This window comes from Thyridium curvatum (assembly GCF_004353045.1).
Source record: "Thyridium curvatum strain D216 chromosome Unknown NODE_125_length_70029_cov_65.485989, whole genome shotgun sequence".
NCBI classification, from domain to species: Eukaryota; Fungi; Ascomycota; class Sordariomycetes; order Thyridiales; family Thyridiaceae; genus Thyridium; species Thyridium curvatum.
Genome location: NW_022156880.1, coordinates 6497 through 70029, shown reverse-complemented (window position 1 = coordinate 70029; position 63533 = coordinate 6497). Strand labels below are relative to the sequence as shown.

The window sequence follows — 63533 nt, the reverse complement described above, 5'->3', positions numbered from 1 at the left end:
GGTTTATATAAGCAGTAAGTAATAGGCACTACTAAGCAATAGTAATTGTCTTAATCATAGCTAAGATAACTTCACTTAAAGGTACTTTATTAAATAAGATACTTTAAATACTAGAGAGCTATCTAGGGTAGATATCTAAGGGTAGACATACATCTATATATATAGGATAGGGCTCACATTAAATCATAGAGTGATCCTTAGTAAGTCTAATAGTAATCCATACCTAGATTATAGTATAATCTGTCGTAATCTAGCATAGGTCCTAGATTCTGCCTATCTTATCGCGCTAACCGCCTTTAGGGCAGCGTCCTATAGTAATAGCAGTTGATTTCATAACATAATATCCCCCTCCTAGGTCGACATCCTAACGACCTAAAGCCATTCTTAAGACCTATCTGCCTAGAACTAGAACTTCTACTATAGGTGTCAAACTCTCCTCTTAATTCTTCTAGCATCCTTCTAACAATATGTCTATAGGTCATATTAAGAAGCAGAAGTCTAAGAAAACAATTTAGTATGTGTCTCTAGTTACTTTAATTGAATTATATAGTATGGAAGTGAAAGAGTGTTCTTTTTATATCTGTTATAAGTTGAAATATTTCATAATAGAAGGGAATTCATAATGCAATCATTATATTTATTATAGTCAGTCCTATAATAACACACCTTTAGGTCCTTCTAGTAAGTTGTCTAGGGTGGTTCATCTTTTTCTTATTTATACTGATCCTTTCCCTTAGCTTCCTGGCTTCTTTCAGAAAAACAGCACCTTAAGGCCGCAGAGAAAACTACTAAAGCCAAGTTATTAGAAGTACAGTACCTACTTAATAAGAAACTAGCCTATTTAATACGACTTTATATACAGAAGGAGTTCTTAATAAGTCATAGAAAGAAGATAGTCTATTAAGGTTTAGCAGACCTAGATGCTTTAGATAAAGTAGAATGTCAAGAGTCTGATACAGTGCTAGAGATACAGTCTAACAGTAGTTTTGATGTGATTGACTAGAGTATCATTAGTTTAGGCAGTAGTTAGTTATTAACTAGTCTTGACTTTACTAGTAGAACTATTAAAGCTTCTACTAGTAATACATTAGATTCTTAATAGGTTCCTAGGTGTTTTCTATAGCATCATAACCTTCCTACTTAACCAGATACTTTCTATCTAATATTCTCTACTTAAGTATTCATTCAACTTTATATTCCTCTTCTTCTCCTTTCACTTTCACTGGTTCTTATAGCTATACTTCTAGAGGGGCTAGTTCTAGTAGGAAAATATAAAAAATTAGATAAATTTATATTATCTTTAGTAATAACAGTTTATAGTTAGATATTAAGATTTTCTATATAATCTTAAATAGTCCTAGTTTTTTATAATCTAATTTATCACTAGATCATTTTATTATAATATTTTTTTATAGTAGATAGACTATATCTCCCTCTAAGAAGGATAGTCTCTTTATCCTTTTTTTATTATAATAATAACAGACTTATTCTTAGATAAACTTAAGCTCTATTTTTAAGGATATATACAACTTCTTAAGATGTTCTACCTTAAGAATTATAGATTCTATATTAACCTTATCTTATAGTTATCAGTATACTTCTAGGTTTTAGCTATAGTTAATAAAAAACAGTAAAACTTTAGTTATCTTAATTAGTATACTATTATATATAAATTATATAAGTAGTAGCAGTTCTATCTAGTTATCTTAGTTATAGTTAATATAGTTATATAAATATACTTCTAGCATCTAATTTAGACATTTAGTTTATCTATCTATCTATAGATAGTATACTATAGACAGTTTTTAGTTGGCTTCTAATTATCCTATTAAGGATATATAGAACTTAAATATAAAGGTACTTTCTTAGTCTGTAATAATTTTATATAGTAATCTATAGTTAGCTATAACTATCTATAGGAATATAAACATAAGTTATTCTACTATATATAATTTATTAAATAGAAGGAAGTATATATATTTAATAAGCTATTCTAATATCATTAAAATGCTATTATACTTAACTCTAATAGCTAGGTCCTTAGACTTAGGTAACTTAATTATAAAGTCTATAGCCACTAAGTACTAAGGTTCTTCTAATATAGGGATTAGTTATAGTTCTCTATATAGTAGATATCTAGACGTCTTATTACTATTATACTTATAGCAGTTCTTCTATATCTTTCTAACTATTCTATTTAGTCTAGAGAAATCATATATTTCTTAGACTCTTATTTTAGTCTATATAATTCCTTTATGCCTATAAGCTTTAGCCTTATGTATTTCTTATATATATTTCTCCCTTAAGGTTGAGAGTAGATATAATTATCTATTATATCTAACCAGCAATCCCTTAGGTAGTTTTTCCTTAATATAGGGATTATTATCATACTGCTAATAGATCTCTTATTCTCTTACTATATCTAGCGGTATAATAAGTTTAGTAAGTGCGATCTATTAAGGAATACCTCCTATACTCCTATTAGTTTATATCTATAGGATAGCTTATATTTCTATAGGTATCTTCTATTTATAGTCTGGCCTTTAGCTAAGTATATCTGCTCTACTATTTTTAGATCCTTTACAGTATATAATCTTAAAGTTAAATTCTAAGAGGAATTCAGCCTATTATGTCTATCTTTTATTAAGTTCTTTTAATATTATAAAGTATATTAGATTCTTATGGTCAGTAAATATTATAATAGGGTGTTATATACTACTTAGATATAGTCTTCACTCTTTAAAACACTTAATAATCACTATAAGCTCCTTATTATAGATCTGATAATTAAGTTCTAATCTATATAGTTTCTTTAAGAAGTATACTACTAAATAAAGCTTTCTATTATTATCATACTGTCTAAGTTATCCTTCTAAAGTATAGTTAGATACATCAGTTTTTAATTTATATAGTCAGTCTAGGTCAGCTATTTATATAACTAGTTCTTTAAGCATATTCTCTTTAACCTAGTTAAAGGCTGCTTAGTATTTAAATATCTATTTAAACTTAGTATCCTTCTTTATAAGGTTGGTTAGAGGGATTATTAGTCCTCTATAACCTTTTAGATACCTTCAGTAGTAATTAGTAAATCTAAGAAAAGATTGCACTTCTTTAATATTTATAAGTATAAGCCAGTCCTTAACTACCTCTAATTTTATCAGATCTATCTAGACTTATCTAGATTTAATTAAATATCTAAGATAAACCACCTCCTAAATATAAAACTGACTCTTATCTAGATTGACTAATAGATTCACATCCTATAGAGCTTATAATACCTAGTAGACATACTTCTAATACTACTCTAGGGTTTTAGAGTAGATTAAGATATTATTAAGATAGATAATAATAAAGTCGTCTAGGTACTTCTATAATATATTATTAATTATATTTTAGAATAAGGCAGATATATTTATAAGGCTGAAGGGCATTATAAGATACTTATAATATCCTAGATAGGTATAAAAGGCTGTTTTCCACTTATCTCCCTTCTTAATACATATAAGGTTGTAGGCACCTAGTAGGTTTAGTACAGTAAACTAGTTGGCGCTATATAACCTATTATAGAATTTAGTAATTAATAATAATAGATACCTATTCTTAATTATAATATCATTAAGTTATTGATAGTCAACATACATTCTCTATTTACTATTCTTCTTAGATACCTAGAGGATAGGATATCCTACTAATAATTATAATAGTTAAATATATCTCTTTCTAAAGTTCCCCTCAAGATACTTCTTTAGCTTACTTAGCTATAGTTCGTTTAGTCTATAAATTTTCTAAAATTTTAGCTATATCCCTAGTTTAAGAGGTATCTTATAGTTATAGTATAAATATAATAGTAGTTCTATTTCTAATTCCTTCTAGAATAGTTTGCTATACTAGCAGTATTCTTCTAGTATTATTATAATCCCTTTAGGCATATCCTTCTTTAGGTATAATAATACTCTATAGGTTTATAACTTATATACATCCTATCTCTAAGAAGCAGTAGAGGCTAAGTCCTTCTTTAATTATTTCTAATTAGACCTTATTATCTAGATTAGCTAGCTAGTAAACTAATTAATAGTAAGATTATATTTCTATAGCTATAGTAGTCCTAATATTATATTATATTCTACTATATTAGTAATATCTAAAATGATTAGTATTTTCTTAGAGTTAATTATAATAGAGATTTATAATATCTCTTAGTTAATAATTCCTCTATTATATTAGACTGGTTTTCCTTCTACTATATATAATTTATAAGGATCTTTCTTATAAGCCTATAATATATTAAGTTTATTTACTATTTATAATAATATAAAATTTTTCTAAGCTCTACTATCTATTAGTATAGTAGTCTTATATCCTCTAAGCTATATTTTCACTATAAAGAGCAATAGATTAAAGGTTACTCTTAGATCCTTCATCTTTTTACTATTTATTTAACTCCCTAATAATAATACTTATTATTTTTTAGCATAGACTGGCCAGCAGCTTCTTTATAGGGTTGCTTTACATACTCTATATATATAGATCATCTTATTTTCACTTATTTCTCTAGAGTAAATATCTCACCCTAAGTAAGTATTAGGATGTTAGAGGTACTTTCTCTTACCCTCTATATCTACTACTATATCTAACTATATTAGAGGTACACTTACTCTTTCCTAGCTTCTTCTTATAATTCCTACTATTAATACTATAACTCTAGTTTTCTAAGTTAGTAAATTTTACATATTACTATAGTATAATTAATCATTATTCTCTATCTAAGTATATAGTCAATTAGGTAATTAAGTCTTATTTATAGGACAGCATACCCCTTTATTATATCTTAGTAGAAAATCTTCTAATACTTTAGGTCTTCTTCTAAATATATATATAGTAGGAATTCTTTCTACCACCTAGGTATAAATTAGTACTTTAGTTTCTTTACTAGATATCTTAAGCATTTATTAAATATATATATAGACTATAAAATCTAGTTATATTATTTATCCTTATAATATAGTTATAGATCCTTCTAATCTTATACAACCTCTCTTCTTCCTCCTACTACTACTTAATAAGAAATTATTCCTAGAAGTATAATAACCATCTATTCTCTACTTAGGGCTAGTTATTATTAAGTAGCTATTATTTATCTATATTTCTTATCATCACTTTCTAGTAGAGGAGTAAATAGGTTTTTCTCCTAGTCTTCTTTTTCTTTAAGCTATACCTATATCTACTTATTATTATCTTCTATAGCTATTAAGTATATATCTCTATCCTATATAAATTCAGGTTCTTTATCTAAGTTATCCCTAAATCTAATCCTATTTATTCCTAGTAGGGTATTATTCTATTCCTTTAGCCTAAGTAATTCCTTCCTAGATAACCCTCTTTTTCCTATAGCAACAACCCTTAGCTATCCTATAGCTTTTAGAAATCATCCTAAGGCCTTCTTATCTTAGATATATACTAGATAAGTATTATTATAGCATGTCATCTAATACTTACTATTATATTTAGCCTTCTAAGCTATATTTACTTATTATATAGGCTTAGATACTTTCCCTTACTTTTTCTATCAGTAGTTATAGGTAAAGTGTCTCTTCTTACTATAATTATAGCAGGTCTTATTGTCATTTCATTTTATAGTATTAAGTTCTATAGGTCCTACATACTATATAGATCTCTAGGCTATAGTGCCTTTTACTTATACTACTTTTCTTCCTTAGTTAGAGATCTTTAGATGATACACCTACTATTACTATCCCTTATATTCTATCTATTACTTATAAAGTTAGTTATCAATCTAGACTATAATTATAATATACTATATAAATTCCTTAAGTCAGTCTATTTTTATAAGTTCATCTTTAACTTCTACCTTTAGTCTAGTATAAAATATAACTATTAGAGGTTTATCTTTCTATTTAAGAGAACTTAAAACCTATCTAAACTTAATAGTATAGCTAGATATAGATCCTATTTATTAGAGTGCTATTAGCTATTATTCTACTATTTATTTCTTATCTAAATCTCTAAAAGCTATCTTAATAGCTTTCTTAAATATAGTAAAGCCTCCTATAAAGATAGCTTAAGCCTTAGGATCTCTATTATTCTTTAGATATTCTAAGTAGTTCCTCTATATAGGTTTAAACTAGATAAGGGCTTCTCCTTTAAGCTAAGTTGTTATAAAGAGTATCTAATCATCTAGATATAAGAAGTTAGGTTTATACTTTATAAGATATCCTCTATATTAAATAAGAAATTCTTAGAGATCTTTCTTACTTCCTCTATATATTAGCAGAGCTTCATACTTCACACTCTAGGTACCTCCTGCCTATAAGACTTATACTAAAGCAGAGAGTCATTAGATTTTAGCACCAGCTTATTCTATTATAAATAAGGGTGTGTTATTAGTAAATTAAGATCCTAATATAGTTTCTATAAGTATTACTTAGGATATAGTCTACTAACTAAATAAGAGTATTCAATATATAACAATCCTTAATCCTAAGAGATAAGACTACTTTATAAAACTAGAGGTATATAGGTTTATATAAGCAGTAAGTAATAGGTACTACTAAGTAATAATAGTTGTCTTAATTATAGCTAAGATAGCTTTACTTAAAGGTGCTTTATTAAATAAGATACTTTAAATACTAAAGAGCTATCTAGGGTAGGTATCTAAAGGTAGATATACATCTATATATATAGGATGGGGCTCATGCTAGATCATAGAGTGATCCTTAGTAAGTCTGATAGTGATCTATACCTAGATCACAGTGTGATCTGTTATGATCTAGTATAGGTCCTGGATTCTGCCTATCTTATCATGCTAACCGCCTTTAAGGCAGCGTCCTGCAGTAATAACAGTTGATTTTATGACACTAATAGCAAGTCTACCTCTAGTAGAGATAACTTTAAAGTCCTAGCTCTATTTTCTTCTTTACAGTTTAATATAGTCAGGGTCTACTTAATTAAGTTTCTCTAGCTTATATCAGTCTATATAATAGTATAGAAGAATTAATAGAAGTTACTATAAACCTCTTACTTATTAGATTAACCTCTTTTTTAGGGTCTTTCTAACCTCCTACTTCTTTCTATTTCTAAGAACTTCTACTTTTTAGTAAGATATAAATACTATTAATTATTCTCTACTTTAATTAGAGTAGTCTTTATTTTCTAGTAGTATAATAATATATTATATAACTAATATTAATATTATTAGTTATTATAGGCATACAGCCTCTATTTATAATTATCTATTATAATTATATCTAGTATTAATTATAATAGCTACTTATTATCATTAAGCAATCTATAGGGATTAGAATTCTAAGATATATACTAAAATCCCACTCTTATTATCAGTAAAAAGAGCAAACCTAGATAGACTATTAATAACTACAACACTACCTAGATTCTCCTAGAGTTCTAAAAGTGGTTATATTATAAAGATTAAACTCTAATTAGAGTTTAAGATATTATAGCTTATTTTAATTAAATGTGCTTCTTTATAAAAAGAGTGTTGTTATTTCTTCTCTACTAAATCTTATTGCTAAACTAATAAGTATGGTATTTCAACAAATTTTTCAAGCTAATAGGCCTATATATATACCTAGAAGGCTAATCTAAGTAAACCTATTCTAATATACTCTTAATAAGCTTCTTCTTTAAGTTAATAATATAATAGGTAATATTAGTATTATAAATAAAGTTATCCTTTAATAGGTATACTATAGTAATAAAGAAGCTTATTATAATATTTAAGAAGACTCTCTAAAAGGCCTTTTTAACTAAAATAATCTAGATATAGGCACTTCTAATTTATCTAGCCTTATTAAACCTCTAATTAGCTAATAATAGCTTTACTAACAACTTCTTAATCACTTTAATTAAGTTCTAATATTACTTCTATAGCTAATCTATCTCTATAATCTTCTATAACACTCTTTCTAACTTTCTTTAGATAAAGAGTAATATATAGGTTAGCTTCTTCTCTAGATAGAGGATCTAATACTAATTCTTATTATACTTTATTCTATAAAGATAGGTAGATCTCTTACTATTAGAAGTCTTATCTTAAAGTGTTAGTTACTCTATTAATCTTTAGATAGGTTCTATTACTATATTAAATAATCTCTTAGCTAATCTCTTAATTATTATTATTACTATAAGCTATTATTAAAGTTAGTAAGGAAGTATATAGCTATTTAAAATCAATTCTTTTTAATTAAGAGTATTTATATAGATCTAGATAAAGATATTACTAACTTTATTAATATTATTAATAATAATAAGAAAGTTCTCTATAGGTTAGTTATCTTAAATATTATTAATATTAATATCCTTAGTATATTATAGGGCTTATTCCTACTATTTAATCTATATTAATAGACTAATAGATCTAGATAGTTATCTAGCTTATTAATATTAAGCTTAAGTTTATACTCTTACTTTAAAGCCTAATAACTTAAGATATTTCTTTAATATTATTAGTCTTACCTATATCAATCTAACTCTTAGTAATTATCTAATTACTCTTATCTTATTAAAGATCTATATAATTACTTATTATTATTCTTCTAATAACTTATTAAATAGAGCTATATACTACTTAACTATTTAATAGATAAGCTTATTTATCTTAATTAGCTTTTTTTTCTTCTTCTTATATATTATATTTAGAACCTTTTATTTATCTAACTCTATATTAAAGAAGTTCTTTCTTATCCTAAACTCTAGATATACTATTACTAGTTATTCCTCTTAGAGTATTATTAAGAGAATAGAAGGAGGTCTTAGATAATCTCTAAAAGACTCTAGAGTCTAATCTCTATTTAAATTAATATATTTCTAGATTTTATTATCTATAACTTTAAGATAGATATATAAATATTATATATTTCAATCTACTTTATTAATAAGAATTACTATCTAGTTATTATCTAAATCCTTCTTAACTATAATATTATAGTTAAATAATTAAGAAGGTTAATTAAGTAATACTCTAGCTTAAGTAGAAGATTAATTAGATTATTATTATATTCTAGAGAGTTCTAGCTACTTCTTACTAAAGTTAGCTATAGAAATCTATAACTCTATAGTTTAAATCTTATCTTATAATAACCAGAAAACGACTTTAAATTGCGCTCTTTTTTTACAGTTGTTTTACTAGCGCATCACCACCTAAATCTACTAGCACAGAGGCCATTTCCTTAACAGCCTGTTTAGAATCATCTTGCTTACTATATAAACAACCCTATATACTAATATTATAAGATATATAGCTATTAGTAGGGATCTAACCCCTTTTATATAGCTATTCTATATATCTAACAGTCTTTTATATGGCTTATAAGCCTATATAGCCCTTTTCTATATATCTAATATGTTCTTCTATATAGAGATATCTTACTAGCTAGCTCCTTCTCTCTTTATCTTCTATACTAGATGTAGATATAGCTATCCTTCCTCTTTCTTTTATACCTATTATAATAATAACTATTACTAAATCTATACTGACTGTATAAGAATCAGTAGTATATATACCTATAATCTGCTATAAGAGATTAGTAGCAACACTTATATTATATATTAGATATAATAGATATAGATATCTATATAGACTCTACTACTAAATAATATCCTAGAGGCCGATATACTATATAGATAGATATTATATAGTAGGATATTAAGAGTAGACTATATAGATCTAGGACTAATAATTAAGTCCTACTAGTTCTATAATATACTATACTAATCTATAGAGCACTTAAAGATACTCTCCTCTCTATATTTCTAGCTATCTACTAATATAATTTACTATTTCACTTTAGTCTTCTATAGTTAGCAACCTAATCTATAGTATATACTATTAGAGTAAGAAGATTGTATTAGAACCTCTAGCATCTATACCACCTCTTCTATATTATCTTTTAATAGATACTAATAAGTATTATAAGGCCTTCTATAAAGATATTTAATAGTTTAATAACTATTTTACTTTTATATCAGTTAAATATAATAATATCTAATATACTGCTAGTAATCCTTCTATAGTCTATAGTAAGAGCTATAATAGCCTAAGGATCTTTATGATCTAGAGAGTTCTATATTACTATAGTGGCCGTCTTAATCTAGTACTATAATATATTCTATAGTATATATAGCTCTACTTTTATAACCTTAAGATGTCAATAGACCACTGCCTAGCAATAAATAAGAGGCTGGATCTATTAATACTTATAGAGCTTGACTAATATCTATATAAGAATAACTCTTTTATTATTCTCTATCTTATAGCTAAGAAGTAGATAGATAATACTACTAAAATAGTATATATAATACTAAACCTATAGCTCTAGCTATATTTAGAGGAGGGTGTAGATATCTAGCAGTAGAACCTCTCTATAGTAAGTAAGATGGTAGTGATTATACCTTATAAGATATAAAGTAACCTCTTTAGAGAAGTAGTTCTTATAGAGTGGTTTATAGATAGATAGGATTATCTTTATATTATCTCTATCTATAATAGTATGTATCTACTGCTTATATATCCTCTAATATTTTCTTATAGGGATCTTAGCTACTATAGATATATTCTACTATATATAGACAGTGATTCTAATACCTCTAGAGATATATAGTTCTAATAGTTTATATAATACTATCTATATCTATATATAGATATTAAGCTAGTGCCTTTTATATATAGTTATCTATTCTAATAGTTACTAGTAGACCTCTATATAGTAATCAACTAGTATAAGCTTAACTTTATATATTATAACTAGATAAAGCTATAGATAGAGCTATACTATAGTATATAAGATCTTATTATAATAAATAATAGAGATCTCTATAATATTAGTATATAGAAGATCCTACTAGCAACCTATATTAGGAGGCAGTGCTTTATCTAGTAGTGCTATTAGAACTTAATAATAATCCTATATATCTATAGCGCCCCTATACTCTTTATTATAATTATTATAAACCCTAGCTAGCCTGAAATAGACTATAAGCTTCTTATAGACCAGACTATATTAGACCGCCCTAATATTATAGATTGTATATTTAAGATAAAGAGTACTAAACTTATTAAGAAGCTTTATAGCAGCCTTTTTAGAAAGTATATAAAGATTATCTAAACTATAGAGTACTAGAAATATAGCCTCTTATATAAGCATATCCTTCTTTTCCTCTCTATAGATAACACCCTATACTATAGAAATAGTCCTATATAGATTGATTATATTATATATATAGAGATCTCTATATCTAAGAAGGTGTCAGGAGTGTCGATAAGGTGGACAGGGTGATAAGTATTAGCAGTGAAGGCGCGGTGTAGGCGTACCGAACAAGTAATGATATTAGAGGACAACTAAACTCTACCCTCCTTCTTCTAAATTTCTATTTTCCTACTTCTATTTTATACCCTTCCTCCTAGACCTAACCCTAGCCGTCATATGATGGGCCGGGGACCTCGCAGCGCAGACTCTTCGCCTTTAGCGCGTCTCCTCTGCTTCTGCGCTATCAGAGGGCTCCCCTACCGGCGACTGCTCCCTTAGGCCACCCTCCAGCCCCTTCTATTGTGCCCCTCATAAGTCCTCCCTATTGTGCCCTGACAGAAGGACTCTAATAGTATTCTATATATAGCAGTAGGTATATAGATGATCTACAGCTCTTATAGTATAGAAAATCCTGGCTCTTCTTATATAAGGTCCCCTATACTAAGCCAGTCTTCAGCCTGTTTAAAACGCTTCTCTAAGTACTTTATAGATAAGACTACTATCTTTAATAATAGTTATCCTCTCTATTAATAATATAATAATAATATAATAATTATATAGAAGGTTAATAGTATAAAGGTCTATCTTAATAACTAATATATTATCTCTTATAATCTATATCTAACTAGAAAGTATAGGGCCTATATTAATATAGAGATTTACAGCTCTATTAAGGCTATTAAGTACATCTATAAGTATATATATAAGAGTACCAATCAGACTATAGTATATATTATAGGTGTGAATAGAGAAGATAAGATTAAGCAGTTCTTATAGACCTATTATATCAGCCCTATAGAGGCTATAGTACATCTCTTTAAGTTCTATACCTACTATAAGCTGCCTACTATAGTCATCCTGCCTGTCTATCTTAAGGATAAGTAGGGTATTATATTTAATAAGGATATTAGTATAGAGAAGCTTATATTATATATAGAGGCTTATATAACCCTCTTAATAGGCTGGTTTATATATAATAAGTAATATAAGTCTGGCTATAACATACTTTATACTGATTTCCTGTATAAATATATATAGAAAAGCAGGATAAAGTACTAGTAGCTATAGCAGAAGAGTGATACTATTAGCTATATATAATATATACTACTAGTAGTAGAAGAGGTCTATTTTCTATACCTTCTTCTTATTAATATACCTAGTGCTATATCTTTTTAAGATATCTATATTATTAATAGTTCTAAGAAGTCTACTTTTAGAGAGGTCTGCCTTATATTATACCTATTAGATAATAACTCTTACTAGATATCCTGCTTTAAGAAGGCTGTTATATAGTAGTTAGAGTCAGCCCTATAGTCTCTATTTATTATAATACTTATTACTAAAGAGATATCTAACCTTAGTGATATCTAGCTATATTTTAAGATCTCTTTTTATAATAATCTATAGTGCTATATTAAGTAGTTATATCTTTTCCAGTCTGTAGATCTTCTAGAGCCTTACTTAAACTATAGGCTCTATCTAATCAGTCAGGCCCTTTATAATACAGGTAAGAATCTATAGGTGTATGACCTTCCTATAAATATCTATAACTAGAATCTATCTAATAGTAACATTCTTATTAACTATAAGCTTATATACAACTCTATAGCCTAGTAGGTTGTTATAGATAAGGTTATCTACTAGTTTAATAGCTATTAATATAGCTGCTTTAATAAGATCACCTCTATACTATAGCAGCGCCCTTCTAATATATATTTTTTTATTTAAAGCTCTAACAGTATAGATAAGATATTTCTATACTATAGCCTTTATACCTACTACTAAGCTATAGGTAAGATGGTCCTCTATATTATATCCTCTAGAATTACCGCCCTACTATTAGATAGCAGCTATATTATATACTCCTACTTTAAGATACCTATTAAGATTATAGAGAAGTCTACTTATAATATAAGGAAGAATACCGACCTTATCACACTACTACTATATATATTACTAGTTATTTAGGATAAGATCTCTATATAGTATAAGTACTACTTTAAGGCTATAGATTATATCTTATAGGATATCTATAAGTCTATAGCTCTCTTTAGTAATAAGCCTATTATCTTTAGTAATAATTTTATATAGATCTTACCTATAGTTCTTAGTAATAATTATCTATAGATAATACAGGCTTATCTATAGATATCTATATTATAGCCCTCTTTCTACAAGCTCTTCTTAACTAAGAATATATATATAAGATCTACTAGCCCTAAGAATATTATATTTATCTAATAACTATAGGATCTCTCTTATAATAACACTAACTATAGTCTAGTAGCACTGCTATCTATTATAGGATATAGCATCTCTATAGGGATATTAGTAGATAAGATCTATCTATAGAGCCTGCTTGTCTAGATATTAGACGACTTTAATATATTCTAAGATAGAGCTATTCTTATAGTATATAATATCATAGTAGTAGAGATTAATAGAGACGTTTTAAAGAGGTTTTCTAGTATAGCTAAGATATACCTATCAGCTAACTCTATAGATCTCTTATCTAATAATACTAATAACCCTATACTATAATTTTTAGAGGACTTCTTATAGTCACTAGACTTTATATTAATACCTCTAGCCTGTCTTAAGCTTAAGGTTAGTATGCTTATTATTCTTCTATATAACCTCTTTCTATAGAAGGGCCTCTATAATAGTATATAGCTAGTAGTTACTTAGCTAGGCTATAGTATAATCTAGAGATGTATTCTTAGTAGGTCTTTTATAGGACAGTTATATCTAATCCTATAGATTAAGCTGAATATATCTTCTTATAACTTTAGTATAAAGATTATCAGACAGTAGTTTTTAGTATGTCTCTACTTTACTATAACTATAAATAAGATATAGGGCCAGTTCTTTAAGACTATTAAGGTAGACCTATACTACTAGGTGTTCTCTTATAGCTAGTTCTATATAGTGATGTTAAGAGTCACTAATATATATTGTCTTTTTATACTACCTCCTATATTAAAGATAGAGAAGCTTTTTAATATAGTATACCTAGAAGTACTCTTATAGAGTAATAAAATCCCTTTAATTTAATATCTAATATAACCTCTAAACTTATTATATTAATAAAGATAGTAGAAAGCACTATAAAATATCTAAAGTCTATTATAATATAGAGAGTAATTCTATTTATCTATAGGGACCTCTAAAGTCTATTATAAAAAGCAATCCTATCTATCTATAGAGGTATCTTTATTCTTAATACTAATCATCCTCTATCTCTTCCTATATCTATATACTATATAAAGAGCCGCCTTATAGCTATTAAATCCACTTCTTAAGTATAGAGAGGAGGCTATAGGTTATATCTATCTAATTCTATAGCTTTAAAGATGATATCTTCTAGACCTGTAGATAGAGTTAGATTAGTACTATCTTATCTATACTATGGTTACCAGATGACTATATATAGCTATAACCTATTATCTAGCCTATTTCTATACTACTATAGCTCTATAGTTCTTAGAATACTTATAGTCTAGCTATTTATTAAATTCTAAGATCTTACTAGCTACTAAAGCTATATATACCTCTAAAGCTATAGGTATTAGAGAAGTTCTACATACTAGAGAAGTTTTATATATTAGAGAAGTTCTGTATATCTAAGAAGTTCTACATACTACTAAAGCTCTATAGACTAGCCATCTTCTATAGGCTGATAAAGAGATTAGACAGATCTATATTTAGCCTATAGGTATAATAAGGCTTTTAATAGGATATATTATTATCTAAGATATTATTAGTATAAAGTCTCTTATAGTACCTATAATAATCTAGGTCTTAGCTATTATCCTTCTTATAGGATATAATCTTCTTTAAGATCTTACTATTATTACTTTTAGCTATATTATTATCTTTCTTACTTATAAGAGTCTTAGCAAGCTTCTTTATCCTATTAGCTTTTATAGAAGACTAGATCTTTATAGGCATCTTTATAGAAGACTTATATAATATAGTTATAGCCTTACTAGCTATAGAGACAGAAGTAACTTATATAAATCTCTTACCCTATATCTTATGCTTAGCTATAGAGGACTTAGGCTAGATAGGTAATTCTAGATCTACTATAACAGTAGGTTCATCCTCTATCTCAGTCTATATATAATTCTTTATATAGTAGTCGTACTTAGTTCTATTTCTATTAAAGTGGCAGTTTGTATAGGCTCTCTTTAAGTAGTTATTATTATATATACAGCCTCTAAATATATCTATATTATTATTATAGTAGATATATAGTTTGTCTATAAAGTTAAAGTAGAGCTAGAGTAGTCTAGCTTTAATATATAAGCTATAGTTATATATATAGATATCTATTAAATAGTAGTATATAACTTTATCTCTAATCTATAAATAGTAAGTATATAGGCTTTATAGATTAAGTAGATAATATATACTGGTCTACTATTAGATAAAATAATAGCTATTAGCTTTATAATATTCTTTTCTAGATCTCTATCTTTATAGAGATATTAGAATTAAGCTATAAGATAGTCTAATAATATAGTTCTATAGCTATCTTCTCCTTCTTATAGTATATATAAGAGGTTATATTAGTTAATAGCTAAGAGGTTAAGAGAGGCTAGAGTAGGGTTTATATTAGTAGGTTCTTCTTTAGAATATATATTAATTAATATAAAGCTAGATTTTTATAGTAGTAAGGATAAGAGTTATATTAGGGTCTTCTAGATAGGCTATAGTAAGTAGTTTAGTATTACTACCTATAGAGCCTATTTATTCTTCTATAGGTCTTATATTAACCTCTATAGCTAAGAGTATTATATAAGTTTATTCCTACTAGCAACTACTAGGCCCTCTTATTAAATAGTTATAGGGTGATATCTTTTATAATAAGAAGATATAGATAATACTAGATTGTCTTACCTAAGTTAAATAACTTTATATATATAAACTATATTTATTATATATTAATATAGTACCTATAAATAGCTATCTTTATTATTATTATTATAAAAATATATAGCTATTAGGTCCTCTAGTAAGCTAGAAATCCTATTATTCTTATCTAGTCTATAGTGCTTTATAATTATATATATAAGAGAAGGATAGATAAAGTAGGTTGCTCTAACTAGCTACTCTAGCTCTATAAAAGTTTAGAGGGTAGTAGAGGATATAGAAGTATTATCTATATCTAGCAACTTCTTAATTTATAGTTTAAATATACTATCTAGCTAGTATATTACCTCCTATAGAGGTATATTACTAGTTATAAGTATTTTTATATAAGAGATTTCAAGCTCTAGAGCTATAGGTAGTATAAGGATTATTATATATCTAGTCTACTAGATATAGATTGTATTAGAAATATTCTAATAGAACTTTTAGATATATAGCTTTATAATAGGTACCAGGCTTTTATAGATAGATTTATATCTTAATAATATATAGAGGTTATTAAAGTTAGAAAGACTATTAGCCTTTAGATTATAATATTTAAGAATATTTTATATAAACTTATAACTAACTATAATATATATATCTTAAGAATATTTATTAGCTAGACTATAGTCTATAATATTATTAAAGTTTATAGTTCAGCTTATTATAAGATTAGGTACTAGTCTATAAGTATAATAAACTTAATAAACTTTATAAAATAGTAGAGGTATATAACTGCCCTCTACTAATATAGAAATACTAGCTAGAGGATTATCTATAGGATTAATATTATTTATAGGTATAGAAATAATACCTAGAGTGCTATCTATAGTATTACTAGCCTTTAGTAGTATAGGAATATTAGCTAGAAGATTGCCTATAGTATTACTAGCCTCTAGTAGTATAGGAATATCAACTAGAGAGCTGCCTATAATAAGACTAGTCTTATTACTAGCTATAGATAGATCTAGATCTATTATTATTTCTATATTATATATAGCTATATTAATAGCTTTATTTATAAAAAGGTCTATTACTATACCTATAGGTTAAAGAAGACTATCTATATATTAGAATATTAGTAGTTATATCTTAGATCTAACCTTAGATTAATCTCTATATAGTAAAAAGCACTTCTAAATCACTATATAATACCATCATCTAGTAGAGAATTTAATACACTTTTAAATAATAGTATTCCAGGCTCTATAGAATTAAAATTATAGCTATAATATATACCTTTTTACTTAGTAGATATAGTGGTAGTAGGGGTATAGGTTGTTTTTTTTAGGCCTAGGACGTGATTTCCGGTAGGAAAATAGTGGCGTTTTTCTGCCCTTCTAGACCGCCCTCTCTTTTAGCTACATAAAAGTCCGCATTGCAGGCAGTCCCTCTAGTAATAGTTACTCTAGGTAGATAGGCCTACTCTAATCTACTTAATCAGATATTAACCAGGCTTATAACTATCAATTAAGGATCAGATTAATCAAATTCTATTTATTAAGGTGTCTAATTCTAAGGGAGATAAGGGGGAAGGCCGCTAGGGGGGCCGCCGGCCCTTAGGGGTGGCCCTAAAGGGCGGTGTGGTTGGGCAGAGACAGCTCTACATACTAAATTTGCCCTGGGGTTGTCCTTAGTGGACCAGCCCCTTCTGACATAATTACCTACGAGCCTACCTAAGTTGTGGATCGTGTCACGACTTCGAGGAACTGAACTCACCTAACCCACTAACCCACTAGCCCACGGGATTTCAGCACCCCTCATTGGTCAATCCGCCCAAGTCAGGCACTGGGCATGGCATGGCTCGTGCCACCTGCGCTAAAACCGAGGGGCACCTTTGCCTTTCTGCCATTTTTTTTTTCTGGGCGGTGGAAAAAAAAAACCCCAGTCCTTCCATCAAGAGCCCAAATCATAGCTCAAACCTCCCGTCGTTGCTTCCCCATGACTTCGGTTCCCAGATAGCAATTTCCTCCTTTCGAGCTGCTTGCATAACGTCGCCCATGCCAGCCCCGGCCTGGTTATTTTCCAACAAAACATCCTCCCACACGACCGCTCCCGCACCTCCAACAATCTCCGAGCCAGACAGCATGGCCAAGGTCAAGAAGAACGAGAAGCCAAAGGCGCCCAAGGCCTCTGCCGGCAGCCCCCCTGCACAGCTACTCGACCTCGTCGAGAACTTCCTTTCGGATCACTCCTTTGATAAGGCCCATGAGAAGTTCAAGCAAGAAAGGGCCCGCAACGGCTGGCAGGATGCAGAGGCTGAGAAGAAGGCCGGCAAGGGCCACTCTCACTCCCTCGTCAGCGTCTTTCAAACGTGGGAAACCAGCCTCAAGGACTCGGAGGGCAAGGCCAGCAAGATCAAGGGCGTGACCAAGGTCAGCTCCAGCAGCGACTCGAGCGATTCGAGCGACAGCGAAGACGAGGGTGGCGATGTGGACATGAAGGACGCAGCGGCCGCCGACGAGTCGAGCTCCGAGTCTTCCAGCAGCAGTGAGAGCTCCGGCGAGAGCTCCAGCGAATCCGATAGCGATGATGAGAAGCCTGCTAAGTCGGCCAAGGCTGCCAAGGACGCCGCCGCCGCCAACCCATTGAAGCGCAAGGCTCAGTCTGACAGCGAGTCGTCCTCGGACGAGTCGTCAGACTCTGACAGCTCTGATGAGTCGAGCTCGTCCAGCTCCGAGGACGAGCGCCCCCAGAACAAGAAGCAGAAGGTTACCGCAGACTCTGAGTCCGAGGACGACTCCGACTCCAGCTCAGACTCAAGCTCTGAGTCTTCTGATTCGGACTCGGACTCTGATTCCGACTCTGACTCGGATTCGGACGCTGAAGCCGAGAAGGCTGCCAATGTCCCTCTCCCCGAGTCCGGCTCCGACTCCGACTCCGGTTCCAGCTCCTCGGACTCAAGTGACAGCGAGTCTTCCGAGTCGGAGGACGAGTCGAAGAAGTCCAAGTCCAAGGCCAGTCGTGCCAAGTCGCCCCTTAAGAACGGCTCGGAAAGCTCGGCCACTCTGGGCAAGACTTCGCCCGAGACGTTCCCCGTCTCTACCTTTGCCCCCTTGCCCCCAGACCCGACCAAGACCAACAACCGTGGCAAGGCGGCGAAAGAGCCCAGGCAGCAGAACGAGCCGTTCTCGCGCATCCGGAGGGACATCCATGTCGACCCCCGGCTGTCCTCTAATGCCTTCGAAGACAATGCCCACGGGTGGGGCCAGAAGGCGCACGAGGACCTGATCGTCACTCGCGGCAAGGGTTTCACCAAGGAGAAGAACAAGAAGAAGAGGGGTAGCTACAAGGGTGGCTTTATCGACACCAATGTCCGCAACGGTATCAAGTTTGACTAGATTATTATATGGATGGGCGTTGGGATACGAAAAAAGCCTGTCGATTACATTTTGGTGGCGTTCTTGGGTTTCTTTGATCTTTTATGGCCTTTACACATACCCTATGCAGTATTTTGGTCATTTTTTTTTCTGCCCAGACATAGGTATTGTGGATTCGAGACTCTCCGACTAATACTCTCTGCTTCACGTGAGTAGGTAGAACAGACACAGGCATAGATGAGATTTGTTTACTAGAGACATCGATTAAAAAGCTTCAAATAATGGCAACGTCAGATATGAACACTTCCAAACGGGATTTCAGACATACTCCAGATATTGCTATCATGCACTAAGCTGTCGGATTACAATAAGTATCCAGCTCAGACAGGTAGATCTATACGCCTAGAGGGTATCTCTACAAGGCCTATTTCCGCACATTGTCAACAGATTAATGATTCCTCTTGGCTATCTGTTGCATAACCAACATGCTATATACATTATCTCCTTCAACCAGGCAACTCATACTTCGCCGTGGTGCCTGGCTCGTTCCCGTAATTTGGCAAATGTTGGTAGTGGACATCTTCGCCCTGCAACTCGCTCTTCCCCTGATAATACATTACACTATTGGACAAGCCGTCAGCCGGAACCGCTTGCCCTTTTTCTTCTGCGGGATGGACATCCGCTTCTACTCCAGAAGACTTCCGTCGCTTGAATAACCAGACCCCCAGGACGGTACCAACGCAACAGGTGATCAAGACGCTGACTGCGATGCCGGCTATTGCTCCCTTGGACAAAGACCCGGACGAACTCACGTTTGGCCCAGAGCCCCTGCCGTTTGTCTCTGGCTGATTGCCTCCCCCGCCCGAGCTTTGCGCATCCTTTGCACACCATGTCCTTATCTCCTCTGCGGCTGTACCCACCGCGACTAGGTCCTCGAGTGCGGTGGGGTTGGCCTTCCACAGGGTGAACTGGTTTGCGTCCTGGTTGACCATAAGGTACGCCGACGAGAAGAACTGCCAACCTAGATGGGCAAACTTGCTGGCCTCTTCGGCTTGCAGAGAGTCGATGACGAGATCTGGGCCGGTCGTGTTGACGAGCACCTCGCCGGTGGTCTGATCAATCTCAGTGTGTGGGAGGACGAGCTGCTCATTCGGAATGCGGACGGAAAGGCCTGACTGGAGGGAGATGGTGAGGTCGCCGTCGTACCTTGAATGTTCATGATATTAGCAGTTGGATCGATGACGGCAGAGTGTTCAGGTCATAGCTCACGGGACATGGTCCGCCCTGTAACGCATGTTCCAAAAGTATATCCCAGTAGACCTATCCATCCGGAAGATCGACTCCTTTGTCAGCTGCATCATGTTGTTAAAGTATGGGTCGAGCGGCAGCCGAATGAGGGCCGGCAGACTGGGCGTGAGGCACGTAGCCATGGCGCTGGAGCTCGAGGAAGGGAAAATGCTCCGGTTCGTGCCGTTGGAAAAGTTGAGCACGATATCGGATATGGTGACGACCATCTGCGACGGGCACTGAGACACCGAGCCCGGGGCGACGAGCGACTGCGTGAAGCCTTGGCCCGACACCTTTGCGCGATCATACCCACCCAAGACGAGGCTGCCGTCGAGTTGCCTCGACGCCGGGAGTCCGGGCGTGCTCCTGCCCCAAAAGAAGCCCCACGAGCGAGACAAGATTCGGTTGGACGACTTGAGGGTTTTCAACAATGTCGAGTCGAGACCTAGTCCGAGGCCCATCATCGGCAAGTACGCCTGAGAGCCCCAGTCGTTCAAGGCGATCTCGAGAGGGAAGTCCTCCAGCGTGACGTTGCTAGTCAGCCGGAGACCGTCGGAAATCTTGGTGACTTCTGGGTACGCCGGACTACCAATAAAGCCGTCACCATTCTTGTCGTCGGCAAAGGCGTCAGAAACAGCCTGCTTCCTCGTTTTGGAAGCAAGAAAATCGTATGCACCTCCTCTAAATGTGGTGCAGCCGTCATCGGTCCAAGGGCCTGGATTCGGGACGCCGGCCTGGCAGTGACCGTTGGTGCCATACAGCAGTGTGTTGTTTAGCGGCCTACGAAGAGTTTACATAACAATGAGTCGACATGGATCGTCAACAATGAGGAATGAGGTCAAAGCATAAAAGGCTTACCACAGAGGTAGAAAAGCAGCTTTCTGAGGGGGTTCTCCGATTGATAGCTCAACGCCTCTCGCTATCTGGTTGTTTGGCAACGAGATGTTGCCAATCCTCAGAGGAATTGGATATGGAGCACAGGTCGACGCCGAAGCCGAGGTAACCATGATGGCGAGGAAGATCATCGCCACGACTGTGCGTAGCCCAGTCATCTTTGACCGAGACTTGCTTTACTTTGCAACGATTCTTTACGTGGTATTATGCGAGGCATGAAGGTGTCGAAAGAGAAGGTGTGTGATGGAATGAGACGCCACCCAGGTCGGGGTTGGGGAAGAGAAGATTTACACAGTCCGGGTCTAACGAGATCAATCTTGCATTCGAGACTAATAGGGGACAACCCAACCAACGCTCACACCGACTTCGACTGAACCGGGATTGTGTCAGTGGCCTGACATGTCGTCCCTGATGCAGATTTCACAGAGTGCACGACTCCACCCGACCATCACTGGAAAGTCTGAAGGCTTGCCCATCATGTTTACCCTTAGGGCCCCGAGATTGGGCAGACGAAAGTGCCACGAACTGTTTCGAGTCACGATAGATAAAAGGGGTGGCCATGCTGGAACCAACAGACACAACCATACCTGGACTGGGAATAGCTGCGTTCATCAATGCCCAGTCTGAGCAATGGCTGAGAGATAAACCTGGGACAAGAGTAGCATCGCTTTATTGCCAAGCAAAGTCGACCCCTGGTCAAACACCCTGTGATGGCGAATTGGAGGAGAGAGCCGGGCCCGGGAGAGTGGAAGCGAGAAATTACCTTGGGAGATGATAGGCCGGATGGAAGGGCCGGGGCCCAGGGGCTGGGCGCTTAGACGTTGGAGACAAGATGAAAGAGTGGATGGGACACTGGTGAATGTGCAGATGATTACCGCCACCCGACACTCTTCTGCAGAATCTCCTGGTCTTGTTTTGGGCCTGGGTCATTCCTTCGGCGCTTCGCGAGGGTTAGAGATATTCGAAATTCTCTCTTGCGATTTGGCTCCCAACGTGCACATGGTTGGTTGCTGGCCACAAGACGATAGATGGGAAGAAGATAAATCAATTATGTGCGGCTGACATTGCCGCGCCCGATATAGATGATGGCCTGTCGCTCCCCAACTCAGCCCCCATGAGCTGACTGACAACATGCTCCTGGAAGACACACTGTGGTAACATTGAACACATGCAGCCAAGCCAAGCCCCCCCTGAACCACATTTTGCTGTTGGTTCTGTGACGACACTCCTGGACTTTAGAAGCCTGATTCCTCGGCCGCGCAAACTCGATCTCTCTCTATTCTACCTTCTTTCCCATTTCTCCTTTCTCTGATGAGCTAACGCGGTACTTGCACTGCATCCTTTGAGCACCGTACTTTCCACGATGATTGCCGGGAACTCTTTAGGAAATCGGCGCTTGTTTTCTTTGATCTTCACATTGTCATTCGTTGCACTGGTTGTGTACACACTCTCCGGCTCCATCAAACGGAAGTCATACTCCCGGGACATCCCGGATTGGCTGCTGCCGTCAACACAGAAACCCACTGGCTCCTCGACGACGTCGTTGTCCATACCGGAGCTGGACGACATACCGCCAACAAGACCGGGAGAACCAGAGTTTTGCGTCGATCGTTTCAGTCCGAGATACCTGTATCAGCTCAGGGATCACAACATTCAATACTGCACACCAGAGTCACAGGCGCGCCTGACCTGCTTCCATAGCAAAGTGCGCGATGACGACAACCAAGACTCATTTTGCATCGGCCAAGGCTCTGTGCTCGACGTGAGCCGTAAACGTTTCGCATTGGACTGTAACATCCGCCAGCCGGACGACAATGAGACCGCCAGAGGGCTTCTGTCCTTTGATCGGATCAAGCCGCACTGGTACGCGACGGGCCCAAAGGTTCTGTTTGACCACTTCGTCGACTTCAGACCGACACTGCAAAGATCGCCCGAGCCGATGGGAAAGAAGAAAGAGTTCGCATTGCTTGTCAAACGGGAGGAGGGCCGCAATCTCTGGCATACCCTCATGGAGATTTGGTCCATGACGATGACCTTTGACACTCTTCGGCTTAGCCGGGACCCGAACGATGACAACAAGCCTTTCTTTGAGTCGCCAGAAGACGTTGCGAACACACAAATAATAGTACTCGATGATCACATCAGGGGATCGACTTTTGATTTGTGGCATCTATTCTCCAGCAAGCCGCCTCTGCATCTCAAAGAGATCGTCGAGGACCCGGTCAAGGCCCAGGAGTTCTCAGAAAAACATCTCAACATCATCCTCCCTCTGCCCGGCGGGAGCAACCCGCTGTGGCAGAACGACTGGGTAGCCCGCGACTGCACCGAGTCGCCTCTCCTCCGACTCTTCGTGCGGCGCGTGTTCCAGCACTTCGGCGTCGAGCACGCCACGGGGCCGCGGCCGGTCGGCAGGGCCCAGGACAAGGACATCACGCTCACGTTCGTCGACCGCAGGGGCTCGCGCAGGCTCCTGCGCAGCGAGGCGCTGCTTGACGCCGCGCGGGCGCGGTTCCCCAACGTCGACGTGCGGGCGGTCGACCTGGCGGCCCTGCCGCTGGCGGAGCAGCTGCGGATCGTCCAGGAGACGGACGTGCTGCTCGGCGTGCACGGCGCGGGCCTGACGCACGCCATGTTCATGCGCGAGGGCGCCGGCGCCGTGGCCGAGATCCAGCCCGCCGGGCTGTTCCACAAGGGCTTCCGGAACCTCGCTGCCATGACGGGCCACAGGTATTTCAGCGCCCACGCCGACATGGTGCTGCCGGGAGAGGAGGAGGAGCAGGGAAGTACAGGAGGCGAGACCGGCAGTGCTGCCTCGACTCGAGGGACCAGGCGAGAGGCGAAGCGGGACGAGGAGAGGGTGTGGCAGAGTGCCAACGTCCGCATCGAGGAGGAGAGGTTCCTTGGGCTTGTTGAAGTGGCGGTCAAGTCTCTTTACAACGAGGGCCTTCGAAATCATGATGTATTTTAGGTCCATTGTGTTGTTTTGTTAGTAATAGAACGGGATATTGGGTTACGATCAGAAAAGCTACTCGAGGGTCGCGGAATTCAAGTGCATGTGAGTATATCTAGAGTGCCCCAAGCCTGATGAAACGAACAACAAGGTACAATGTGCCATAAAACAAAGATGCCAGCGTATTGATTTACCAGAGCTTCAACAAAGTTGAGTTGGCCATCACATACATGAATCGAGATTCCCGTACGCCAGCTCTAAACCTATGACTGTTAAAGACATAGCAAGGAGGGCCATCGCATATTGCCCCATACCAGTACCTCCTTGAACGTCTTTCATGAGGGCTGACCACAGAACCGTCACGACACAAGACACGAGAACGGTAGAAAGCACCAGAATCCGAAGGAGTCTCCAGTCAAAGCCATCGACGATACAAATGCCCCACCCCATAGGGGTTTGGAAGGGATCGTCCTGACACGAAAGCTGGCAATGCATCTTCTTGGGTAGGCGCTGGAAGATCTGAGAGCCGCAGTGATCTCCCGGGTAGAGGAATGAATGCATGAAGACATGGGGATGTATCGGGAACGGAGGCATGTCCACGGGGCAGGGCTTGTAGGTGTATAGCCCTTCTCTGACGTGTTTCGGGGGCGGGATGGAGTCGGCAGTGTCCAAGTAGAAGTTCCCGACGCATTCCTTGGATTTGTGTCGGAATACCAACTGCAACTGCACTTGAAATTAGCAAGCTTGGACAACAGGCCCAGATTACCTCTTCTTACCTTGATATAATGCATCGTCCTGGGCACGAGGAAAGGGTTCCTTGCCGCACGGCCCCGAAGTCTGGCGTATTCGGTTCGAATATGTTGAAACAATACCTCGTCATGGTTCATATTAGTTAAGTCGATATGGGCAAGCGAGATCCGATGAACCCCGGACTTGGCGCATAGGAGCAAATATTTTCGCGTCCCCGGCGCGGCATCTGGATATTGCGGCCCCTCTTCATCGGAGCCTACGCTAGAGGGATCCGTGTCGACCGTGTTAGCTCTGTCGCTTTCAGATGCAGAAGTCGAAGCGAGAGCCTGAGAAGAGCTCCTGGATGTATGCCTCTCGTAGGGCCCGTCGGAATCGGAAGTGGTGGAAGAGGCCTTGGGGGGAGATCCTGAGGCTGCTGTATTCTGGATGAATCTCCGGAGTGCAGTCTCATTTTCTTTAGGCACCGTGAGCTGTAGCCGGCGCCCACATCTCTGCTTCCATATTAGCATTGTGAAACTGAGAACATGTATTCAGCTGAAGGTAACGCACACATTTCCAGGCAACCTTCACGCTTCCCGGAGGGCAGGGTGTCGTTACCAACGCACTCAACTGATCTAATAACGAGATTAGGGTAAGCCGAAAACGATCATATGAATATATTAGCAAAGATTGGTGCCTTGCAGAATCGTCGACTGACTCCATTGGTGTGTTGGTAGAAGCATGATGTTCACGTTCTGAAGACGTTATAGGGTCGAGCAGCTGGAAGTCCTCTGAGATGACTGTCTCACCTCCGGTAGCGGAATTCAGATTAGCTCCTTCAGAGTCAGGGAGGCTTGTTGACATGTTGTGACCTTGTTGATCGCTGGTTTGAACATTGGAGGAACGTTGCTCTTCTTCATGGTCGAAGGAACAATGATTTTCTTGCTGATCCACGCGACCTTGTTCAATCGGCCAGTATTTAAAGCGACCGGATAGAATCCTCAGTGCTTTACTATTGGCAATGAATGACTTGACACAGTCAAGATTGGAGATGATCTCACTTTCGATCTCGCTTTCGTCAACCTCGGCATCTTGGTCGGTCCAGACTTCCTCCACAGGAGACTTAATATGGTGTTCAAGCCCGAGATCTTCCTGAATCCTGTGTTCCTTGTCGTTGTTTGTGGTTACATCAGCAAACCCGAGTGTCTCGTGTCCACGATGCAGTATCAAAGCTTCCACCATACTTGCCGCTATTCTCTTGCGTGATTGGATTACAAAGTGTACTGCTGATTGTTCCGTGGGGGAACTTGCTTCTCGCTTCAGATCCCGCCCAAAGTGAGACAGGGTACGAGCAAGGTCGTCCTGGAGTCGCATTGGGCCGAACGTTGACAACAGAGCCAAGCCCGCGTCTGATATGTCATAACGACGAAGGAGCAGCTGAGCAAGCTCTTTGCCGGCTGATTTGTGGCCTTCATCAATTGAGGTTCCGGAGTCTGTGTGAGATTCTTCCCCGCCACCAAGAGCGCAGGACTTATCCCACCCCATACCACCTAGAACCTTTCCATGACGGCCTTCTGATTCGTATAGGTTCGATGCTGAGGTAGAGACTGCCGAACTAGAGAATTCATTTTGTTCATTGCTCCTTTGGGAAATATGGTGTTTCCTAGACATTGGTTGCAAGTCGATGACATCGGTATTAAGGTCAGGATCCGCTTTGGATAAGTCAGAACCCTGCTATGCTCGTTAATTTTGCTCACTTGCCAGTCTGAAGGTGAGAACTCACTTGGATAGTGAGATTTCTGTTATACAGATTCAAATGGTGAGAGTACCACCTGTGAAGGGGTCGCCTTCTTCGCGAGGCGCCGCCTTCTCCGCCTCTTGAGATGATAACTGGCGGATGTAGTGGTCTTTTCAAAGGTACTTCTTTCTCGCCAGACTCCGATCTTAGTGCCGCTTGTCGGTTCCACATCTCCTTGGACTTGACACGCAGTTCGTCGATTTGTTCCTGCAAACGTTCAAATTGAGGAACGATGGTACACATTTCTAGCCAAGGGCGAAGAACCTACGTCTGAGAAGCAAGGACCAGGAGTTGTTATCAAATAACCATCTTCTCCCTACAGACCTTGTTAAATATGGGATCTCACCATCCAGTCATCTGAGGGTTTTACATACATCTTTGCTATAGGCTCTCACGGTAGCATCTGGCCCCAGATAGTGCTGTATCTCGCTGCTGATAACCTTCTTGTGGATATCCTCCTGAGGAATCCAGTACCTGTTCATAGTGGTGGAGGTCATTATTGCAGCGTGCTCTGGTAGGCACGAGGCAAGATTATATGTTGATCAACGGTGTGCGACTCTTTGAATAACGCAGTGATGTATAATCAGCAAACCGGCCTAACAAATGATGAAGCGCGGCTAATGAACAACGATCAGAACTTGAATGGATTGAATACTTCGATTTAACTCAAATATGGAGGCACAGAGGAGGCTCGAGAATACGAGCGCACCTAAGTTTCCATTGGGCATCTATGCGTCTATCTCGCATCATGCCCAACGACGACCCGACATAGAAAATGGTCGGACCAGTACCGGTACTCTACGAGCTCCCTGAGACAAGGCTTCTTACAAGGCCTCCCCACACGTCTGCCAAGACTCAGCCACCAGGAGCCCCTCTCCTCCATATATTCATGCAGGTCTCTCAACAAGGATGACGGTGGCGGTGCAATGATTTTCAGTCGGATGTTACCGTGTCAGCTCAATTCTACCGTCTGTCTGCTAGTGGCCTCTCGTTCTGCATTGCTATTTCCTCCTTTCGAGATGTTGCAGTTTTCATTGTCTAAAGTACCTGCACTCACATCCCTCAGCTCGTCCTACCTACATTACCCAGGCCGCTACCGCCCTATCCCAAAGCTCTCCTACCAGCCATGGGGATTCGTAGTCTAATTCAGAGGATGCATCTTGAGTGGCGGTCAGACAGCTCTTCACTGACTGCCTTTCACTACGACCCATTACCTGAACCCAAGAACTACATACGACTCCTCGAACTCCTTCCTAGCAATGACGGAGTAATCTCCTGCCGCCTCACTCAATGGCTTGTCTCTGAGGCGCCGTTGTACTGTGCCATCTCATACACCTGGGGAGACACTCTCGACACGACTCGTATCCACGTCAACGGCCAAGAAGTAATTGTCCGAAAGAACTGCGAGTACGCCCTGCGCCAAGCCCAGGGGCAACGAGGTGATCGATATCTCTGGGTCGATTCCATCTGCATAAATCAAACCGACGACGATGAAAAAGGCCACCAGGTTGCCATGATGGGCGATATCTTCAGCAGAGCCACGTCCGGGCTTGCGTTGGCCCGCACGACGGCGAGAGCGAATGGCTGTTGGCTTTCTGCAGACGACATGCCCGATTTCTAGAACAGATGTTCGTCATGCGGGGTGCTCCCAAGGGTTCCAAATCTCATTACACTCGGAAACTGAGATGTTATCGAGCCTATCAGAGACGGTGGGTCTTGAGACGCCTCACCACCGTTCAAAGGCTTGTTCAGGCCCTGAATAACCTCTTTGAAAGGCCATACTTTTCACGATTGTGGGTGTTCCATGAACTTTGCTTGGCGGGTACCAACACAATTCTTTGCTGTGGCGATGCTCGACGGCCTCTCCGGCATGTCTGGATGTTGTCCTACCTGATCGCCGTATCGCTTAGGACCGTTGCGCAAGGGGAACCTTTTCCTCACCACCCGTTGACGATAAGTACAGCATTGTTCTACAGCCCGGGTTCCAAGAGGCTGGACGAATCATTGCGGCACATATTGAGCGCGACGGCCGATTTGAAATGCGAAGACCCTCGTGATAAAGTCTACGGCATCTTGTCTGTTATAAATTGGGGTAGTGTGGCACCACCACAACCAGATTACCGACTCACAACCTTCCAAGTGGCGGAGAAGTTGTTGGGCTCGCTGCCGGGTGACACATACGATGTCGGTAGGTTCCAGGGTATAATCAACTGGATAACGCAAGGCTTGCGCCTCTCCCCATACGACAGCGCAGACATGAGAGCTGCCCTCAACCAGAGACGCACACATTTAGATCAGTTTTCACCACTCGTGACGTCCCGAGAGCTGGCTTCAAGTCGATCTTCCCGGTCTACGGTAGCCATCAAAGGTTGGCAAGCATTTCGACTTCAGAAGTCCATAACGTTTTCAGCTTCAGGCCCTGTTCAACAAACTAAAAGCGAACGCTCTTGCAAATATGCGGCACGTCATGTGAAGGCTCTCATCGGCCATCCTACTACTCCGGACCGCTATCAGACGGCATCTTGGCTCGACGTGCTCGATGTGGTCGATGCGGTCAGGTCGATGAGCTCGCCTTTCCACCTGTTCCTCCCCCCAGCTACTGAGCCAGGTGACTGGGTTCTGAGGTCGTTTCGCCCATCCCAAGACATGCAAAGATGCCTAGTGGTAAGAAAGGCACTCGGAGAGAATGTGCTTTGCGTGGTTGGTCAAGGGATATATGTCCGCGGCAGCTACGACGCCGACACTCTCGGCAGTGACACAAGCGACAACGACGGCTTCGAGGTGGACACAGACTGTGACGACGATGATTTCATGTTCTCTGCCCGCAGGGAACAGTTCTGTGTCACTTTCGACGTGGAGGATCTGCTTGTATTTATGAGCCAGCCGGGCCTGAACCTTTCTGATGCTGGTGATGCCTGTGGGGATTTGATCTTCGAGCGATTGAACACAGGTGTCTGCGGGCGCATCAATTCTTCTTTTGCAAAAAGGATAAAGTAGACTTTAGTCAAGAGAAGCACATATCCTGTAAAGCCAAGAGGGAATGCTCTTGAAGCTATGTGTTAGTATATAAGGTAGACTTCCATTGCAGACTGGATATGATGTGTGTTAACGAGTGATGTAGATAGACTGGGTCAGTAGAGGCAATACAGTGGCAGCATGCAATGAATCGGTAATAATGGCAATAAATCACTACCCCTTCCATCTCTTGTTCAGTACTTGGTGTAGCCTCTTTTCTCTTTTTGGGTTGACTGAGAGCAAGAGTGTTGATCGATAAACAAGCTGGCTCTTTTCAGAAGTAACAACATCATCTCGATGCACCAGTCACCAGTCACCAGTCACCAGCAATACAGCCTTACCTGGTGTTGTCTCGGCTCTTCCCTTACCAGATTCAGAGTAGAGAGGGTGTGTGGCGCTGTTCTTCAGGGGAATTTAACCGTGTGCGTTGTCCCGCGCTGGTTGGGACTCGGCGCCACATGGAGCAACCTAGGTACTTCGAGCACGCGCGTGCATGGTTCAATGCAGTCAATATTCGCCTTTAAATCCCCATCTGACGTATGTGACAGTGTATGGGAATGCCATGCTGCCTGCTACAATAGATTTGCCTCGGAGACGGTGGGTTTCTTTCCATCCCAGGGCCAGAGGCCAACCATTTTGCATGTGGACCGTGCTTCCTGGAGGATGGGACGGGTCATTTCCCTCGTTGATAGCAGGGGCTTAGGGGTCTTTTAGCTCGTCTCTGCCAATCCAAAGCCGTACTTAGCGAGCGCTAAGACTGGATTTGGTGATTGATACAGGGGCTGCAGGCGGCACTGTTGCATTGTGCACGGGACGGGAGAGAGTGCAGGTGATGACGGCGATGCTTCTTTTCAGCTCTTGTTTGAGACTTGGACTCGAGATGCACACAAGCTCTCCGCATTTACCAGTATGCTCCTTTACAGCCTTATTGACGCACAGAGAGTTCTCCGGGATGTTGAATAAATCATCAGTCATGATTACTCGCTCCCTTGACGACGACGATTGAAATCGGTCTGGTGATGCCGGGCGCAGTGCATGCCAAGCCTGCAAACACCACAACGTGCCTGGAGTAGCGTGCGTTTTGTCCTGCCATCTCCACAACACTCAGTGCCAGGACGGCGCTAGCGTTGACGAAGTGCGGTCGAACTTTTCAGCTGTCAGGGTTTCACTGCCTTATCCGGCAGCGTCTCGTCGTGGAAAAGGGCTGCGAATGGTGCCAAGACCAACGCTCTCAAGAGTGGCCCACTTGGCGGATAGACTCTGAGTCCTAGAGCCCAAGGGAGTCCCGCGAAGCCCGTCTCGAGAACCCACGTCCACGAGGTATGGGAGATGAGGTGCGTCGGAAGTGGCGCCGTCCCCAAAAGGGCATCTCTGCCCACCTTGACGGCTGCTCCAGAAGGAAGGCGTCTTGTCTGGTTCTCTCTCTCCGATGCTTCACCTTGGATGACGCGGGCGTGACTATCGCGAAGTGCCTCTCGTTCCGTTCCGGGCCTCTCCCACAGGGCAGGTTGTCACTTCTTCAGCACAGTCCGTCGTGGTCCTCTCTAGCATGAAGTCCACGGGTCTGCTCGCCGTCCGGCTGGCCGCCATGGCCACGCTGGCTACCGCCGCCGAGGTTGTCTACGTGACGGATCTCCCGCTCTACACCCAGCTCGCACCCTGCGCCGCCTCCGCCGTTGGCTATATCCTCCAGTCGCAGACCTCGACCAACTGCCCCGAAGCCGTGTCTGCTCTCCAGGGCTGTATCTGCACCAAGAACTCGAACTTCGCCTCCATCTCCAAGGCGGTCTCGAGCTCCGTCAGCGCCAACTGCGGCGGCACCGCCAGCGAGGACCAGGCGTCTGTCCAGACCGTTCTGAGCGCATACTGCAACCAGGAGACCGTAGTATCCTTTCCGAAGCCCTCGGTCACCGTGTCCCAGTACATCACGGAGCTCGCAGCCATCGGCGACCTCGCGCCGTGTGCTTCAAGCGGGCTAGCATATGCCGTGCAGAGTATGGTAAGTGTCTGCCGTGGTCCTAACGTTATCTGTCGAACCAAGTTCTCATCACCGCAAAAACGCTAGTCCTACACATACTGCCCAGAGGATGTGGCTCTCTTCGGCCCGTGCGTGTGCGGCAAGAACCAGAACCCGCTCAAAGTGAGCCAAATGATCAATACATACGTCAAATCCTATTGCTCTTCGCACTCACCCGATATCACGTCCGCTCAGACCATGTTTGCGGCATACTGTGGCATGGTCTCGGGCACGTCATCCTTTCCTAAGCCCTCCGATCCACCAGGAGACGTCTCCTACTACATCACGGCCCTGCCTCAGTACAGCTCCCTCGCACCCTGCGCCCAGTCTGGTGTTTCCTACGCCCTCTTCGCGCAGACCTATGATTTCTGCCCCAAGGGTCCCAAGGCACTGGCTTCGTGTGCCTGCCTCAAGGATGGTGTCTTTGGATCGGTGTCCAGCACCCTGACCTCGAACGTCAAGTGGAACTGCGGCTCCACCGCCTCGGAGGACGTGGCGTCCGGTCTCGCCGTGCTCAACTACTTCTGCAGCGCCGCCAAGGCAGAGGTCACCCCCGCAGGTGTCACCGAATCGGTCTCGCAGTCGTACGGCACCGCCAAGTCGGGCAGCGGCAGTGGAGCTTCTCCCAAGGAGACGGGCAGCGGCAAGCCGGGCTCGAATGGAAAGCCTTCGGACGCCGCCGCAACAGGTGGAGCTAGTGGAAGCAGCGGCGGCGGCAACAGCTCTAGCAGTTCGAGGACGCCCGTCATCATCGGCGCCGTCGTCGGTGTCGTCGGCGGCATCGCGCTCATCGGCACCGCGGCGTTCTGCGTGATGCGCCACGTCCGCAAGAAGCGCGCCGCCGCCGAGATCACTCCCTTCCAGCCGCCAAACTACCCCGGGTCCGGTCCGGGAAGCCCTCCCGCCATCGGCAAGCCCGAGCTGGCGGGCGCCGCCATCGCAGCGGGCATGGCGCCGAGCCCCAGCCCCAGCGCCCAGAAGCAGAACGCCTGGGCAGGCGCGGACGACGTCTCGCCCCTGTCGGGGAACAACAGCGCCTACCCGCCCGCCTCGCCGCACACGCCGGTGCCGGGCTATCCGAACTCGGCGTACGGCCCGCCGGCCCCAGAGTTGCACGGGCAGCCCGTCCACGAATTCCCCGCGCAGATGGTCTACCAAGCCGACAGCCAGCCGGTGCAGCCGCAGAGGGCGGAGTTACAGGGCATGGGATGGCAGTCGGGCCCTGTATCCAACAATTATGCGGAGCTTGATGGTGGGCAGCACTGGAGGGGAGAGCCCCACGCGAGGTAACGAGCTGCGGGAGAGGGTCAGAAAAGTGCCAGTTGGGATAATCAATTGCAGGATTGTCTATTGTAGCACGGGGTTTATTGGCTCGGGATGAGGACATCCACCGAGGCACAGAGCCCGAGGGTTTAATCATCCTCCTTGTCCCATGATTTCCTCAGCATTGGTCTTGTCGGATGTAGAAATACGCATGTATATTTGGCCTGGGACATAGAGCATTATTTGTTATGATACCTTTTATTATTATTGTCCTTTTCATTCTTGCGGAAGACGCCCTATTGCGGACTCATGATTCTACGTGTCGGTGAGGTTTGAGAGATGCCTCCCTCGAGTGACGGAGTGTCTTGCCCTTGCCCTTGCCCAGCTCCATAGTGAGCACCGACAAATCTAAGTAAACTATGCCTGATCAAACACGAAGCGTCTATTGGCCATTGATGGAGCTACTGTGCAAATAACCATGATCTCTTCTCATGATATGCTTGTCGCTACATTGTCGCTACACGTGATTCAAATCCTTCAGGCGGCGGGGAAATGAAATAATACGGTTTTGGAAGGTGATGTTCCCCATCTTCTCGACTCCGCCAAACCACTCATGTCAAGTGTAGCATCGGAGCATTAGCGAGGATCATGGCGCCGAGTTTCAACCTCCCTATCAACCACTCACGCCTGCAGAATGACCGGCTCAAGCTGGTTCCACTAGAGGTGATATGCCCAAGCCGGACTTCACAACTATTTCCAAGCATGCCGCAAATGCTCATGTTCACTACATACTTAGGACAACCTTGAAGAGTGGGCAGAGACCTACGTCCAGGACGCAAACCGCAACCCACACGTCTACGACTGGCTCACCTATGGCCCCTTCGCAGACGGCGCTGAATACGTGAGCTTTTACAATGAGACTTCGCGCGGTAGCCCCAGCGAACTGCTGCTGGCGATTGTCCTCAAGGGTGGCACCGTCACACGCAAGGATCGAACCACCGGCGAGATGAAGACCGCCGAGGTGACTGACGGTACCTTTGCGGGCTTCTGCGGCATTGTCAGCCAGCCCGAGCGCGCTACCGTCGACTTGGGCCTGCTGCTCGTCAGCACGTTTCAGCGGACTTTTGTAGGCACGCATACTATTGCCTTGTTGCTGCACGCCTGCCTGGACAGCGTCCAGGACGGAGGCCTGGGCCTGAGGAGAGTGCAGTGGCAGGCGAACGCGAGCAATACGGCGAGTGTGAGTGCGGCCGAGAGGATGGGGTTCACGTTAGAGGGGGTGATTCGGTGGCAGCAAGTCCTGCCGGTTGGCAAGAAGGGGAGCGAAGGGGCTGAGATTGATAGGGCAGGGCTGCCCAGAGCGGGATGGAAGGGACAGGAATGGGGAGCAGGGAGACACACTGCTATGTTGAGCATATGCTGGGATGATTGGGTTCAAGGGGTCGAGAACCATGTAGATGCACTTGTTAGGAGATGATAGCCTTTCTGGACAGTGTTGTGAAGTGGTCATCGATATCTTTGTGGTGTTTCGCTGCCCTTCTTCACCGTTCCTGTTATCGACTTTCTCGGCTTAGTTGAACCTGAAATCTTTTGTGATAATTTAAGAGGGTTCAGAAGAGAAATTCCACATATGATGCAAAGCATGGTGACGAGGATCGACGAAGACGGGGGATAATAGGGCTCTGGTGAGAGTTATGGAATATGGCAGGGTATTTGTCAGACCCGAGGAGACTACGGTCAATAAAATGTCTTATACTTCGAGGAATCAAATGTCTTCCCGGGTTGAGACTGATAAACATGCTGGCGCTGGTGTGGCCAAGAGTTTGAGTTGAATAGTCACTCTCCCGTATTTCAAGCACCTTCTTTTCTGGTAGAAAATGGGCCGTGATAGAGTTTGATGCACCACGGGAAAGTAAATGTCTCAATGCAATTGTTTCTCAATGCAATTGTTCTCTTTCTTTTTCTTCTTTCAGACTGTCAAAAAATGACAATGGGATGGAGTTTGGCACAATGAGCTATTGACTGACATCAAGTCACCATTCAGCACAATTGCCCGAATTAGGAAGGGTAGTAACCAATTCATCGTCCCTCCAACAGGCTTCAGCAACCGTGGCCTCTGATTGGGCACACCACCACCTGAGAGTGGACAGTCGACGCTCCTGCCCCACTGGCTTCCTTGCAGCCTTGGCCCGTGCGCCCAGAGCTCTCTGAAAACAGAGAATAGTGCTGTTTGGCGCCGCCTTTCCCAATTCTATTGATCAAAGAAAACACCCACCACCACAGTCGTGAGACCGCCTCCCTGGTCTCGACGCACATCCCCTCTTTTCCTTCTTTTCTTTCTCCGTCATTCTACCAAACGCCCTCCCCATCTCATGGAAACGGCATCGCGAGCTTTACCCTGAGAACCGACATCATGGCGGCTGCCGTGGACGTCCCTTACCTGGCGACGCACCTTGGTGTGTCGCAAGACTCTTTGACGACCGTCGCGACCGCTCCGACCGCCGACCTCGTCCAGGCGATCCTGGAAGCTGTCGCTACCAAGGCACATGAATACGACACTCTCTACTCAGAGAAGCTTCAGGTTGACATCGAGCTCGAGAATGTGGTGCGCAGCTCCGAGGCGCGCTGCCAGACCTTCAAGGTCACAGCCGACAACGCCCTGAAGGAAGTCGAAGAAGCGCGTAGAAAGCTTCAAGCTGAAGGTAGGCTCATCTCTCCGTCCCATTCACCGCGTCGCCATCGAGCAATACAGAACGAGGCAGGAGCATATGTGCTAACTTGTCCCACTTGCCTTTTCAGAAACTGCGCGACAGGCAATCGAGAACGAGCTTCAAACTCTGAAGTCGTCCACTACTACTTCTATCTCCGAGATTGACACTTTGCGCGCTCGAATTACTTCCCTTGAGACCTCGAACCGAGAGACGCTTGCCATTCTCGACTCCAAGAACGCCGCAAACGCCGAGCTGTCAGAAGAGCTTCAAAAGCAGCATCAGAAGAACCTCACGCTCAACCAGAAGCTCACTTCCCTGCAGCAGGAAGTTCAAGCTGCCCAGTCGACAGCCAACAGCGCGAAATTCCGCGAGTCCTCCCTCCAGCAAGAACTCGAATTTGCCAAGAGAAATGCCGACTGGCTCGAGAACGAACTGAAGACCAAGAGCAATGACGCTCTCAAATACCGCAAAGAGAAAGGCGCGCGGATTGCCGAACTTCAACGTCTGAACGAAGAGGCCAATTCGACTATTGACTCACTCACCCGAAGCGAGCAGCAGCTTCGCTCAAGACTTGAGGATGCTCAGAGAAAGGCGGACGAGGCGCTCTCCAAGGTCCAGCAGCTTCAGGAGGCCGCTGCCAGGAGCGAGGAGGGCTTTAGAGCCGAGATCGAGTCCTCGAGGCGTTTGGTCGAGCTGAAGGAGCAGCAGACCGAGACACATCGCAACAGACTCAGAGAGGTCGAGCTGAGACTCGAACAGGTCAAAGATGAGGCTGCGGAGGAAATTCGGCGGATACGGCAAGATCTTGAGAGCGTCCAAACTGCTCTTGCCAAATCTGAAGAGGATGTCCAACAGCTGCAGGCCGAAAAAGACCAGCTTGCTTCACGACCTCCACCCGACTCTGCGCCCCAAACGCCTTTGCGCAACGGATCTCAGCTACGAGCTGCCTCGCCTTTCGCCACACCAGGTTCAATAGTGCGCGGACTGGGGAAGTCCTCCATCACTGCCACCCAGGCCATGGATGAGTTGTATCGGGTCAAGACCGAATTGAACACCGAGCGACGCCGGACGCAACAACTGTCACAAGAGCTGGACGAGATGATGACAGCGTTGGAGGCCAAGGGACCGGAAATCGACGATCTCCAGCAAGAGGCTGAGCGGCTGCGAAATGAGAACATCCAGATGACTCGCATCGCCGATGAGAGTTATCAGGAGCGCGATATCGCCAAGAAGGCGGCGAGGAAGGCTGAGGCGGCCAATAATACCGCTCAGGCCGAAATCAAGATACTCCGCGCTCAGTTGAGAGACCTCAGCACGCAGATTCAGCTACTCGTTTTCAACCTTCAAGCGCAGGAGAAGGGCTTCGACCAGCTCACGGAGGACGAGCTTCGCCAATTCGAACGCCTACAGAAGGGCCAGGTTGCCGAAAACTCGCTTGATGACATGTCTGACGCCCAGCAATTCATTTCGGAGAAGTTCATCGCGTTCAAGAACGTGTATGAACTCCAACAGCAGAACGAGGAGCTCACCAAGGTTGTGCGCGAGATGGTCAGCAAGATGGAGAGCGAAGAAGAGTTGGCCAAACAGCAACAGGCCGCCAGTGATCACGAGGAGCTCGAGAAGCTCCGAGAGACTGTGGTTAAGCTCCAGGAAGAGTCTCAGTCTGTCAATCTCCGACTCAAGAGTTATATGACTGAACGAGACATGTTCCGTCGCCTCTTGCAACAGAAAGCTAGCGCTGCTGAGATCAATTCCGTTCTGGGTAACTCCATGGACGGCAGTCACAGGGAGGTGCTTGCTAGCATTGAGCAAACCTCGAATGTCGACGAAGGCGATCTTACCATCGCACTGAGGGAGCTGCAGAACAACTTCGACGCCTACCGCCAAGAACAGGGCGTGGATCGTCAGACCTTGCGGGAGCAGGCCGACAAGCTCTCGGCAGAGAAGAACTCGCTTCATGCTGAGATTGCGAGATTGAACAGCCAACTACAACTTGCCACCGAGCGTTTTGAGATGCTGCACTCCAACTTTACAGCCCTGCAGACCGAGAACAAAGAACTGCAGAAGCGAAATCAGCAGCTTTCCGAGTCTGCCGCCAAACAGGATATCCGCACTCAGCAGGTGGCTGAGGACCTCGTCGAGGTCCGCGGCCAGGTGGAGAGCTTGCGAAGCGAGAATGCAAACCTCAAGGCAGAGAAGACGCTCTGGAAGGGCATTCAGGAACGCCTCAATTCAGACAACGAGGGTCTGGCGCAGGAGAAGGCACGTCTCAATCAGCTGCTCACTGATATGCAAAATATCCAAAACCAGCGTGAGCTTGATGATGCGGAGAGTAGGCGACGATTGCAAGCTCAGGTCGATCATCTGGAGGCGGAGCTCAACACAACAAAGCGAAAGTTATCCGAGGAGACTGAAGAAGCCAAGAAACTTCAACTTCGAAAAGAGTATGAGGCGCAGCAAGCACAGAAGCGCATTGATGACCTCATGGCCAGCATCAGCCAGAGTAAGGAGGAACTCATTGCGACCAAGACCAGCCGGGATCATCTCCAGGCACGTGTCAATGAGCTCACGATTGAGCTCAGAAGCGCCGAAGAGCGCACGCAGCGTCTGCAGCCACGGCCGACACCCAGGGCACCAGTCGCACAAGACACTGCCGATGACAACGACTCAGAGGCTCGCATCCAGGAACTCGAGGAGGAAGTATCTGAGCTCAAGCGTGACCTTGATATTGCCAAATCTCGACTGGAGGCCGCAGATGCGCAGGTCGAGTCCTTCAAGCAACTTGCCACGGCTGCCGAAGAGGATCTCAACAACCTCAATGAGTCCTACGCCTCTTACCAGGAGGAGATGGACTCGAGCGTGAGCACTCGAGATGCCAAGATCAAGGAGTTGGAGCAGAGAGTCGAGGCAATCTCAACGGAGCTCACCAACACCAACAAAGAGCTTTCCACCGTCCGCGATTCCCAAGCCGACGTGTCTAGAAGATACGAGGACGAGAAGAAAATCCTCGAAGCCGAGATCGCACGTCTCAAGGACGAGGAAGAGAAGTTCAAGGAATCTGCCAAATGGCACCAGTCCGACCTTCGCGAACAAGCCGACATTGCTGCCAAGGCCCAGAAAGCTTACGAGGACGAGCTTCTCAAGTATGCCGCTGTTGTCACACAGCTGCGGGAGCTGCGCGACGAGTACAACTCGTTCAGGACCGAGGCAGCAACCTGGAAGTCGGAGGCAGAATCTGCCAAGGTTATGCTCGCCCAAGGAGAGAACTCATGGGAAGAGCGTCGACAACAACTTGAGCAAGAAATCTCTGAGCTGAAGACGCGAAGAGAGGATGCAAACGCACAGAACAAGCTGCTTCATCAACAGCTCGAGAGCGTTACGGCACAGATCGCGACGCTCCAGCAGAGCCGCGCCTCGCTCGGCGATATCGGTCCGGGCACTCCATCCACTGCGGCTGACACTGCAACGGAGGGCCTGCGTGAGCTTAACAACTACCTGAGACGCGAGAAGGAGATCCTCGAAGTTCAATACGATCTCAAGACCCAGGAGGCCAAGAGGCTGCAGCAGCAGCTCGAGTACACCAAGTCTCAGCTTGACGAAGCTTCCCTCAAACTTGAACAGGAGCGTCGGCAACAAGCCGATAGCAGCCGTGCATCGCTGACGCATCAAGAGTTGATGAACAAGCTGAACGAACTGAACCTCATCCGCGAGAGCAACGTCACTCTTCGAAACGAGACTCAGCAGGCCCAAGCTCAGCTGGTGCAAAAGACGGCTAAGATCGAGGAGCTGGAGAGCAGGATACAGCCTCTGGATGCGCGGATCTCAGAGCTCGAGAACCAGAAGACCTTTGTCGAGGAAGAACTGAAACAAGTACAGGAGGACCGAGATAGGTGGCAGAAGCGAACTGAAGGCATCCTGTCCAAATACGGCCAGAGCGACCCTGCCGAGACGGAGCAGCTCAAGTCCACAATCGCCGACCTTGAGGCTGAGCGTGACTCGCTCAAACAGACTGAAGAGTCACTGAAGCAAAAGATCCAAGAGCTGGAGACCATCCTGGCAACTGAACGTAATGGGTGGAAGGAGTCGCGAAGCAAGCTTGTTGACCAGGCCAAGACGAAAGCCCGAGAGCAAAATGAGCGTATCCGGGAGCTCACAGCGCAAAAGAATGAGCTGCAAGAGCAACTCAATTCTACCGCCGAAAAGCTCACCACGACTGAGAACGACCTCGAGACGGTTCGAGCCGAGGCCGGCGCCCTGCAGGAGCAAGTCAACTTTCAAACTCGGGATTCAGTCGCGACGCCGCCTCCGGAGCCAGTTATTCAACAGGCAGTCGATGCCGCGGACAACGCAGAGTGGCAGCAGACCGTGGCCAATCTGCGTGGCGAGCTTGAGACGGTCTCGGCGCAGAAAGCGGGGATGGAGGTTGAGCTTGAGAATCTACGCTCGCAACTGGCAACGGCTATTGCCGAGCGCGACCAGGCACTTCGAGATGCTCAAGCAGCCGCCCAGTCGCAACAGCAGTCTTCCAGCGGTCCGGATACAGCGATGCAAAACGGCACGGACGTTCCTCAGGCTGCGGGAGCAACATCTGGTTTGAGCGAGGAAGAGCGAAAGCAGCTGGAAGACAAGATCGCGGCGGCAGAGGCAAAGGCTGCCGAGTTTGAGGAGAAAGCGAAGCAGATCGAGGACAAGATGGAGACTACTCTAAAGGAGAGGTCCAACAAGATGAAGGATGCCCTCAACAAGAGATTGAAGGAGTCGAAGGAGCAGCAAACTCAGGAACTGGAGGAGACCAAGACCAAGCTCCAGGAAGAGTACAACCTTCGACTCGAGCAGGAGAAGAAGATCTGGGCTGCCGAGAACGCATCTGCAGCTGTCGATCAAAAGCCCGTGCCTGCCACGCCCTCCAAGCAGGCGGACGTCCCGCAGACACCAGTCACCGGCACACCAAGTACTGCCGACCTGGCCAGCCTCAGCGATGCAGAGACTCGTGACTTGCTAGCGAGCAACGCGACCATCAAGAGTATTGTTACCAACAATGTCAAGAAGAAGGTCGAGATCGAAACCAAGAGGATTCAGGAGGAAGTTGAGCAGACTCTCAAGTCCGACTACGACGGAAGACTCAAAGAGGCGCGCGAACAGGGCCAGCTCATGGCAGAGAAAAAGGCCTCTCTCCGAATCAACATGGCCGAGAATAAGTTCAAGTCCGCCAATGCGAAGATCGAGGTTGTTCAGACCGCTGCCGAGTCAACCCCCCAGAGGCCTGTTGGTGAGGTCTGGGCAATCGCCAAGGTCGCGAAGCCCGCCCCTGCTACGCCGGCTGCTGCCAAACAAGCACCGCCTTCAACTGGCACTGCTGGTAGGTTCCCTTGCGCTCCCATATCTACGACAATGATAGCTAACATGTCATTTACAGCTTCTTCTGCAGCTCCCACTCCAACTACCGGCAGCAATGCTGGCGCCAACAAGGCGCAGCCAACACCGACGGGTCTACCCCAGGCGCCGGCGCCTGCTCCTGCCACAAACAACCCCTTCACTGCTCAGGCGTCTAACAATCAAGCTCCTGCTGGGGCAAACCCCTTCACTGCCAACCAGCAGCCACAACCGGGCACTCAGCAGAGCCAGCCCCAGCAGCAGAACCAGCCCCAGCAGCAGAACCAGCCCGGCGGCGGTCCGGCTCGGAGCGGTATCCCTGTTCCTGGTGGAAGTGGCATCCCCGTTCCTGGTGGCGGTAGAGGCGCTGCGGGCCGTGGTGGTCCCCCTAGAGGAGGGCTTTACCAGGCCGGTCCTCGCGGTGCAGCTGCTGCTGCGCGCGGCCGTGGACAAAATCGCAATGTCAGCGGAGGCGGTCCCCTAAACCCCAACGCAGACAACTTTGCTCCAGGTAACAAGCGGCCTCGAAACGACTCGGAAGCCGGCGCTGGAAACACCAAGCGGCCTCGGGGCGGGGGCGGCCCTGGCGCTCACTAGAGATGTGTGTAGGATATGGAAGGAGAGAGAGAGATGGTATCACGAGGACGTTATTGCTTTTGCTACGATTTGCGCTTAGGGAGAGGCGATCTAGACATGATCCCAGGAGTGTTTATCACATTACAACTTTTCTGCAATTTCTTTTGTCATTGTCATGGACGGCGGTCTGGAGGGTTGGCTTTTGCTACACGGATACTACTTGGAAGGAAAATCTTCATGGCGGAACTGATGCCGAAAAATTCAAGGGGATATCAGTCTGTTCGATTTGACTCTGTGCTAGCAAGATATCATTCATCAAGAGACTTTGCTGTGTATTATTATCGTGCGGCTAGTGAGGCTGTTCTCGTCTTTTCGAACATCTGTCGCAGTCAATGAGTTCTGTCCTTTGCAATGCGCACTCGGCCATCTCCCAAGCTGTCCTGGACACGGTCGGCTTCGGCTTCGGCCGTCGTCGTTGTCGTCCAGCAGTATTTGGATCTCGTGACTTGTCCAGCGATGGCGACACAGCATGCCTTCCCGATACCCAAGAAGGCCCGGGCTCTGGGCGTTGTTTGTTGCTCAGTCATCACCCGGCATATTCGAACTCTTGGTCTCTTTGACCCCTTGCCTCCGCCATTTTGCGCTGGACATGCGGTGGCCATGTTGCACCGGCTTCGGTCCTGTGTATCCCGTTCGGAGCTTAAACAGAGACAGAGAGTAAACATGAAGCACCCTCAGGACCACCCACCCCTCACCCCTGTTCTGCATGCCTCAGTGTCACCGACCGCATCAGTCCCCGATCCCGCCATTTCTACACCAGTTTGGGGTTCTACACTCCTTACACTGGCGGGCGGACAGGCCTACAGTGGCTGCTGCAGCTCCCGCGCCCGCAGCTTGGGCATGTCTATCTCTCAGCATGTGTGTGCATGTGTATGTATGTATGTATGTATGTGTGTGTGTGACTGCGCCTGCCGGGTATTCTGCACGGCAGATTTGCCTACTGCAGTTCCATTGCCCGTCTCAACTCTCTCTCTTGTTCTTTCTCTTCCTTCCCTCCCTCCCCCCACGGGCAAGGTAACCCAGAATGATTCATCTTGAGTCTCGAGTCTCCGTATACACACACCCTCTCTCCCCTTGTCTTTCCCCACCCTTGAGGAGGCTAGGTACATTCCATCGTGAGATGTGGTCTTTTTACCTTTTTTCTTCTTCTCTAGTTGTACTTTTTTTTGCCAAGGGAACACGCAAGAAGGGAGATCATCATTATGATGAACCCAAAAAAGGCAAATGGATGGGACAGAAGATGTTTCTCCGCTCTTTTTTGCACACATCCCCCACCCCTGGTCCTGGTCCTGGTCTGTGGCGGGTGTGTCTCTTCCGCAGCAATCACCATCGCGCATACATGCCCCAGCCTGTCTATCTGTGTGTCTACCTGTCTGTCTGTCTGTCTGGTCAAACGTTGCAATGAAGCAGTAGTACATACGTCTTGAGCGGGCGGGCAGGGGGGGGGGGGGGTCCCGGGAAGGCTATCTGCGCATTGTGTTGTTCCCCGTTTCCTCCCCGCAGGCACCGCAGGGGAGGAGGTTTAATAAGAAATCGGTTGGACAGAATTGCATCTTGAACGAGAGGAGAGGAAAGCGGGAACAAATGTTGCGTGCGTGCGCGGGCGAGAGGTCACCGACACGCGCATTCGACCGGCTCGTTGGGTCCCCTCTGTCTCTTCTCCCAAGTAGAGAGATCGGGTACAAGGGGGGGGGGGGCCCAGAAAGTGCGCTTACACCTCCATTTCAGCCCTACGGGGTAATTTTGTCCCCTTCCCCCCCCCCCCCCCCCCCCCCCTTATTTCTTTTTGCTGCTCTGGGTAAGCTCTGTTTCGAAACACGGCACGATTGCGAGACGGTGGGCGGACGGGTCAGCAGCGCGGCCGCTTGCTTCCCCGGCGGCCGGTCGGACACACACACACACACACACTTGAGAGAAGGGACTTGGTAGGGGAGATCAATGGATGGACATTGCGAAGGGGGAAACCTGTGTCGTTGGACCCCGTGCAGCGGATAACGCGCGACCCGGTTCGGGACGGCGATGGTCCATGACAGGAAAGGCTGCAGAGGTGATGCATGCAGATATGAGAGTTGCTCCTACGCACGCAAAGACAGGTGCCGTGAAGTAGGTAGATCAGGTAGTTAGGACTCTAGCAGCAGCAGCAGAACAGTCACTCAATCCGCCAGGACGGCGACCTGTGCTGCCTCGGAGGCGGTGCACCAACCGATCAGAATATGGTCGACGGCAGTCCATCCATCTTCTGGCGACGCACAGCTTTTTTTTCGGGGCGTTCATAGCCATCATCATCATGACCAACTTGCTGCAATGCATGCCATCACCACGTATCTTTTGACCGGAGACTACCTAGGCAGAAAACAGCCAAATGCAAAAAAATCGGGAGCGGCGCAAAAGCAAGTAACATTACACATGAAGCGCGAGAGCATGTAGTTAGACGACGAAAAGTGCACCGAACAAACGGCCCGTTGTCTTGTGCCCTTTTCCCGCCAAGCAAGCAAGCATACAATACATTAGGTAGCTACCTACCTACATACACTACTTGTACATACATGGCGTGCGCAGGACCAAAAGAGGCATTGGCATGGCCTGGCAGCGGCCTCGCCGTTGCCCATCGTCCAATCCCGGCCCCCGGAGGCTGCTGTTGTGCTGGTGCGTGCTGAAGCGACACATGCAGCTGTCGTCCGGGGCTATAGCAGAAGTTAACCCCAAAGCAGCTCACCGAAGGGAGCGCCAGTTCGCCAGGAGTGGCTTGCATCACAAAACCGCCATTCCACCGGGTATCGCCAGTCCCCAAGAGGCTAATCAGAGCTAGACGACGAGGACGACGAGGACGACGACGACGAAACGACGATCGGCTATCACTTTCACACCCTGCACCTGCACAGACAGAAGACGCGGAGAGAGATGCTTAACGAGCCATGCAGCTCTTTTGTGCACGCAGCCAAGAACCGCCGAAGGGCGATCGATCCTCAGCTTTGCGCTGGGTCAGTAGCGTCCCGTGCCTTGCTCGGTGCTTCATCATCGTCGCCGTCCGCCGGAGCGCAGCATGCATGCTGTTTAGGGCTGGCTTCTTGGGCAACCAACCCGAAGGTATTCGCGGAGTATCGAGGACTTTTTCGTGACTTTTGTCTTTTCCTTCTAGCCCTTTACCCCTTCCAGGAAACGGAGCTCTCAACACAAGAAGATAAAAAAAAAAAAACGTGGAATGCGGTGCTGCAGCGTCGGTGACGTGGGACAAAACCACAAGCCAGCCTGTGAGGAAAAGCCATGGGCGTGGTGCCATTACCCCTTCCCAATCTGCCATCTTTTGCCATGTCAGTCTGGATGCTGTCGACTCTGTTCGAGACCCCGTCCATCCATCAGAGGTCCAAGTCCACCCCAGTTGCTGTGCCGCTAGCAGCCGCCAGGCTGTCTCCAAGCCAGCCCCCTTTCGTAGGACCTGGCCTTCCTACTGGTGGGTTCGCCAATGAAGCGACGCCAACACCGGCGGTGGTTTTGGGGGCTGAAACCATATTTTTTGTTTTTACCTTTTTGGGGTCCGATGCCTTGCAGAGAGACTCGGCAAGGAGGCCAAAACCCTTCTGGTGATCTCCAGGTTGATGCCTTGAGCAATGATGCAGAAGAAGGCGCCTTGGAGCCAACTGGCGTGGTTCGAGAGGCGTCGCTCTCTCCAGACACGCAGCAGCCTTCTGCTTCTGTCCCAGAGCTTGCCTGCCACGACAAGAAGCCGCACAAAGCGGGGTTCCGACTCGAGAGCTGAAAAAGTGCTTGCCCGAGCAAGAAGACTCCATTACTAGGTCGCTAGACGAAAGTGACACAAGAAGGAGACGACGAAACGTTGGAGGCAGAACGGTCGTGGTCGTGGTCGTGGTCCCTTCGTCCTCTCTCGCGAAACGTCGCCCATCACAGCATCGCACGCACACCACAACACCTCTATTGGCGAGAATACCTCGAAGGTAGGTATAACGTACGGTGGGCGCAAGCAGCCATCATCGTCGCCGAGAGAGAGAGAGAGCCTTGGCCGCACACCCCTCCCCCCCTCCCTTCTCCAAACATCCAAGACACGCAAAAGACAGGATAACGCAAGATAGGGGGCATTGCGTCAAATCGGGGTTTGTTGAACCACTCCTCCCCAGAGACAACTCTCTCTCTCTCTCTCTCTCTTGCGCGTGTGAGCCTAACCGACTCGGGGGCTATTTTGCTACGGGGGTGACGCAACCCCTCCATTGCGGCGAAGCTTTCAGAAGAAAGATCAGATCCCCCCGCGCGCGCGCGCCGCTCCTTGGGGCGGCGCCCCTTTCGGGGGTTTCTCAAAAGGCCCCCTGCTGCGAGACTCCCGGTGCTACAGCAGGGGACGCGCCATACCACCCAATCGAGAGCCATGCTCAGGCAGACCCGGCGGCAAGGTCCTTGCAGATTGCGCTCTCCACAGCCATCCGTCGCGAGCGGTCATTGGCTCGAAGACAAGAGGATAGTCCTTTTATGGGAGGGGGGAGAAAGTGGAAGGATTTCCATGCGACGCATGTGTGCGCGCGTGGGTGGTGCGTGTGCTGGTGATGAACAGGGGGGAGAATCAAGGAAGCAAAAGCGGCAGCAATGGGATGCTTCCCTAACCTACCTACAACATCACTTGTTGCTTGCTCCCGAAAGACGGGCCTGCCACCACTCGTTGTCTGAGAGAGAGAGAGAGAGAGCTATGTGTGCGTTCGGGGCCATGAGAGTACTTTGCTGTTCCGCTCCGCTCGTGTATGCATCCTTCTGGCGTGGCTCAAATGAACAGCCCATCCCCCCAGTTGCGTTGCGTGTACGAAGGATACGCAGGGACGTACGTTTCGTGATGGGACCGACCCTTACTTGGCGAGGCAGAAAAGCCCGAGCGTATTGGGCCCCATGGTTACAGACAAGACATCTTAAAAAAGAGAGGGACAAACAAATATGGGACGTTCCCAAGATAGGCAGGCAGTTCAGTCAGGTAAGGTAGTCTTGGGTGTGTTAAGTAGCACAGTTCGGCGACTCGGCCGGCGTAGTACGACCACCCACGGCGAGTTGGGGCGTCGCCGGGTACGCTATCCTGGGGGACCACAGCGGGTAGCATCTGCTGAGGAGGCGGCGGGTCCAATTGGAACGAGACGCACGCATGCGCCTCCTTGTGCCCAGAAGGATCATGCCACAACTAGGTAACTACAGGTAGCAAGGAGTTACGGGGCCAGCCATCTCTGCGAGATCCACGGGGGCCCGGCGGCGGTCGGGGTTGAATCTCAAAGTCCGCCTCTGGAGAATCAACGACAATCGGAAAGTGGTGTAGCTTGACTGCTTTCCGTCTCGAGAACTGGGCGGGTTTCTGGGGGGTATGACGTCGTTTCTGGATCTTTGACCAGGTAGGGCTGGGCAGTGGAACAACTTTGAGGCTTCGCCTTGATCGACGGGGGAAAGGATTCGTCATTGTGGGAATACCCGCAGGAGCGGCTTTTTGAACCTGATAGCTGGGTCCGGGCCATCGAGTCGACAGTCCGGGGGAGCGCAAGGCAAGCAAGCAAGCAAACAGACACTCTTTGGGCATTTACTTGTGAAAAGTCCAACGGAGGACTTCGGAGGGATAAACACCACCTCGAAAACGGCTTGTAACAGGCCAGAACAGGCGCGGCGATAAGCCAGTGTGTGCTTTCCACCATACCTATGACCTCCAGCACAATCAAAGTCTGAGATGATGATGTAGCGGGCTCGTTTAGCGCCCTGTCCTCACTGCCCAGCCCCTGCTAAACCCCAAACCGTCCAGACTCTGGGCCCTTCAGATACGGGCCCCAGCAGCGGCAGGGGACAGGGCGTCCGTCTGGCCGTCCTGGACAGAGGCCGTTTTTATGATTTGGCCGAAATGCTGCCACGCAAGCCGGCAAGGACAATAATAAAGCGCTGACTGACAAAGCCCATTGACGGAATGGGACGCCAGATGGGCGGGTTGAGAACCTGGCGCTGGCTCCCGGCCCAGGGACACGAACTCGGGACTGCCGCCCACTGGGCGCCCGCGTCCGAGCGCCGCGCGAAGACCGTCCGAAGGGGGGAGGTGGTGGGCGGGCTGGCTTGCCCTATCCTCCAGATGGGCCTAGTGCAGACCCGGGGTTGCGGTCATCATGTCAAAAAAAAAACCCCAGAGGTCTGGGGTTGGTTTGCTTGGGAACAGGGATTGGCATTGCGGCACGTATCGCGGGCCCCTGGAGGACCCGACGCATTTGTCAGCCCTTCTTCCCTCTCTCTCTCCCTCCAATCTGTATTGGGAAACCATCATTGTCTCGAAAGGGAAAACAGTCGTCGACTAAGCAAGTGAAAAGTTGCTTGGCAGTGTGGCTCGACTAGCTAAACCACGAGCCGTCTCTCAGTCCCGGAGTGCGATTTCGAGATGCCGGATAGAGTTCACAACGGGGTAGGACAACGGAGGAAGAATGTAACCCGAAATAGCACAAGGCCCATCGCGACAGCCGGTTTCGAGCAGAAGCCAAATGACGAAACCCGTGTGCCTTCAACGAGGCCAAGAGGAAAACTGTCAAAGGTCGATAGGTAATCGCACACATACTTGCAGCACCGTTCACCCTAGCGCTCGGCCATGCCGTTTTGGAGAGGGGGTTAGGGCCGTTTGGTGACTGCATGTCTGCAGTTTCCGGTCCCTTGGGATCAGTAATCCGTTGCATAGGTAGGTAGTCTGGGGGGTTACCCAGCCCAAGGAAAGTACCTTGCTGCTGCAGATGAAGATCTCTGTATGTACGTATTTCCCACGGCAGTAGGTAACTAGGTAGACGACGGGTCGAAGCGTTGGTGCAGGTGCGGGTGCGGGTGCGGGTGCGGGTGTGGGTGTAGCGAGGATGGGAAAAGAGGGCTAATTTCCAAGCTGGTCAAACGGTGGTGGTCCTTGCGGGAGAGTGAAAACGGACGAAACGGACGGGGCCGGCCCATCAGAGCAGGCGCGCTGGGATTGGCTGCTTTTCGAGCAAGAGACGACGTCGCTGGTCCCACCTCGAGCTAATCTGCCTGTTTCGGTCCACGATTCTGTCTCGAGGTGCTGCGCGGTGCGTCACGTCATTTGTCTTTGCCTTTTTCTGGGAGGGGAAAGAGGAGCAGCAAAAGGAGAGTAAGTCTCTATCCTCGACGAGCTACATTGGCCATTGTACTCGTTGAGGGTACCTTGCCCGAGAGGCGGGTTTCAGTCGCGACCGCTCACAGCTAGATCTACAAGTACGTACTTGTTGTTTGGTGGATCGCACAAGAAGCATGAATGATGCTTTTACAAGGTCACTTCACTTACAGGAAGGGCAGAGCGCCAGGCGATTGGTCGAGGGGCCGGGAATACCAAGGAGAAGGGAGAAGCAGAGAAGACAAAAAAGAGCACCGCTGCGACAGCGTGCCTGTCTGCAACAGCGGCAGGCAGGAGCAACCTTGGCCTGCAACACCCCGGTCGCCCGCCATTTCGCGCTGGCAGCAGGAGCCTTCACACTCTGGAAAGGCGGAGTGGGGCCCTGGTGCTTTGTCGGTACCCCAATAGAGCGACGGCTGTCTGCCACCCGCTCTTTCTGTGGAACGGTAGCAACGGGCCCTGTCGTACCTACCCTGTAATTGCTGCGCCGCCGCATCGGCCCCATTCTGCAAGTTACGGAGTACATGCCGCTCTCTTGTCCATTCTTTTTACACCCACACATCACATGGATACGCGAGACATCAAGCACACACACTCATCTCCAGAAGGCTACGGCAGCATGGGTGTCAGTCAATCAGTCGGTCGACAGTCATTTCGCCTCTCGCCCGCGAAAAGAGCGGGCTGATCGACTGCCCAGGCGGTGACACCTAGCCTTGTGGGCCGCCCTTTTCATGTCTGTCTCAATGCCTGGCTTGTCCTACCGAACTCTACATCATGTTGCAGCGGCCAGGCCACGAACCATAGGTAGCCTGGAAGGAAGAAGGCAAAAGGCACAAGCTTGACTCTCCCCCAGGTTTTTTTTTTTTTTCTTTCGGTCTACGAGCACACCTGCTTCAGTGCGTTTGGGGGCTGTTCAACGTTCCACAGCGCCCTGGAAGTCCCTTGCTCAGTCTGCCAAAGAGCCTCACGCTGGCTGCTGGGATGGATGCGGATGCTTCGAGGACCGCCCGAGAGCCGAAGCCGAAGCCGGACTACATGAGGCCCTCGGGAACCAAATGTCCGAGCAACAATGCCACAATGACCGAATGTTCTTTTTCCCTACCTTCTACCGGCGATAATGTCGCCCAGGTCGGGAGTCGCTCCGCTAGGTAGGGAGGCGAAAAGAAACAGTCATTGTTCAGATGGTGCCTGTTTCTGTATGTACAGCCAAGAGCGATAGCCTACAAATGTAGACTTGATGTGGCACAGCAGGGCGGGAACGAGATCAGTCACGATAGAGGAGCTCAGCATATCTGAGACCCAAACAGCCCCCTTCTGGGGAAAGGACCCTGCATGCATACAGTCGCAGACAGCGCTATGGGAAGACGCACGCCTCACTCGCCCATACGGCCAATATCTTCGGCACTTTCTGTCCTTTGGGCATGAGCTTTCGTTTGGCTCGTATCCCCCGCTGTGAAAACGAGTTTCTCGGATCACTACTCGATTTGCGCTTCCTAACCCCCAAACGCAACACTTGACCAGCCCGGACCCCGTCGGGCGGCCGGATCCGACTGCGTGTAATGTCCGGCGCCAAAAAACCGTTGTTTGTCGCTCGGCCATTCCACGTAGCCTCCGGGGTTTAGCTGGTGCCGAATCCTGACCATTGTGATCGACACGTACCAGGGGATCTTCATGGGCCATGGGGGTTCGCCAGCCCGCCACCCCCCTCCAATGGACGTCGGAGATCGAGACCGTGCATCTCTAAATCCGATTGCCTTTTGTCCCAACCCTAGTTAGTGGAAATGACTTAGACGAGAGCTGCATATTGTCTGCCTGGTGCCTGGCTTCGTTAAAGTCTCGGCGTCGTGAACTAGCGGCTCCATGCTTGCCCCCCAACACTGATTAGTAACAATTGAGGGTCTCCATGTAGGTACCCTGCTCCGAAACACCGTTGCATGTCAACTCTTTCTGTGGGGGAGATAGCAAGCTACCTACGAATAGCAGCATCACCACGACATCAAAAACGCAATTCAGTGAACCAGTTCCCAATCCCAATGCAACCCCGGGGGACGAAACCCGCCCGGCATGACTAACGCACTCGCATTATTTGGACATTCCCTCGGGGCTCCAGGGCCCCGATTTTCCCACGAGCCAAGAGAGCATTGGCGATACTCTTCACAGACGGTTGACATGGCCCGCAGGCAAAAACGGAGGGGGGGGGCAACGAATCGCACAAGGTACCAAGCAGTGAGGTATCGAAATCACAAGCGACAAAAGACAATGTTCACGACGAAAGACATGCATGGCCCCCCCCCTCCCCCTCGGGCCTTTTCTCCTCCCAGTCTATCTCAGCCCTACGACAAATTGTAGAAGGAAGAGTAGGAAATGCTGGCGTTGTTTCCCTGCGGGCACTAACTAGCATCATGCTGCTTTGCTTCAGGGGTCCCCTCCTCCCCTCCCTCCCATCCCCGGGCCAATCCGGTGCGAGAGCTTGTCTGTCGTGCGGCGGCGACACCGAAAGAGCGGGCGACCAAGCGATGGAGCTAGGAAAAAAGCTGGGCTTCTCTCTCTCCAAGTAGCTCTTTGGAGCTTTGGAGAGCTCAGTCGACCAGGTTATGGTAGGCTACTGTATGCACACAGAGAGCTCTTATTTGGCATGGTTCGTTGAATTACACAGCCAGCCCAGATCCGGCGCATTAGGAGAATGGAGTTCCGCCGCCTCCGCCCGCGAAAAAAAAAAACGGAAACGTTTGTTGATCCTTTCAACTCTATTCCCGCCTCTCAAGGCGGGTTACCAAGGAAAGCCAGATGCCCGTTTTCTTGCCCCTGACGTGTTTTGATGCATGCGTGCATGCATTTTGGGATGGAGAGGACCTGCCCGGGAGGGCAAGGATGGGATTTTGATAGCCTCACCGCTTCGAAATGGCGGGATATGCACAAAAGAGACACAAGATGCAACGGAAAGGAAGGAAAAAGGTCCACGGCAGGCACTGGACTGCACCACCATTTTGTGCCTTGTGGATATTGCCCAGCGTTCGTTGCTTGCGGGCTGCATGATCTGTCCCTGGGGTTGCAGCAGAGAACACACATTACATCTCGATACGCAATACGTACATTACACACACGCATTACATTGGCGGGTGGTAACCACCCGCCAGAATAAATAAAAAAACGGATCACCAGGCCAATGGGTAGACGCGGGAGATGGGGGAAAAGCAGAAATGCATACTGGAGGGTTGACTCAGTATCTGTTGTCGTGTGCATGTGTGTGTGTGTGCATGTGTGTGTGTGCACACTCACTCACTCCCCACGCAACCGGCACTCCGGATGACTGGTTAGGCCATGTGGCGGTAGATACCTTGCTTGCTTGTCCAACAGCCTCCATCTACAACGCCGCACACCATGCGCTTTGGATACAGAAAGCAAGACATGCGGCGATCGACGCACCGCCTTTTCGTTGACGACCGACCGCCTTGTCTTGGCTAGTTTGAGTTCAATTCCGCACGGGAGCTCCGGTCACGAAAGTCGGAGTCGGCGCAATCATAGCAAACCAGCGGCGAAGCGGAGAACATGCTATGGGATGCTCTGTATCAATCTGGAGTTGCCTCAGTTTACGTGCTATTACCCTTTTGAGGAGGGGGAAACGGCCCCGCCGTGTCGATTTGTTATCCATGCGCACGCACCTAACTAACTAGTCGTTTCAGCAGATCTCCCTCTGTCTCTCGTCTGTTAAGGTTGTCCGCGCCGTTTGGGCGCAGCTACGACCCGCCCGTCTTTCCTTCCACCGGCACAGCCCTTTTCCCCTCCAGCTCCCAAATGTGCCATGAATTCCTTCACAGACGGGGGCCAGGATCTAGGGTCGGCAACCGTTCCGCAGAAGCCTGTTCTTCCTTCGACCGTTTCCCCCCCTGCCAACTCGTCCACTGTCACCAAATACGCAACATATACGCTCCAAAATAACTCCAGAATAGCTTTGTAATCTCCCATTTCTTGGGGATGGCCTCGCGCCCACTTCGAGCACGACCGTCGCACCGTCGCTGGAGCAGGGCACGGCAGGGCTATCCCTCCCTCCGTTCCCAGTTTCCAGGCCCCCTCCTAAAACGATAACGTTAGGTACCTTTCCCTCGTCTAGGCCTTCCCCCCCTCCCCGTTTATTTTGGGGTCGGGTCGTGTCATTGAACGGGGATAGAGGGTGACCCTGGCCCGTGCTCTACTTGTAAATTGGAGAGAGAGAGAGATGGGAGAACCCCACAAGGCTCAGACCATCCGTTTTACTCTGCCCCCATTTGCGGGGACCGGCTCTCATTGGCCACTTTCCCATACCATTTTCCTATTCGGGCGAATTTGCCCAATTGTAGCGAGCCACTCCCCTCCCCCCCCAGGCCCCAGAACGGTGGATTCGTTCGTGTGGACCTCCTCGCTCCCGGTGGCACACCGTTTATTTCGTCGCCTAATTCGCATTCGCATCAAACTTCAAGCTTCGAAACCGCACTCGAAGTAGGGCGGCTGCGGGACCCAGGAGCCCCTAGGAACGAGTTAGTTCTCGAGGTTGGAGGGGGAGGGGGTCCATCCAGGCTTCGCATTCGTACAGTGGTCTGTCTAGGTGTGTAAAACAGGTGTGTAAAGTGGTGCCTGTGTATGTACGTACACGTTCATGACAGGAGAGTTACAGTAGCGAGGTACCCTGTACGGGAATAAATTAGCTCTTGTCTTGTCTCCGGAGGTGGTGGGGACGCTCGAATTTCCCGATCACTCCATCTACCATCGACCAGACAAGCAGAAGCGTATTTTGCGGGAACAGATTGGGGCCCTAAGCAATTAGGTAGACCTCACGGTGAGATTCTGGGAGAGTCTGTGAGGTAAATGCGCGTACGTACCAGCTTGACACACCCGTCAGTGCCTCTCTTGCAAAGAGCCCAAAGGAGGTGCGGGACCCATGGACATGGGACAGAAAACGGCTGGTGTGCCAAGACAAAGAGCCACCAGGGGGAAGGGGACTTGGTGACCCGGCCCATCCATCCTCAACTTCTTCAAGGAAGCGTGCAGCAGGGATCTGCTCGCTGGGATGGGATGGGTATGGGCGGCACGACCAGTGCACGCAGCACGCCCTTCAAGTCTCGTAGCAGCTTCGTACAGGCGCCGGAGACTTTAGAAGTTTCCGCCTGTCAAAATCCTTCCGCCCAGTCGCAGAGTTTGCTAACCCCCATTGAGGAACGCGGAGGGTGGTGAACGGCTCGGGCTCGCTCTGTATCTCGCATTCTTCGTGAAAGTGCATGATTTGGAATGCCTCCGTTAATGTCTCCGCTGATGATGGCCAACTTGGATTTGTCAAAGCATGAGCCGCCCCGTCTCTGCCCCCGTCTCGAGCCTGATAGAGTCATCACTCTAACCCCGTCCATGGTTTTTGTTATCTTGCTTACTATTGACGGTCCGGATCCGGGGTAAGTCATGTCGGCCGCGAAGAAGCAAGGAGCGCTTGCTGTCCGTTTCGAGCAGGTTTGCGCGTCGAGGACAACGATGTAACCGGCCTTAGTGGGTGCTTGGGGGCCGGAAACACTGCACTTGCTGCTCCAGAGTTGCACCGTTTCCGCGCCTACCTATACGCCCACATCCTCGTACCAGTCTAGTAGAGCACCTTGCTTTTGGGTCCAATTCCAATTCACTGCTTTCTCGGCAGGCAGACGAGGTGCGCAGTGCAATGAGCTGTCGTTCGAGCTGTCTCTGCACTTGGAGCAAAAAAAGGGCCGAAAGCAAAGCCAACCCCAGAAATAGAGCCAAATGAGGGGGGAGCAGTGAGCATACACACCATCTTCTTGCGTTTTGACAGCTCCCGGCCCGCCCATTCGTCCAACACGATGCGCTCCATCCCAAAGGCATGGCGCTGGTTCTGGTTCTCCACCCCCCTTGGGTACCTTGTCCTCGTCGTCATCAGCACTCTACTGATATGGCCGGGATTCGAACCATTTTGTCCTTTTTCATTCTCCATAAATCCGAATACCTCGATGAAGGTTAGCAGGGATTCTTGTCATGGATACTTGCTCAGCCTGCGTGGGGAACGCCCACCGGCTATTCCACAAGCAGGTAACCGGTGAGCATCTACACTCAATCTTGAGAAAATGACAAGTGACGGACGACCAGGTGGGTAGCTATGGGAGTCGGCGAGCTGTGTTGGGTAACGTCCCCACAATATGCCATTACGAGGAGGTGCAGGCCGGCGAAGTTTTGCGAGGTTCGGCAAAGTGTTCGCCGTGCGAGGGAGCAACTTTCTCGTGCGGTTTGGCGAAAACCGCTTCGACCAGAGTTTTGCTCCCCTGATGGCGATGAAATGTTTGTTTCGGTTTTGTCGGCGCTTCAACCGATCCCAGCGCATGTCAGTCAGCACTGTCTCAGACCCGGCAGTGCTCCTTTAGCGGCCGTTACCACCTCAGCCCTACTGTCGGATGCAGAACACCGCGTGTGCGTGCGTGAGACGGGTCAGCCCTAAGGAACTCTCGACTGCGTCCAGTAGCAAGACCAGTGGTGATCCGGGGACCCGGGTGGGTTTGGCAGTTGGGTCAACCTGACTGTTGGGTAGCCACCCTGTTCTATGTTGCCAAGACTCCTCATCTCAAATCGATCTCTCAGGATGAGCTGTCAGACACACTGGTCATATCATTCTTCTCCTTGCTTGCTTTCAGGAGGAATAAGGATGAGCACGTCTGGACCGGCTTGCTCGGCATTGTAGGAGCAGGGGCGCACAGGAACAGGAAAAAAGTCAGCTGTCGCCGCCGTCCGGCTCATATGAGTGGTCATATAGTGGAGGGAGCTTAGGATGATGATCGCCTTGTCACCCAGAAGGGAATCCTCCTTCCCTTCCGCCCTTCGCTCTGATTGCGAGAGCCGGAGTTCATGAATCTGTCCGTGGGTCGGCCTATCTTACTCTCCGAAGGGGAAGGAAAGGGGTTGGGCGGTATGGCAACCCGACCGTACATACATACAACGGGGTGTGGCACTCTGTCAGAGAACCCTGGTAGCAGAATCCGTCCCGGGGCTGCTCTACAATACCATTGGCCATTCGAGCAGATCACCAATGTCATGCAGCAACGGAGCGAAAGCCGCTTGGCTTGAGCTCACGAATCGTTTGTCCTGTGGGTCGGTCAAGAGAGTGTGAGAACCTTAAGCCGTTTGTCGGTTTCGCAACACGCCAGGGAGGCGTCGCCCCGATCAAGCCATGCGCTACCCTTGTAAGCTCATCATCCCCCGTCCGAGTAGCTCGAGCCTGTTCTTTGTGTCCACGGCCCGCCGTTGGGGTCCCAACGGAACGGGTGGTCAGCCCAATATGAGGGTGCTGTGATCAACGTTGAAGATACCACCTGCAGCTTCCAATCGGGTGAGAGAACGTTGACCGTTGCGTCAAATGACGCGGGATCAGATGCCAGGGATTTCAATCCTGCTTACCGGTGAAGGACACAAGAGGGGGTTGTGAGCGTGTTGCCATGTTATGCCAACGGGAGCATAGGTAACCAAGTGACAGGACCGGTAACGCAGCCTCGACGAGATGAACTTCATTTCCAGGGGTCTGTGATCGTCCAACTGGGAATCTTATCCATCCAGGGGCAACCTTGATGTCTGTCTGCAACGAACGTGTATCATGCATGCTTGTAAAGGAAGAGTGTTGGCGTTGAAGGAGTCGTTTGCCGGTAGACGAGTGTCACCGTACAGTTAGTTAGTTAAGGGGGGCTGCAGAAGAGACGAAGGATCAGTGTGCTGTACATACATCGTGGGCTGCGTATGAAACAACCGCGCTGTGTTCACAACATGCCTGATGCTGGTGGCTGTAAGGAGCTCCGACCGAGACACGGGCGGTAAAAGTGGCCCTCGTAGCCGGGTGTTGGCCCTGCTGCGACCACTCAATCTTCTTCCCCGGTAAGGCTGTCTCCACTGGGCGGCCGCCGCTAACTTCAGGGATTGGGGATGTCATTGCGTGTTTGCGGAGATAGCAGGCCTGGAGGAGACGAGTCGTCGGTTCCTCATCTCCCAGACGCGGCTGAATCAATGGGGACCTCTCCTTGTTGTCCTGTGTGCACACTGCACGGTGGCAGTCGAGGCATGCATGATTCAGGGGGCATTCCTTCGTCCGGCAGTTGCATTGACTCTTGAGAGATTTAATCTCCTTGACATGTGCTCGTCCCTAAGTGCCGTCCGTCGTGCGGGTTTTCCCATGCAAGTGTGATTGATGGTGTGAATGTGGGCAGCGGGAGAAAGAAGGCTAGCGGCGATTGCAAAAGGCCGCAATCAAGGGATGGATGGATGGGTGAGGACTCAGGAGGGTTAGTGCGTGGTGTTTTGGGAGCAAAGAGATGGATGGATGGATGCACCTGCCAATAGCACAGGGCTGAGCCAAAAATAGGCCACTGGCAGCTATAGCGTTCTTGGAAAGGGCGTCCGTTGGCGGGCTGTTCTGCACGTGGCTGCCCCTCGACCACCCAGTCCAGGCGAAGGTGACCCGACTTTCCGGCTATCCTGGCCCTTACAAGGCCAATCCCAGGTCGATTATTGTACCTACTTGCACTGGCGAAATTTGAGTTTCCCAGTCGGCCTTCCTGTGAATGCGAGGCCCGCTAGTTATCTCGTTCATCTCGTTCACGGTCAGGTCGGCTGGGACCCTGACTAGACTTAGAGTTGAGACCCCCGGCTGCAATGCCAATCTCTTTGAGGATCCCCGACAGACCCCGGATCCAGGGCGGCCGCAAGTGCCGTAGGATTCATCTTGTTTTGTGGATAACTACCTAGGTTGGTGTTGAATGTGCTGGCTGGTGCATGTTTGTTGGTTGGAAGTGTTGTTGGGTGCGTTGTGCACTGCGCTACGTTGGGTGTGCCAGGGATTGGCGTGGGCCCCAGAAGGGCCAGAAGGGGGTCCCTTGTGTGGTTTTCCATTGGCAGGGCCATTCTCGAAGGATCTCGTCTGGTGCCTCTTTCTGGAAGGTCTGAGCCCTGTAATTTTCTTGCCTTGTGAGCTCAAGCAAATCAATCGACCATCCCAGGGATCCCGGCATTTTGTCACAGGGCAACTCCCCGGGTGGATTTGGATTTTGGACCTCTGTAGGCAAAAGCAGGATCGATTTAGTTAAAAACGGTGGCCCGGGAAATGGAGCATTATGCTCACAAAGTTCAGTGCCCCCCTACTCCGTACCTTATATCACAATCTGTTTCGTGAGTTTACGGGTCCTGCGGAGCCCCATTGAACTGCTCGTAGGGAAAGAGGCAAGCGCTTGCGATATGGTATACCAGAGACCGCAAAGACAAAAAGATTTCCACCACCACGGCTGCTAGCAGAGTTGGTTTCGGATCAGACTTGGTGATCCTTTTGGGGTTTTTGAGTTCAGGCCTGAAAACACGATGTGACGGGGCCAGCAAAGTACACTGTATCTACTAGCGAAGAACCTATCAAATCAACGCATAGATAATGGTTGTGAGCGTGTTGAGGGCGTAAAAGAAAAGACTGGTGTAAGTGGGCGGCGGTAGTGCAATCCTTCAAGGGGCATGTCGAACAGCTTGGCATTCAGGAACCGACACATTGGCGTAGCAAACCTGTCCAGGCGCCTGGGCTCGTGCCATTCTTGCATCAATTGATCTCGTCTCGTCATCGAAACCCCTGCTGGTGCTCCGCCGGTCTGTCTGCCTGTGGTCCAAGTCTGAAACGCAAAAGACGAGTAGCAGCCTAGCAGGGACAAGCAGGACGGTGTTTTGCCAGAATGAGCCTGAATTGGGATGCAGGCTTTAGCTCGGGCGCGCGAACCGTCCTATGGTAGACGACGGGCACTGACGAGCAAGCTGCATTCGTACCCCCCCTAAAAGGAAGTCGGACCGCGAAGCTCGCAAGTGTCTCGCTCTTGTCCTGGAAGAGCAAAGGCCAGATGGGGATAAGAGCTGCCGGCGCGTTTGATGAGGAGCCGCCTAGCGCTTAGCGCTATTAACGGGACGCCATTAAGGCTCAAACGGGCGGAGTCACGGACTGATTGGCCAGATCGCGTGCACCCGAGCGAACATCACTGGATCCCACAGCCCTATGGGTCCCGTGCGCCTGGACCCAAGCAACCGCTCCAAGCTGGGAAGGTTACCTTGGGACCCTCCCTCGATTGAGTGCTGCTGCCTCCACCGTAATGGACGATCGATGAATAATCAGCAGCAAGGTTTGGCAGGCCGTGGGGGAGAGGGGAGAGGGGAGAGCATCGAGTTGAATCACCACCGTCGTCTCGAGACTACCTACTTACCCTAGTAGTTCTTGGTTCTTGGTGGCTGTCGGATTTATCAGCATCGGAGCGGGAGAGTGGGGGAGTAAATTCCAAAACAGACCGACTGCTCGAACTACCTTGACCTACCTAGGTACCTCTATCGCATCACTATTACTAGCAACGATATCACGGACACCTACCTGACTTTGCTTGACTTGCTCGACATGCAGCGAAGAGGGTGGTGACCTGGGCGCTTGCAGGTGCTCGTGAGCGGGCGGGAATCGTTGTTAACGTCCTGTAAACTCCGGACCCGGGCTAGTTTGTAGTGGACGTAGGCAGAAGAGTTCTACGGAGTAGGTGTGTGGTCGTGGTGGGTGGTGTGCTAGGGAGAGCTGTGTGGAGGACTTGGAAGCTTCTCTTTGCTCTGCTGCGGCTTGTCCCACCTGCCAGAAATATCCCCCCACTGATCTGGTGTCGCAGCAAAGAGACAAGAACAGAAATGGGCAAATTTGTTCTAATTTTGCCCACAGCCATCACACGCGCACACACCCCTTCGCAACTGCTGTTGCTGCGGTTTCTGGCTGCGCCCGCTCATTGGCTCTTTTCCGGGGGCCATCTTCCACCGTTTCCTGTCCCCTGGTGGCTTCGCAGCGCCGTTCAGGTTCGCTCTCGCTCCCGCTCAAAGCGCAACCGTTTTCTCAGGCACGGCACACACCCTCTCTCACACACACACCCACCACACCCCCATTCCCCTTCTCCACGCCCTTTTCCCTACCAATGTACCGAGTCCAGGCACGGTACCTAGTCGGGCTTGTCCACCCACCTCCAATTCCTCTCTCCGTCTCTTTTCCCGTACGATCTGCTGGTCTGCTGCAGCCCAGTCAGTGTACCTCGCAGGGGAACCGCGTGCATACAGGATCGCTCGTCGTCTGTTCGAGGCATTGCTTGTAGCATGAGGTCCCCAGCTGCGAAAGAAGGACCTCCGCCCTCTCCTCCTCCTTCACTCACCCCAACGTTGCATTACCCACTCGTCCCCGATTTGAAAAGGCTGGGCTGGCTGGCTGGCTGGCTGGCTGGCTTGCTGGTACGAGGACCGTACCCAAGGTACCTACTCGACGGGCTGCGGCCCTCTGGGTCAATCACTGACCACGACCTGCATCCGCCAGCCCTGCCCGCAGTGGATCACGCTCGCATCTGGTCCCAAAACGCTCGCAGCTCTTCTCCAGCGAGGTGGGCTCGCGGTACTTCCCAGCATGTACCTCGCTCGAGTACCCTCCACACACTACCTACCTACACTACACTACCTGGCCTTACAGCCAGGCTGCAGAAACGCCAACCAGGGACACGCACCACGGGACGGTGGAGTGGATGGAACAGCACCCATCCCAAATATCACCGGCCGCCAATCCTTGCAAGGATCTGTCGACTTCCTTGGTGGGTGGTGGGCTGCAGGCGGTGCCGACGCTGGGCTGCTTCCCCTGCTCTCCCCCCATGACATGGGACTTAGAACGAGGGGAGGGGTGTGTGTTGCGCGAGAGCAGCCCAGGGACCTCCATCGAGTACATAACTTGGGACCAAGCCTGCTCCTCCAGCTTCTCGACGAAGTGTCGACTCTTGACATATTTAACAAGGCCTCCCTCCCCATCGATCTCATACCCTCCCACCAGTCTCCTTTGGTTTTCACCAATCTTGCTTCACAATACCAGATCTCTTCCTCCAACAAGTCACTTGTTGATACACTCCCACTCCAACACCATCACGCCTCGCTTGTCCTCGTAGCTTGCTTGTTACCTGGACCAGACCTCACCTTGCTGCCCTCCACCTCTCGCGGGCAGACGAGCTCAGCCATACCGCTCATAGACGTAAACCCCAAACTAGCTTTCATACACACACACACATACACACACACACACACACAATGTTCACCACACAACATCAATACGCCTCGTACGCGGCGCCACCGCCCGCACCCAGGCAGTTTGCGAACCACGGCACCAGCTCCGCCTTCAGCGCCTCTGCCAACCCGGATGAGGACTGGACCAAGATCTCCGATCTTGCCGAGCGCCGGAGGATACAAAACCGCATTGCTCAGCGCAACTACCGTAAGTATTTACTTCCCCCAGAGCTGTAGTGCTGCTTGGTTCCCCCAGCTCAGGACTAATCGGCCGTTTGTGTAACAGGCAAGAAGCTCAAGCGCCGCCTGGAAGACCTTGAGAGGCGTGCTGGCACCTCGGACGGGGCTTCTTCCAACGAGGGTAGCGAGAAGCCCGCAAGCTCCAGCAAGAGCAGTTCCAAGTCAAAATCGCAATCTTCCCCAAAGAAGCAGCAGCAGCAGCAGCAGCAGGCACAGGCGCAACAGCAGACCATCATCCAGCCGCCCAAGCCCATGCCCCAAAGCAGCCAATTCACCCCGCCAATGCACCCCGATGACGAGCTCATCTTCCAGTCCTCCTACGACACCCGGGACCGCACGCAATCTCCTCCCCTCTTCTACTCTGCATACCCGCCGCCCGAGGAGATGATGATCCCGGCCTCGTACGGCACTGCCGCCCCCAGCTACCGGCCCATGCCGACCGAGTCGTACGGAGACTGGACCACTGGCGCCGTCCCCGTCACCCTGCCCTCCATGACGCACTTCAGCGACGCCATCAAGCGCGAGAGCGCCTACCCCGGAGAGGACGCCATGGCGCCCTACATGAACTACGGGTACATGCCCGGCATGGATATCAACGCGCCCACGCCGTACGACAACTCGAACCCTCATGTGAGTTCCTTGCGCCGCCACCATTCCCACCCTGCTCCTGCTGCACCTACTCCTGTTTCCTTTCGTCCTTGAGAAACCGCGAGAAAGTAGAAGAAGAGCAAGAGAAGAGCGAGCGTCTGACCGCCGACAGACTCCTCCCCTGTCACACTCCTTCGACCACTCGGCCGCCTGCTCCGAGTCGGGGTACGAGTATCCCACCACGCCGCTGTCGATGCCTGGCTCTCCGGGCATGATGCAGCCTCAGCATTAGAGAGAGGGGCGTTGTTTTTTTTTCCCTAAGTGTCCAGTCACTACTACACCTAGAGGGTCACGAGATCATGGAAGAAACTTTCTTTGTATTATGGGCAATGGCGCGCGGACGGAGCGATATTCTGGGCTTTTTCTCCAGCAGTGTTTCATGGGGGGACATATATACACTGTCGCGATATGACTTGGGGGCATTCATACGTTGGGCTCTGCTTCTTGTTCTCATCCTTGGGTCGGTTTTTTTTTTTCTTTTTTTTTGTCTGCCGCCTGTTTTTTTTTTCTTCCGAGGGAGTTCTGCGGCGCAAGGGATATCTCTACTTCTGGCTGTATCAGGATCGAAGTGCTCGTCTCCTGGTGCTCTCTATTGTCGCCTCGCCCTCGTCCACTGACGAGGGCACGACGCTTGACAATTCTTCAGAGCATGGTTGGTGCACACACAAAGACGGGAGGCATTGGTTACGACGGGGGGGGTTTTAGATCATGTCTGCTTGGGAAACACCAGTTACATGCTTGCTTCTGAAGAAGGAAAGCGAAATATGAAAACAAACGAATTTTATTTTATTTTCTAAACACAATCTTGGTATATGACTTTGTCTTTTGTTTCCGCAGCCCGCGTGATAAGGCGCAAGACGATGGTGATGATGATGATGATGACCAACTTGCCTGCCCTATGGCCGTTGATCAGAGTCTAGACTCGGCACCCAGAATAAGAATCTCACCCGTGGCGCGCCATGCCGTCGTACTACTGCGCCTCTGCCCTCCAGGGAACCATGGGTCAGACCGCTGGGGTTCCCAACGGTCCAGCATGCATTTTCGTCTCTTCTCTCCTCTCCTCTCACTCCTCCCTCCCTCTCTCTCCCTCTCTTTCTCTCTGCCAGCCCAGGCGAACCAAGGCTACCTGGCTAGCATTGCCCCTCCCCTCTCCTTCAACTAGTTACCTACACGTCATCAACAAAACTGCAGACAGCTGATCAGCCCATGAATGCGGCCCCCCGGCGTTAAGGGCAAACCTCGAGGC

At 47.3% G+C, this 63533-nt stretch overlaps 9 protein-coding genes across 9 annotated transcripts; 7 read left to right on the top strand and 2 right to left on the bottom strand.

Annotated features, from left to right (window-relative positions):
- Nucleotides 1-18286: 18286 nt before the first annotated feature.
- On the top strand, nt 18287-19540 carry E0L32_011940 (uncharacterized protein; the record flags this gene model as incomplete). The annotated part of the gene is made up of 1 exon (XM_031134725.1): nt 18287-19540. The coding sequence occupies one exon, from the start codon at nt 18287-18289 to the stop codon at nt 19538-19540; it is 1254 nt and encodes a 417-aa protein (XP_030999704.1).
- A 485-nt stretch (nt 19541-20025) lies between these two features.
- Nucleotides 20026-21813, bottom strand: E0L32_011939 (uncharacterized protein; the record flags this gene model as incomplete). The annotated part of the gene is made up of 3 exons (XM_031134723.1): nt 20026-20725; nt 20789-21586; nt 21665-21813. 3 exons carry the CDS (start codon nt 21811-21813, stop codon nt 20026-20028), a joined length of 1647 nt encoding a protein of 548 aa, XP_030999703.1.
- A 1250-nt stretch (nt 21814-23063) lies between these two features.
- Nucleotides 23064-24668, top strand: E0L32_011938 (uncharacterized protein; the record flags this gene model as incomplete). The annotated part of the gene is made up of 1 exon (XM_031134722.1): nt 23064-24668. One exon carries the CDS (start codon nt 23064-23066, stop codon nt 24666-24668), a length of 1605 nt encoding a protein of 534 aa, XP_030999702.1.
- Nucleotides 24669-24872: 204 nt separating this feature from the next.
- On the bottom strand, nt 24873-27674 carry E0L32_011937 (uncharacterized protein; the record flags this gene model as incomplete). The annotated part of the gene is made up of 6 exons (XM_031134721.1): nt 24873-25373; nt 25427-25916; nt 26098-27113; nt 27163-27384; nt 27446-27493; nt 27552-27674. 6 exons carry the CDS (start codon nt 27672-27674, stop codon nt 24873-24875), a joined length of 2400 nt encoding a protein of 799 aa, XP_030999701.1.
- A 629-nt stretch (nt 27675-28303) lies between these two features.
- E0L32_011936 (uncharacterized protein) lies at nt 28304-28798 on the top strand (the record flags this gene model as incomplete). Its single annotated transcript, XM_031134720.1, has 1 exon — nt 28304-28798. One exon carries the CDS (start codon nt 28304-28306, stop codon nt 28796-28798), a length of 495 nt encoding a protein of 164 aa, XP_030999700.1.
- Nucleotides 28799-29433: 635 nt separating this feature from the next.
- On the top strand, nt 29434-30174 carry E0L32_011935 (uncharacterized protein; the record flags this gene model as incomplete). Its single annotated transcript, XM_031134719.1, has 1 exon — nt 29434-30174. The coding sequence occupies one exon, from the start codon at nt 29434-29436 to the stop codon at nt 30172-30174; it is 741 nt and encodes a 246-aa protein (XP_030999699.1).
- A 1567-nt stretch (nt 30175-31741) lies between these two features.
- On the top strand, nt 31742-35592 carry E0L32_011934 (uncharacterized protein; the record flags this gene model as incomplete). The annotated part of the gene is made up of 4 exons (XM_031134718.1): nt 31742-32191; nt 32258-33461; nt 34282-34712; nt 35506-35592. The coding sequence occupies 4 exons, from the start codon at nt 31742-31744 to the stop codon at nt 35590-35592; spliced, it is 2172 nt and encodes a 723-aa protein (XP_030999698.1).
- A 293-nt stretch (nt 35593-35885) lies between these two features.
- Nucleotides 35886-42153, top strand: E0L32_011933 (uncharacterized protein; the record flags this gene model as incomplete). The annotated part of the gene is made up of 3 exons (XM_031134717.1): nt 35886-36174; nt 36272-41542; nt 41600-42153. The coding sequence occupies 3 exons, from the start codon at nt 35886-35888 to the stop codon at nt 42151-42153; spliced, it is 6114 nt and encodes a 2037-aa protein (XP_030999697.1).
- Nucleotides 42154-61423: 19270 nt separating this feature from the next.
- Nucleotides 61424-62519, top strand: E0L32_011932 (uncharacterized protein; the record flags this gene model as incomplete). Its single annotated transcript, XM_031134716.1, has 3 exons — nt 61424-61607; nt 61686-62269; nt 62400-62519. The coding sequence occupies 3 exons, from the start codon at nt 61424-61426 to the stop codon at nt 62517-62519; spliced, it is 888 nt and encodes a 295-aa protein (XP_030999696.1).
- Between the last annotated feature and the right edge of the window lie 1014 nt (nt 62520-63533).